General features: G+C 46.3%; 1 protein-coding gene across 2 annotated transcripts; it reads right to left on the bottom strand.

Annotated features, from left to right (window-relative positions):
- Positions 1 to 30,171: 30,171 nt before the first annotated feature.
- Positions 30,172 to 33,841, bottom strand: LOC123057394 (zinc finger MYM-type protein 1-like). Of its 2 annotated transcripts, XM_044480391.1 has the most exons (4): positions 33,756 to 33,841; positions 31,992 to 33,539; positions 31,023 to 31,799; positions 30,172 to 30,785 (listed from the first exon to the last, which is right to left on the bottom strand). In XM_044480391.1, the coding sequence occupies exons 2-3, from the start codon at positions 32,940 to 32,942 to the stop codon at positions 31,026 to 31,028; spliced, it is 1,725 nt and encodes a 574-aa protein (XP_044336326.1). In that variant the 5' UTR covers positions 32,943 to 33,539; positions 33,756 to 33,841; the 3' UTR covers positions 30,172 to 30,785; positions 31,023 to 31,025. The 2 variants fall into 2 exon arrangements, with proteins under 2 accessions (XP_044336326.1, XP_044336325.1); XM_044480390.1 differs by having other exon boundaries at positions 31,023 to 33,539.
- Between the last annotated feature and the right edge of the window lie 38,248 nt (positions 33,842 to 72,089).

The raw sequence follows: 72,089 nt of genomic DNA, 5'->3' as shown, positions 1-72,089 counted from the left end.
ATCTTCCCATGCAACTCGTGACGGTGCATTGTTGGAGATCTTTACCACTGCGTTACGCGCTGGTGCAGTGCACTAGGCTCAACTTGTTTCCAGATTGATGCACCAACTTTTTTCTGATCCCACTCGTTGGACTGCCCCAGGTTGGTGTGGTGGCGAAAGATGGTTTGCGCGTCGCGTCCGGCTGGCCGGCTCGTTCGTGCTCCGCGCTCGCACTAGGTGGCTTGTGCGTGGGGTCAACCTGGTAGAGTGTCGGGCTGGTCCGTTCGCGATGGATGGCGCGTGTGCCGCGTCCGTTCGTGTGTAGGATGTTTCATATAATTCATTTAACTTGCATGTTACAGTTGGTCTTTGCGCCAATTGGCAGAATGGGTCATCTATTTTAGTACGTAAGAGATGGGCATGAGCGATGCAGATGCAAACATCCATCAAACAATTCACATAAATTTTTGGTTTATTTGTTGCTTATCTTCTTGTTCTCTCCAAGTTGTTCACTTGACTTTCATTTTAAATTTCATTTAGTTCATTTAGTTTGTAGGTTCGTGTTGGTCTCTGCGTCAATTGATGAATTGGCGCAATGGGTCATCCAGTAGCAATAATAATGAGTGATTATAGCTCTCATGTATGGTTGGAGTGTCAATTCATACGGCCAAATGGGGCAAATGCCACATGACGATGGGGATGTCAACGAGATGCGATCGCGATATATGTCCCCTTCCACCAAAAGGGCGTGTAGCTAATCAAACTTTTTTCATCCTTTTTCCTGTGACAAAGCTAGAGGAAAATGCATCGTGGTCCATGGAGATTCCTCCATCTTCCACAACAAGCACATGGTGATGGCCTGCCAATACTTGTGGCAGTTGGAGTTCGACATCACTGAAAGGGCAAGTGGTTTATCCATGCATGGATGTATTAGTGGTAGCCGCTTGGGGCATCTGGAAAGAGGGAAATAACAAGGTGTGAATTGGGATTGCCCCTACTTTAAGCTCCTGGGTTGATGCATGTATGCCATAATAGTTTGTCGATCAAGTCCAGAACGAAATATCAAATGCACACAGGTGCAGATACAGGTCATAACAAACATTGTCGTCTAGCACATGACAACCAAACAGTTTTTTTTGTGGTTGGCTTTGAAATTAATGTTATAGTCATGGAATAAGGGTTTGCAGTATTAGTTTGCCATCCATTAATATAAGTTTGTTGCTTTATAAAATTATTCGATACAAACTCAACACTACCCACTGCCATAAGTTCTCGGTTCTATTGCAAGGACATACCAAAGCTAAGAGCCCACTTCATTTTATCCTCCTCAGATGCTCTAAGAGTATTTCCAATCTGGGTAGGTGTGTTGTCGCCGGAGAAATTTATGAGATCTACAATTTTTTTATAACTTATATTTTCTCACGATCAAGATCAAACGCGTATCTTACTCAATATATACATATCACCCTATGAAACTAGCACAGAAGATACCCGTGTGAAGACCTTAGAATATGCTGGGCTGACCAAATATGTCATAGGCATATATAGTCGCACTTTCACACGGGTAGAGAAAATAAGGACACATGTGACATTGGCCATTAGTTACGTAGGGCTGGGAGGCATCAAGAATTCCAGGCTAGACACTAATGCAAATTATCCAACCTAGGCAAAGGCCCCCTGCTGCTGCAGACATCATTAACGTCGTGACCTTCGTCCACCATACTATGTTCCTTGGTCACGTGTCGTCAACCTTGATGCAAATTTGTATGGCAGCTGTGGAAGCACACATATATGATACGGTAATGAAATTTGTGGGCTCTTGTCCTCTTTCTTGGGGGCTGTGCTGAGACAATGGGTGATGCACTGTAGCATGCCTGACCCCAGCGTGCATGGCTAGCGAACTTCTTTCTTCGGGTCAGGTAAGAAGGTAGGAAGGAGCTGATCTAACGTGATCTTCAAAACTAGTCTACTTGTAACCGTATACTTGTATGCCTTAGAAGAGAAAATAGAGAAAATTAAGGAGTTGAATTCTTAATACGAATGTTTGAAAGTAGGCATAGGTGGAGTCAACTAACGGAGGCTAAGATATCCATACTAGAAGCGTTAAGATATCCATAGTAATAACTACTCCCTCTGTTGCTAAATATATGTCATTTTAGATATTTTTAATATAGACTACATAGGGATGTATATAGATGTATTTCAGAGTGTTGATTCATTTATTTTGCTCCGTACGTAATTCATATTGGAATCTCTAAAATACATATATATGAGGAACGAAGGGAGTAGATTTCAGTCTAGCACATTAACATCAAATTGAGTCTAAGGTGTTGTGGTTAGACTACCGGTGAACTATCATAATTACATTGTAAGATTTCGTTGTAAAAGGACTGTCTCATGTAGATCCATGTACTTTTTCACTAGGGCCCTTGTACCTGAAGCACTAAGATTCACGCATGTTTTTACAAAATTTTGGTCTATCACAACAAATGTAAACTGTAATTAAGGTGATGATTAGCATTACAGCTGAAGTACGATGATATTCGTGGTTGCCTAACCAAAATTCGCCTATCTTATTCATTCATGTGGCTACTATCGATGAATTCAGCACAACATGTTGCCGTGCTTTAGCTGCTTGTTGTGTTTGCTGCAAGACAAAGGCCATGTCGGCCTGTTCAACATGCTGGCACGCCACGAGAGCCTACCTGCCTGCTTTTCACTGTCTCTGTCTGTGTCAATCTCGCATAACATACTACTCATGGGTACATCATTCTATGTCGATCTAATCCACCATGTATGTAGACGTGCAGGCATGCACCGGAATGAAAAAAATGCAGATCCAGATGATGACGTGCTCACAAATGATTCTAGACCAGTCCGATGACAAATATTATGTCCATTTTCTGGTCGGCGTTGGAGATGCCTGAATCGCACGTCATCTAAACCACACCATCCATGAGGAGTAGTACATTGGTGAGTGGTGGAGGCATCTCTTTACCATTTCGCCGATTTGCATTGTTAGTGCAGCCATTGTTGATGCATCTTAACTATAGGAATCCAATGGATTGGTGCTCTTTTTGTGCTAACCATTTACTTTCTGGCTACGTTGACAATCTTTATATGTGCAGAATCAGGTTAGTTATAGGGAATTCATGTGGCCCTAATTCACTTTGGGAATCTCTACCTTTGTTATATACTCACTCTGGTCCTTTTACTTGCATATAAGTTTTGTCTGAAGTCAAACTTCATAAATTCTGACCAATTTTATATAGAATAATATCAACATTCAAAATACGAAATCAATATCATTACACATGGATTAAGTTTCATATAATATAATTTTAGTATTGTACTCCCTCCGTCCCATAATGTAAGACGTTTTTTGACACTGTTAGGGTCAAAAACATCTTACGTTATTGGACGGAGGGAGTAGATGTTGATATTTTTTTAATATAAGTATGGTCAAACTTTACGAAGTTTAACTTCAAACAAATCTTATATGTGCAATAAAAAGGACCAAAGGGAGTACTTTTTAAATGTGAGGGGACGTGATAATAAAGTAACTTTCGATGGACATGTGGTGCAGCAGGGCTACTGGGGGAAGGAGGCAATGCTCCTTTCCAAGAGTCAGGCTTGAAAGCTAGAACTGGTAAAGCCATCAACAACTGATCCAAGAGTGATCTGCATTGCTGATACCTGAATTTCTACTGAAGTTATTCAAAAAATGTATCTTGCTAGAGGATCTGTTAATTGTGCTGCACAAAAACTTGTGGAAAATTTGTATTAGTTATTTTTTGTCTTCTCTGAACTGTTTATTGGGATAACACGTTTTTGTTCTTATGTGGCGGGCTTCTTGTTAGTGCCCCATCTCACCTATCTCTCTTTCTTTCTTTCTTCGTGTTGCTAGTTTGTAAGATAAAAATTGCACTAGTTATTTCTATTGAACTATTGATGGAAAGGGGATTTCCCATGTGAAAAAATGGAACCTGAGTTGATCATCATCTAATACTTATTGATAATCATGTACCGTCTTTCTTAGTTGCTGATAAAAAAATCTTCTAAAGTGTATCTGAGATATTTCACTGTACTTTTTAGTTTAATGAACTACTTTGTAGTTTCTTAGGTTTTTTTTATCAAAAGCAGGAAAAACTCAACACTATCCGCCGCCATAATTTGACATACCAACCCAACACACGACAACTTCATGTCGCCCTTCCGCACGTATACAGTGTAAGGTATGCCAAAATTAATAAGAATTAATTGTTCATAAGATTTTTTTCTCGCACTCAACATCACACTCGTATCCCTTCTTTTTCTTCATACTCTTCCTCTCTTAGGCATTTCAACGAACACCTAGTGTTCGTGCCAGGGTGGTGCAACAGAGCATTGGCACGCCGTCGAGGACATGGAGCTTCCCGCCCGCCCTGAGAGTGAGCGACAGCTAGACCACCGCAGCCCCGCGGCGATGGAGCATGATGCCGTGGACACCGCGATTTGGCCACCTGCTCCTCAATAGCAGCCGTCGGTGATGGGCCAAGCTAGCTTGCTAAGCTAGCTACCTAACCTTCGCCATTTGGCTGTGACAACAAAACATTGCGAGCTTTGTGAAATAAAATACATACATAAAGAAAAAATGTTGATCAGTTATATGCACATCGCCGTATGCAGTACAGGTGCCATGGATACTTCTGATGAGTCCTCTTTACCATTTCACATAGTATAATCACAAGTATGGCATCTAAATCACACCATCCTTCCTTGGAGGGGAGCACTAAGTGGTGACTAGTGATGCCACATCTTCACAATTTTGCCGATTTGCATTGTTAGTGCATCCAGTGCCCAGTCTGCTACGCTCAACCTATTTGGTGGAACCGAAAGGGATTGAGGCATCTCATACGTAGGAATCCGAGTGGATCTGGGGAAACTCTTTGCTCTTCACTGAATGGCATGGCTTACCATGCGAGGGAGGCCGCCGAGGTTGCGGCCGCAATCGAAGCCGCCGCGGCCATGGCGGCAGAGGAGGCCGCGATGGCCTCAGCGGAGGACGAGGAGGCTGCACCGGCGGCGATGGAGGGCGACGGCCCCGTCGACTAGGACGACGCCATGGTCAGCAGCAGCGACGACAGCGGCGAGGGCGCTGTCATGATCGACCTGCTAGCGCCTAGCGACGATGATTAGCGTCGCACTAAGTTTTAATTTATCTATGTTGGACTATGTAAAATATATCTATGTATGTTGAATGAAAATGCAATCTAAATATCTCTATATATGTTGAATGAAAACGGAATGTGTGTCAGGGGAGGGGAGTTGCATGGGACGCCGGGCGACAGGCCGGGGCGGGGTTTCGGTGGCGGCGGGCGGCGAGCGGTGTGGTGTCAGGGGCGGCAGCGGGGTGCAGTCGGGAAGAGAGAGAAGGGGGAGGGAGACAGAGAGAGAGGAGGGGGTGGGATACAGAGAGATAAGAGAGAGAGTAGGGGGTGGGAGACAGAGAGATAAGAGAGAGAGAGGAGAGAGGGTGGGGGCGGGGCGTTAGCTCCGTTAGGCAGATTTTTCTTTGTCGTCCGCTAGCTAACGGCAAAGTATCTTTGCCGTCAGCTAGCGGACGGCAAAGAGGTGGGGCAGGTGGGTCGTCAGGGTAGCCACCCTCCGCTGGGCCCACCAATATCATTGTCCTCAGCTAGCGGACGGCAAAGATACTTTGCCGTCAGCTAGCGAACGACAAAGATATGTTGCCGTCAGCTAGTTGATGGTAAAAAACTAGCTAACGCTAAACAGCCTCTTTGCCGTCAGCCAGTTCTTTGGCGTCCGTTTTTTGTGAGCTGACGGCAAAGAACAAGCTGACGGCAAATTCATTGATTCCAGTAGTGCGCCATGCCTCGCGGTGGAGGCGTCAAGCGGCCGGCGGCACGGGGCTGCAACCCGGCAGGGAACCAAGGTCGGCCGGCGAAAATATCCAAACCCAACGAGGTTTAGCAGTCGATTTGCATCTGCCAGTGACCATGTCGTCCTCATCCGACCACTGTGCTCCTCATCCACCTCCTCCGCCGCCGCCGGCGGCCATGGAGGAAGATGTGTCCACGCCGACGGCTACCGCATCCAACGTGTTCGATGATATGCCGCAAAGGTAAAAAAAATCGTGTGCATTTCTTTGTTGTTCCAATTGTCGATTCCAGTAGAATGTGTAGTTGATTGTGTGTACGTGCATTTGTAGTCTCAATGATGAAGCTTTGATGCGCGCCACAAATGTGACAAATGATGATTACTCACATGATGATTATGCATCACACGAATATAATACTCCACAATATGGTGATGACAATCTTGACATGGATGATGAAGGCTTCATTTTGAAGGGAAGAACCACAAATTATACCAACAAAGAACATGTGTTGATTTGCACCGCTTGAAAGAAAGTCTCTCAAGATGCACGGTTGGGACCGACCAATCCACCGTCACATATTGGCAACACATCAAGGAATTCTTCGATGCGCGCAGCACTAGTGACCACTATCGCTCAAGTGACTCCATTCGCCAACATTGGGGCACCATCAGCAGCGAATGTCAAAAGTGCGCGGGTTGCTTCGCAAATGTCGATCGCATGAACCCAAGTGGTTGCGGGGAAAGTGACTTGGTAATAATCGTTTTCTATTCATGTGTGCTTTCTCCACTTCCTGAAAATATTGAAATGTTCACTAATTTGTTGATGACATCTTGATTGTTTTGTTGTAGAAAATTATTGCGCAAGGATCGTTCCAAGAAAGTAACAACAAAGGAGAGAAGAGTAAGAAGAAAGGAAAAGCTTTCACTTTCCATCATTGCTACAAAGAGCTCAACGACGAGGAGAAGTGCAAAACTAGAGAAGTTTTTGATGCTTCGAAGAAGAAAAGTGTGATGGTGGAGGAAGATGAAGATGCCCCGGGTGAGGAGAGAAGGAGCCCCACTCCTCACCCGGCGCTCAAATCATATAGGCCCGATGGAACTAAGAAAGTGTTGAAGGGGTTGAAGGCCGGAGACAATGATCTCAAGGATGGATTTGATGCCATTGTCATGGCGAGGAAAGAGTATGCGGAAGAAAAAAATAGTTGAAGCTCAAAGAAATTGAGGAGAGGAGTGAGGCCGAGCGACGTAGGGCAGCGGACTAGGAGAAGAGGGCGGCGGCCGAATAGAGGTAGACGGCGGCCAAGGAGAGAAAAGTTGAGCTTGAGGAGAAAGCTTGTGGCCGAGGAGATGAAGGTAGTGGAGGAGAAGGCACTTAAGTTTATGTTCATGGACACATCCACTCTTGATGTCAAGGAAAAGGCGTATGTTGAACTTTGTCGTGATGAAATGCTCATGAAGAAGAAAATGCTCATGAGAAGCATGATGGGAGGAGGAATGGGAGGTGGCATGGGAGGTGAAATGGGAGGGTACATGAACATGGAGATGGCACATCGATAGTCCTACCAATTGTAGTTTCAAATAACCGACGTGACAAAGAATTGTATCCATGCATACAACAGGGAAGCCATCAAACTCTACCGGCAATGTGTGAGTCTGACGGGCAGTGACTTGGAAAAGAACACCACGTTGAACGAGACGATGAAGGCGACCGTAAAACTCCACATATCCCAACACGCGGATTGAAGCGACGCCGACGGAGGTGGAGTTGTGGAGAGAACCCACAGCTCTACCGGCGGCGAGGCTTGGCCGCCGGAATTAACGAGGAAGACGTCCTCTGGTTGCCTGATAGTGGCTGGTACTAAAATAAGAGTGATCTACAGCAAGCAGGACATACTAAATCCCGCTCTCTATATGTCGGCGGACACGTCCGGACGTTGACCGGTCAATACTCATATTTCATCCCCCGCAGACACATACCTTACATTTAAACCAACACTATTCGCCCCCTCACATGCTCTATGGTTACTTACACACTGGGTAGCTGTGCCTAAAATAATTACAGAGTTAGAATTGTTCATATATTTTTCTCTCTCTGTCAACATCACACTCGTATCTCACTCAATATATATCACCTTGGCTTCTCCCATGCCCCCGTGAAAACCATAGCCGTGAAGCTAGCACGTGACATACCCATGTTCGTGTGGAAACCTTAGCTGATGGTGCACCGGCCAACTATATCTGTAATAAATATACATAGTCATGCTTTCAAAGGAAGACAAAAAATCCTAACACATATATCATTGGTTCTGGGTAATGTAGGCTTGGGAGGCATCAAGAATTCGAGGCTACACGCTAATTCAAACCATCAAGCCTAGCCAAAGCAGCCATGTTGATGTCTTGTCCTCAACGCCACGGCTTGCTCTGGGCAAACTAGAAGAAAACTTTTCTCCGGTCTCCACGATGAGGTAGGAGAGTGAGAAGGTCCAGAGGCGTGGTCCTATTCCCGATGCGAGGAAGCTACAGACTGCAGTGTCACTTCCTGTGACATACGAAGAAGTTTGTCTTTGCGGGGTGAACCAGGTGGTCGAAGTACAGCGTACAGTAGCAGTCTGGACTTTAGCTAGCTAGCCTGGCATCATCCATCTTCAAATCACATTTTTTTTAAACATTGTTTAGACAGTTAACTACACTAGTGTCAAAAACACATTTTTATTATGAGCCGGATGGAGTAGGTGATTAGGATACTCTGCTCTTGCCCGTGAGACCTGGTCAATGTCCCGGCGATGGAATTTTATTCATATTTACTTTGCTAACAGCTGTTTCTGCTCACAATCTCACCTGTCATTGCGGCTATGCTTCATCTTCGCTTTTTTTTTTTTGTGTGTGATCTGAGCGAGGTGGAAGAGGAGAAGCAAAGCAGGAGACACGTGACGTGTACTCGTGTAAGATGCATATACACAAATCAATCAGCAAAGACTCTGGATGGTAACCAGTCCGTGTCCATCCGTGAATCCCTGAACGCTTCTGCTTCTGCCTCCTTGTCGTCAATCACTGACAGGCACCAAGAACTTAACAATCCATCGTCGAGCCTCTGATATCTTCCGGCGAGAAAAAAGGCCCGGTTCAACATGCTGGCCAGGAAGGCCATGAATTATTGCATGGTCGATCCGCAGCTTAATCTCAGACACATGCAGATGCAGCAGGGAGAAGAAGAAACGAGAAGCACCTAGCTAGGGCCTAACTTAATTTGTTTACTCTGCTGTAGCTGCACATGCACCTGGATCGACCATGCACCTGCACATGCACCATGGACGAACGACGACCAGATCGGAACACATTCACCATGCATAATATGTTTTTCTCCAACTGAACAATTTGATGCTTTCGTGTTACAATCCTTCCGAAGGAGACAATACTTCTTTCCAAGCAGGAGTGTGTTTGCTGATGAATGAGGCTTCAAAGCTTGCGAACTTGATCACTAATACTCCCATCGTCCCAAAATTGTACTAAGTAAGTTGAGACACTTATTTTAGGACGGAGGGAGTACAAACACTACAGGAACAGGGCTCTAAGCCGACAGCCAAATATATGCCGACGGCTACCGTCGGCCTAGTCCAAGCTATGCCGACAGCTAGCTCCTGGCCGTCGGCGTACAATGGCCGTCGGGCTATCCACGTCTACACCGACAGCAGCCGTCGGCACACAACAGCCGTCGGCTTATCCAAGACTACGCCTACAGCTGCCGTTGGCATATATAGGCCGTCGGGATAGATGCGGGCCCGCCGACAACGGGCATCACGGCCGGCTAACGACGTCAAATCTATGCCGACGGCCGTGACGGGCGGCCGTCGGCATAGATATGGGTGACACGTCACCGATCCAGAGCGCACCGACCAGGACCTATGCCGACGGCAGCCGTCGGCATATCTGACACGTCATCGATCCACGGCGCTGTCCATCTGCCCTGGCCGCAGCTATGCCGACGGCTTTGCCGTCAGCATAGTTTTTTTTTTCTTTTTCTTTTTTTCCATATAGTATTATTATTATTATTAAGCATACAGTACGTGTGAATAAGCATACATATAGATTGTGTTAATAAGCATACATATAGTATGTGTTAATAAGCATATAGTATGTTAATAAGCATATAGTATGTGTTAATAAGCATACATATAGTTTTTTTCTTTTTCTTCACTGTTTTCATTATTATTATTATTTAACTAACTTACATACCATATGTGTTAATAAGCATACCTACATTATTTTTCGGTTCTGTACAGAGCGGTGTGACCACCCTCACGAACGGTGCCGCCGCCAGCCGGCAACTGGAATGGGGAACAGCTGCATCGGGTCTATACGAAGGGGACTTTGCTCCAAGTGTTTATATATATCGGATGACCTACCACAACCGGGTGGTGTTGTGGCATGTCCGAAGAGGCGGCACACATCTCCGGGGCGTGGTCCCCCTAACGGACGGCGCCGCCGCCGGCACCTGGAGGGGGGAAACGGACGCATCAGGTCTACACGGAGGGGATGTAGCTGTCGGTTTGGCCCTGAATGTTGCTCCCGGGTGTCCCTCTGTGCTGACCTGACACAATCGGGTGGAGAGGCCCACTGGTCAAAGCACGTCTGTGGGAAGTCAAAGGGCTAGATCTCGTGGTCAACCGCTCCAGGGTTAGGCGGGACGGGGCCCTGGGGGTAGCAATGCCACTGGAGCGTCGCATCGGCCCCTCATACATGCGGGGTGGTGTGGTGGCATGTCCGAAGAGGCGGCACACGTCTCCGGGGTGTGCCCCCCCCCTCACGGACGCGTTGGATCTACACGGAGGGGATCTTGTTGTGGGTCTGGCCCGGATGTTGCTCCAAAGTGTTCCTATGGGCTGACCTAACACAACCGGGTGGGGAGGTCCACTAGTCAAAGCCCGTCCGTGCAAAGTCAAAGGGCTATATCCCGTGGTCAAACGCTACAGGGTTAGGCGGGACGGGGGACCTGGGGGGTAGCAATGCCACCGGAGTGTCGCACCGGGCCCTCATACATGCAGGGTGGTGTGGTGGCATGTCCGAAGAGGCGGCACACGTCTCCTGGGTGTGCCCCCCCTCACGGACGGCGCCACCGCCGGCACCTGGAGGGGGAAACAGACGCGTCGGGTCTACACGGAGGGGATCTTGTTGTGGGTCTGGCCCGGATGTTTCTCCAAAGTGTACCTATGGGCTGACCGAACACAACCGGGTGGGGAGGTCCGTTGGTCAAAGCCCGTCCGTGCAAAGTCAAAGGGCTAGATCCCGTGGTCAAACGCTACAGGGTTAGGCGGGACGGGGGCCCTGGGGGTAGCAATGCCACCGGAGCGTCAGACCGGGCCCTCATACATGCGGGGTGGTGTGGTGGCATGTCCGAAGAGGCGGCACACGTGTCCGGGGTGTGCCCCCCCTCACGGACGGTGCCGCCAGCGGCACCTGGAGGGGGGAAACGGATGCGTCGGGTCTACACGGAGGGGATCTTTTTGTGGGTCTAGCCCGGATGTTGCTCCAAAGTGTTCCTATGGGCTGACCGAACACAACCGGGTGGGGAGGTCCGCTGGTCAAAGCCCGTCCGTGCAAAGTCAAAGGGCTAGATCCCATGGTCAAACGCTAAAGGGTTAGGCGGGACGGGGGACTTGGGGGGTAGCAATGCCACCGGAGCGTCGCACCGGGCCCTCATACATGCGGGGTGGTATGGTGGCATGTCCGAAGAGGCGGCACACGTCTCCGGGGTGTGCCCCCCCTCACGGACGGCGCCGCCGCCGGCACCTGGAGGGGGGAAACAGACGCGTCGGGTCTACACGGAGGGGATCTTGTTATGGGTCTGGCCCGGATGTTGCTCCAAAGTGTACCTATGGGCTGACCGAACACAACCGAGTGGGGAGGTCCGCTGGTCAAAGCCCGTGCGTGCAAAGTCAAAGGGCTAGATCCCGTGGTCAAACGCTACAGGGTTAGGCGGGTCGGGGGCCCTGGGGTGTAGCAATGCCACCGGAGCGTCGCACCGGGCCCTCATACATGCGGGGTGGTGTGGTGGCATGTCCGAAGAGGCGGCACACGTCTCCGGGGTGTGCCCCCCCTCACGGACGGCGCCGCCACCGGCACCTGGAGAGGGGAAACGGACGCGTCGGGTCTACACGGAGGGGATCTTGTTGTGGGTCTGGCCCGGATGTTGCTCCAAAGTGTACCTATGGGCTGACCGAACACAACCGAGTGGGGAGGTCCGCTGGTCAAAGCCCGTCCGTGCAAAGTCAAAGGGCTAGATCCCGTGGTCAAACGCTACATGGTTAGGCGTGACGGGGGCCCAGGGGGGTAGCAATGCCACCGGAGCGCCGCACCGGGCCCTCATACATTCGGGGTGGTGTGATGGCATGTCCGAAGAGGCGGCACACGTCTCCGGAGCGTGGCCCCCCTCACGGACGGCGCCGTCGCCGGCACCTGGAGGGGGGAAACGGACACGTCGGGTCTACACGGAGGGGATCTTGCTGTGGGTCTGGCCCGGATGTTGCTCCAAAGTGATCCTATGGGCTGACCTAACACAACCGGATGGGGAGGTCCACTGGTCAAAGCCCGTCCGTGCAAAACAAAGGGCTACATCCCGTGGTCAAACGCTACAGGGTTAGGCGGGACTGGGGCCCTGGGAGGGTAGCAATGCCACCGGAGCGTCGTACCGCGCCTCATACATGTGGGGTGGTGTTGTGGCATCTCCGAAGAGGCCGCACGTGTTTCTGGTGCGTGGCCCCCCTCACGGACGGCGTCGCCGCCGGCACCTGGAAGGGGGAAACTACCGCATCGGGTCTACACGGAGTGGATTTAGCTGTGGGTTTGGCCCAGATGTTGCTCCCCGGTGTCTCTCTGGGCCGACCCGACACAACCGGGTGGAGAGGTCCACTGGTTAAAGCCCGTCCGTGCAAAGTCAAAGGGTTATATCCCATGGTCAACCGCTCCAGGGTTAGGCGGGATGGGGGCTCTGTGGGGTAGCAATGCCACCGGAGCGTCGTACCGGGCCCTCATACATGCGGGGTGGTGTTGTGGTATGTCCGAAGAGGCGACACGCATCTCCGGGGTGTGCCCCCCATCACGGACGGCGCCGCTGTCGGCACCTGGAGGGGGGGGAAACGGACGCGTCGGGTCTACACGGAGTGGATGTAGCTGTGGGTTTGGCCCGGATGTTGCTCTGGTCAGAGCCCGTCCGTGGGAAGTCAAAGGGCTAGATCTCGTGATCAACCGCTCCTGGGTTAGTCGGGACGGGGGCCCTGGGGGGGTAGCAATGCCACCAGACCGTCGTACCGGCCCCTCATACATGCGGGGTGGTGTTGTGGCATGTCCTAAGAGGCGGCACGCGTCTCGGGGTGTGGCACCCCTCATTGACGGCGCCGCCGCCTGCACCGGGAGGGGGGAAACAGACGCGTCGGGTCTACACAGAGTGGATGTAGCTGTGGGTTTCGCCCGGATGTTGCTCCCAGGTGTCCCTCTGGGCTGACCTGACACAATCGGGTGGAGAGGTCCACTAGTCAAAGCCCGTCCGTAGGAAGTCAAAGGGCTAGATCTCGTGGTCAACTGCTCCAGGGTTAGGCGGGACGGGGTCCCTAGGGGGTAGCAATGCCACCAGAGTGTCGTACCGGGCCCTCATACAAGCAGGGTGGTGTTGTGGCATGTCCGAAGAGGCGGCCCCCCTAACGGATGGCGCCGCCGCCGGCACCGGGAGGGGGGAAACGGACGTGTCGGGTCTACACGGTGTGCATATGTAGCAGTGGGTTTGGCCCGGATGTTGCTCCCAGGTGTCCCTTTGTCGATGACCCCCCCCCCCCTTCACTCACGTGACGAACTAAACTACCCCCGCCCCCACCCCCACCCTCACCGTCGACGACCCCCTCCCCCTTCACTCACCTGACGAACTAAGCTCCAGATCGAGCACGCGATCGAGGGTGGCCATGGCGCTCCCATACCCGCGACCAGGCCACGGCCTTGGCGGACAAAGCTGCTCGAATTCGGCGCCTCCCCTCCCCTCCCCTCTGTGTGGTTCCAGGAGAGGAGAGGGCTGAGCGGTTTAAAAAATAAAAAATCTATATGAAATAATAATACATAAAAAAGGAAAATTATAACTATAAAAAAATGTAAAAATCTATATAAAATAAAAAAGAATAAATATATAACTATAAGAAAACATTAAAAAAATTATATAAAATAAAAAAGGAAAATAAAACTATGCAGACGGCAAAGCCGTCGGCATAGCTGCGGCCATACGGTAGGCGTTACGCGGATCAGTGACGTGGGTAATAAAAAAATAAAATAAATAAGTATGCCTACGGCTAAGCCGTCGGCATAGGTGCCACGTGGCCTCCTCACATATGCCGACGGCTCGGCATAGGCTGCCTTATCCACCCGCGGGGCGAACCCCCTCCACTCATTCCCCATCGCGCCCCCGACCCGCCACGCTGCGCCGCCGCTCCACCCTGACCCATGCCGCCGCCGCCACGCTCTCCGCCCACCTCCTCGCGCCGCGCCCCGTCTCCTCCCTACTCACGTCACGCCGCCACCCCGACCCAGCTTCGCCGGCCGCCGCCTCCAGCCCGCCCCCTCACCCCACCGCCCCCTACTCGCGTCGCGCCCCTCTCCGCACCCTCCTCGCGCCGCGCCGTCCCAGCCAGGCCGCCCCGAGTCCGCCTCCCTCCTGCTCGGGCCTCGGTCCTCGCCGTGCCGGCCGGGGCTCGGAGCCCTCCTCCGGTGACCCTTGCAACGGTGGCCCCGCCGCCCGTCCCGGCGACCCCTACAGCGGTGAGATGGATGCATGCATGAATTTATTTTGCATTATGTTACTAGTTGTTATGTGCATGGATGCATGGATGAAATTTGTGATAGTTGTTATGTTACTAGTTGTTAAATGAATTAATGAATACTGGTAGATGGATGGATTGATGAATGTTGTTATGTTTTTTTAGATGAATTTGTGATAGATGGATGGATTAATGAATTTTTTAGATGGATTTGTGATAGATGGATCGATGAAATTTTGTTAGATGGATTTGTGATAGATGGATGGATGAAATTTTGTTAGATGGATGGATTGATGAATATTTGTAAGTTTTGTGTTTGGTCATGTTTAGTGTTAGGTCATGTTGTTCCATAGGAGACTTAAATAAAGCTTTTTTTGTAATTTGAGATGTTGTTTCCTGTTGGTTCATAATATAGTGTCAATGCTTTATGTGATATGTGATGACCTAATTTTTTTTCACTCGGTGTAATTAACAGGATTTGTGGTGTTCCATCTTCGTGGAGTGATCATCGACATTGGAGGTGTTGGTCTACGATCATCCCTCTCCTTTGATCGACTACATCGGAGGGTGAGCAGCAATTCCATGACCTCATCCACTTTTTTTCCATGTCACTAGATTAAATTTTCACATCAAGTCGCGTAACCTAGGTCTCCCGTCCGAAAGGGTTGCATCGATAAATATGCATTCAATTGCATATTTATCACCGCAGCTATGTCGGATTGTCCAGCGCTTTCCACGGACAGCCCGAGGATGTGTAGATTGGGTACGTTGTTCATGCTCTACCCCGTTCCGAGACAGGATTTCGGCGGCGCCTCCCTGTTGTTCTCCGGATGCACATTCTCTCGGCATTTTGGCGAGACGTGTATTTGAAGAACAACGGGGAGGTGCTGCCGAAATTTTGTCTCGGAATGGGGTAGAGCATGGACCGTACTCAATCTACACATTCTCAGGTGGGATTAGGACCCATCTTTACCTATTAGAGATGTAGGTGTATTAAATGTCGTTTCTCGTCAACCTTGTAAAAAATAAAATATTGATGTGGGTAATTTAAATGAATCCTTAATTTTGTTGTGGCTTCCAATAAAGCAGAGATGGCAGATAATCAGTGGATGTATAGTGGGTTTTTCCGTCGGAATCAAGTAACAACAGAGTGGGTCGAGAAAACTGATGTGTTTTTGAAAGAGATATTCCGTAGTCCAAAGAGGATGGTGCCAGAATGCCCGTGTGCCAGATGTAAGAGGCGTATCCGCAGAGATAAGAGTGAGATGACTAAGCACCTTCGCATGCATGGATTTATGCCCAACTTTAATATGCCGATAAACTTTGCCCAGCGGGATCGTGGTAGAGAGGATGTGATACGACAACGCGTCGCTGGTTATGAGGACGATGGGGTTAGAGACATGCTAGATGATGTCTTTGATGCACAGCCGACACCTCCGTCACATTCAGCGAATGAACCGAAGGAGCCGGAGGAAACCGCAAAGGCCTTCCTGGAAATCTTGGCCTCGTCAAAGAAACCTCTCTATGAGGGTGCCAACCTGTCTGTGCTGGATGCCATCTCGCAACTGATGGCAGTCAAGGCTGAGTACGGCTGTAGCCGAGGTTGCTTCGAAGCATTTCTGGGAGTATGGGCTAACAGCCTGCCTGAGGGCCATGAACTGCCGAAAACCATGCACGCTACGAAGAAAATCATGAAGGCGCTCTCGATGGACTATGAGAAAATACATGTTTGTCCAAAGAATTGCCTTTTGTTTAGGCATGAGTATGCGGATGACAAGTACTGTAGTAAGTGCGGTTCCTCTCGGTATATTGAGGTCGTCGATAAGCATGGTCAGAAGCAGCAGCTAAAAATCCCTGTGAAGGTTCTTCGGTATCTTGATTTTATAAAAATACTGCAGCGCCTTTTCATCATCGAGGAGTTTACCAAAATGATGAAGTGGCACAAGGATGGGAAAAGGTACAATCCAAAAAAAATTGTACATCCATCAGGAGGTGAAGCATGGAAGTCATTCGATATAGAGTACCCGGAGGAAGCAGCCGAGGCTGGGAATGTCAGAATTGCTATAACAGGTGATGGGTTCAATCCATATGGTATGTCGTCTAATCCATACAGCTGTTGGCCCATATTTGTTATTCCGCTCAATCTCCCACCCGGCGCCATAATGCAACGCAAGACCATGTTCATGTCGCTTATAATTCCGGGGCCTGAATATCCGGGGGAAGAATTTGAGTGTGTTTATGCAGCCGTTGGTGGATGATTTGCACCATTCTTGGTACTTCCCGAGGTTGACATACGACCGACATCTGCAGAAAAAATTTCTTGATGAAAGTTTGGCTACAATATTGCATGCATGACTTTCCCGGTTATGCCCTGTTCTGCGGATGGTGTACAAGTGGAAAGATGCCTTGCCCAGTGTGCATGCAGGCCATGATTTTCATTTGGCTGAAGAAGGATGGCAAGTATGTTGCATTTGACCTGCATCGACAGTTCCTCCCTCCAGACCATCCTGATAGGGAAGACAAGAAGAACTTCACAAAAGGCAAAGTTGTCCATGAAGTAAACAAGATTCCAACGTTTTCTGGTGCGGATGTGCTTGCTCAGCTGAAAGCTCTTAAGCCTGCCGGTGAGGGGAAAGGCAATGGCAAAGGCAAAGGCAAAGGCACAGGAAAAGACGAGGGCGAGGGCAAAGGAAAAGGTCAAGGGAATTTTTTTTTAAGGATATGGTGAGACGCACAACTGGACTCACATTACCCCCTTCACGCAGCTTCCCTATTTTAAGGACCTCAAGCTTCCATACAACATAGACGTGATGCACACCGAAAAGAATGTCGCAGAGTCCCTTTTTCGCACGATCCTCAACATTCCTGATAAGACAAAGGATAATGTTAATGCTAGAGTTGATAAACAGAATATTTGTGATAGACCACGTCTACACATGCAGCCTCCCACAGGCAGTCGAAAATCTTGGTTCAAGCCAGATGCTGACTTCGTACTTAAAAAGGATCATAAGATGGAGACATTCAAGTGGCTGAAACACGTCGTGAAGTTCACTGATGGTTATGCGTCAAATATAAGTAAGGGGGTCAATCTTTCAACGGGCAGAGCTACCGGGCTCAACAGTCATGACTATCATGTATGGATTGAGCGGATTATGCCGGTGATGGTTCGGGGCTATGTTCCCGAGCGTGTCTGGCGTGTGCTTGCGGAGTTAAGCCATTTCTTCCGCACGCATTGTGCTAAGAAGTATGTCTTGAGAAGATAAAAGAAATGCATAAGAAGGCGCCGGAGTTGATATGCAAGCTAGAGAAGATCTTCCCGCCAGGCTTCTTTACTCCGATGACACATCTCCTTTTGCACCTCCCGAACGAGGTATTGTTGGGGGGCCTGTGCAGAATCGTTGGCAGTACGGCCCTGAGAGACAGAACAAGCATCTGAGACAGAAATGTGGAAACAAAGCTAAGATTGAAGCTTCCATAGCTGAGGCAGTTATCCTAGAGGAGGTGGCAGACCTCAGGACAGCCTACTATCCGGACCATGTTCCCACGTTGCACAATAAGGTGTCTCGATACAATACAGAAGAACCCAAGTATAAACCCAAGTTGCCTCTATTCATCGGGCAAGGTGGTAGGGCTGGATGCTCGAAACCTTATCTCATGCCACAAGATGAGTGGGAGGATGTCATGTTCTATATCTTGCACAACATCAAGGAAGTTGGGGATGAGTGGATGAGGTAAGACCTTTGCACCATTCTTTTAGTCAATTCATTATGTTCACTTTGCCTAGTTCTTATACCGCTTTTCTTATTGTAGTCGATTCGTTGAAGAAGAATGGACGGGAATGCTGCCTCCTACTGAAGCGGAGGCACTTGCTCTTCTTCGAAAGGGTGCTGATGGAAGGAAAAATTTCGTTGCGTGGTTCATGGAGAAAGTAATTTTTCACACTTTCAATTAAACTCATGCACCCTATAATTTCAATTAAACTCTTGCACCCTATAATTTCAATTAAACTTGTAGGGAAATGATCCGACCAAATCAATGGATGAAGAATTGAGATGGGTTTCCATGGGTTTTGATCCTGTCGTCATGACATGCGAAAAGTATGATGTGAATGGGTATCGCTTCCATACAGAGGAGCACCAGAACAGTCGGCCTGATCCCAAAACCATAAATACCGGAGTCTTCACTGAAGGAGATAATAAAGTAGATTACTACGAAAGGGTAGGAAAAATATACGAGCTTACATTCAAACGTGGCCGCGAACACCTAAGTCTCACTGTGTTCAAATGCCGATGGTTTGACCCCAAAAAGATTCTGAGACATACGCCTTCTGTTGGTTTAGTTGAAGTTAAACCATCAACCGTCTATGCCGGAGCTGATCTCTTTATCGCCGCTACCCAGGCCACACAAGTATATTATCTGCCTTACCCATGCCAGAAAGAGTACCTAAAGGGTTGGGAAGTTGTGTTCAAGGTGTCGCCACATGGTAAGCTACCGGACCCAAACGATGATGATTACTACAACATAAACCCCATGACATAAGAGGGAGTGTTCTATCAAGAGGAACATGATGACGTGGTCCGAAACAACGAGGATGATGACTTGGGTTATGTTGACCTGGACCCAAACGACGATGACGCACGGATTGATGGTGAGGCAGTTGTGAATCAAAGAGACATAATTATGCTTGAAAAGTTAAATGAAGACGCTGACGATGAGGAAGAGCCTCCACCTCCGTCAGACAACGAAGAAGATATGCGTGATAGTGATGATGAGACAGGTCCACAAATAGATTACAATAGTGATGATTCATATGGGTTCTAGAAAATGTAAGTTCTTTTAATGATCATTACAATAGTATGCTTAATGTGCTCTTCTGGTATTAATGTTTTTCCTAGATGCTTGTTTAATTGATATCCTTACTAATTGTTTATTCTCTTCTCAATGCAGGTTTTCTAATCATGGGCAAGTCCAGCGGCGCTAGTTTCCTCATTAAATTTAAAGGACTTACTCGGAGTGGACGAGCCCACAAGGTTCCCTCCCGACTACGCGAGGATGACACCTCACAGGGAGGTGGAGGGGTCGGGGAAGGAGACCCTAGAGGAGGAGGCGGTGGGGGGAGAGCCCCTAGAGGAGGAGGAGGTGGGGTAGAGGCAACCGGGGCAAAAAACTTCGGGCTGTGTCCAAAATAGGAGGGTCTTCTTCGATGCCCTCCTATACAGAGGCACCTTCTGAGTCTGAGGAGGAGGAGTATGTTCCTGATGGCGAGGAGGAGGAGGCCGAGGAGGAGGGTGTGGAGGAGGAGGCCGAGGAGGAGGGTGAGGAGGAGGACGATGAGGGTGGAGGGGAGGTTGATCCCGCGTTGTGGGGTGACTTACCACCGGGTGCTCCGCAGGGGTGGCTGCGTGGTAATGCCGGACTACCTACACCACCTTCTATCGAGGAGCACAAGTGGCTCATTGAACCTATGGGGACAGAGTAAGTGCCTCTCAATCATATTTTCAACACATGACAACATTTTCTTATTGTACACATGGCAATCATTTGATTCTTTTGCAGAAACTGGATCCTTCGCGGAAAGGGCCGTAAACCGAACGGCCTTATCACTGTCCTATTGAAGGAGTTTTGGCCTGGCCTATTCTGCCCGCGGCCAGACAGGGACCCGCAGCAGCGGGTTTTGGCCACGAGCTGGGCCCACTACGAGGCTTGCAGCAACGCGGAGTACGGGACGGCCGCTAAGGCCGTGATCACCAAATTTTGGGTAAGTTCTCTTCTGAATCACTTGTCTTCAGTTTCGTTCATAGTTTATCATTGAATCACTCAACTCATGCCTTGTTTGCTTCTGGTTTATGCATGATTGCAGCAACTCTATAGAGTTCTTGACGAGCACAAGGCCAGAGCTGACGTGGTCTTGCTTGCGGCTGCGAAGAAGAAAACTCGTCAGTTGCAGTACGAGGTGCGCTGGGTTGCCGTCTCGCAGTACTACCACATCTACCTGCACCAAAAGATGACTAAAACTCAAGCGCAGAAGCTACGACTTACCTTGAACAGGGAGCAGTTCATGATGGTAACTATTACTAACTTTTCATTGTTTCAAGCAGTTAACTATATGTTTCGTGCTCACATGTCACGCTTCCAAAATTTGCATAGGTTGTTCCTCATTGGTGCTATGGAAGGCATGACGGATGGGCGAGTTTGGTGGATAGGTGGCTCGGCGCCGATGCAGAGTTTGCTGCCAAGAGCATCAAGGCCCGGGCTAACCGTGGAGACGACGAGACACGCGGCCAAGGAAACAGGAACCACTGGGGCTTCAAGGCCATGAAGGTATATCTATGTGCATGATGCATTTTTGTTCTTCTTTACTGTCATGTTCTTATGTATGGCTGACTTCTATTTGACGTTGTAGGAGGACAAGTTGAAGAGGCCGCTCTCAGACATGGAGTCGGGGAAGCTGGCCCGCGAGCGGAGTCATCGCAACGAGGGCGAGAGCCAGTACTACGGCAAGACCGAGGAGCACCTGGGGTCTTACATTCATCACTATCAGGAGTTGCATCCGGATGTTCCTGTTGCTGAGGTCGCCTAGTCTCAGATCGACGACACGGCGGTGGTGGCCATCCAGGGAAGAAGAATGGTCGGTATCCGTGTTTCGACGGCTTGATCACTCCTTCGATCTCGTACACACAGCTTCGGGCTACCACTCCGAGCCAGTTAGAGAGTACGGGGCGTTCACAGACTCCCTTAGCCCGCCAGCATGCTGTAAGTACTTCCTCTTTATCTTTTTCTATCTAGCATTCTCAGTTTATTTTCAGCATTGCTCACTTAGAAACAACCTAAATTATGTAGGCATATAAGGAGTTTGTCGAGCATAGGAATCTCGAGGTGCGGGAGTACTTGAAACGAGTGAAGGCAGGCGATGATTACAACCGTCAGATGATGACGGTTAGTTTTGCCCTATTAAAACCAAGCTAAATTTTTGCACTTTCATTCCTTCTGATCTTCTAGTTTGCTTGTTTAACTAACATTCAGGCTATGTTGGCGTCTTGTACTAACCGCACGGATCCACCACAAATGGGACCCCCACCACCACCTGCGGGAGAACCCCCACACGTGCCCACGTTCGATGAATGGGTGGCACTAGGCAGTAATGGTCCGGTTAGTACATTTGCCTAACTACTGGCAAACTAGTTCTCGTTCATGAAACACTATCATATCATATTTACTGTTAGAATCTTTTCTGAAACATGTAGGGGACCGGTGGCTCGACTCCTGCTCCGTCGACCCCAGTCACTCCGATCCGGCAGAGTGGTGGTGGTCGCGATGGCGGTTTTGGCGGAGGTGGTGGTTGTTTTGGCGGAGGAGGTGGTGGTTGTTTTGGCGGAGGTGGTGGTTTTGGCGGAGGTGGTCTTGCTTGATGATTCCGTGCATGTGGCCATCGTGCCATGCCTTTCATATTCCTACTTTTATCATGTTTCATGTGTTGCACTACTTTTATGTTCATGAACTTCCGTTGGTGATGATCTTTAGATGATGTGATGAACTTGAGTATGTTTAGATGATGATGGTGAACTTGAGTATGTTTAGATGAACTTGAGTATGTTTACATGATGAATTGTCATATTTCTGCATAATTTCATATTGTTCTGTTTTGAAATGCTGTCAAATGAATTGGAAAAGAGAAAACAGGGAAAAAAAACTATGCCTACGGCAAAGCCGTCGGCATATATACGCCCAGGAGTTACCAGGACTCGCCACGTGGCACATCTATGCCTACAGCAAAGCCGTAGGCATAGCTGAAAATCTATGACGACGGCTTTGCCGTAGGCATAGCCCTGCTGCCAGGAGGAACCAGGAGATGACACGTTGCAGAGATATGCCTATGGCAAAGCCGTCGGCATAGATTCATCTATGCCTACGGCTTTGCTGTAGGCATAGCCCTGCCACCAGGAGTACCACGGGTTGCCACGTGGCAGAGGTATGCGGTGGTATATGGGCCTGTGGTGGTTCACCATTTTCACCCGAAAGTCTATGTGGCTAATACTATATATGTCAAAGGCGGTTTCAGAATGCCTCAAAATTCCTGGACCCTGCAGGCAGTTTTGATGGTACAACTGCTTCCAATAATCTACGTGCTGGAGACCCCTTTACATGAAGAACTGCCTCCATTGTGTATTTCAGGGTATTTTAATTTCATTAGATACCCAACACCGCTAATGAAATTCACGTGAAACACGAAAATTACATCGGCAACAAATCATTCCTCTGAAGTTTTACAAGTTCACATGATACAGTGACATTCACATCGTACAAAAGTCTTAAAAGTTCACATCCATCCTATGTATCTACGCGAAGTCATCTTGAGCACTATACCGATCTCGCTTTGTTGTGTCGCCACCAGATATAAGATATCGCATGTACGATACACAAAAAATTCTCAATGCCTGCAAATAAGTCATTCTTCAATGTATTTAAGAAGATCATACCTGCACGGTCATTGATGGATGTCGCTGTAGACAAACACCCATGATTCAATAACTGGTGTCCTTTATATCTTTAATGCACACAACTAACCTTATATTCTTTTATTGTAGTGCAACTATAAAATCGATCTACAAGTAAAAAATATGGCCATGTTATTGCGATTGTCATGTGAGCTAAATCCAAGTAGTAGGTGAACACTAGCACTTTGCAGAGAACTGGGCAGTTTTCAACGATGAAGAAGTTGAAGCAGTTTGCATTTTAACAGAGAACTTAAACCCGTTTGCGTTATACAGAGAAGATGAACCGGTTGTACTGTGGAAAAAACCTAGTAGTAGGAGAGCCACTGAGGTTCATGGCCTCCTACGCAATGCTGCGCAATCCCCACAGGTTCGGCTGGGAATAAATGGAAGCTGTCATCACCGCATATGCTAACCCTAGGTATTCACCCCTAAAATTTCCTAAACTAAATCTGCAGCCACCGTCAGCCCCAAATCGCTAGTCAGTTTTCGCCGTTGTTGGAGCCATGATGAGGAGCCACCCCACCTACTATGCATAGCTCACCCCCTGCCTATTGGGTCCCAAATTGTGGCAGAGGTCACTACGGTGGTCTCCCCTAGCTAGTCGACTGCCGCCGCGAACGCTGACTCGAGCCACTCTTCAAAGCACGAGTGCGAGGAAGAGGGGGAGAAGGAGGAGGGGATGATGTAGGCGAGGGCGTATTCCAGATGGCAGAGGCGTCAAAGGAGCATATGTCCGCAAAGGGCTAGAACGCTGCCGAGCTCGAGGACCGCCATCCTGATGGTCCATGACATGGTTGTGAAAGATCGCGCGATCACTGAATGAATGGCTGAAAAAATGCAAGGTCACCACCAACATCGTGTTTTTGGCCAACACGAGGGGACAGTAAAAGGAGATGTTTGCCGAGCTCGGCGAAACCGGCGATGCCCAATTGAGGGGGGGGGGGGGGGGGGGGGGTGATAACGGCTGGCAACCACGACGACACGGCTTCTTGTAGATAGGTTTTTAAGTTGGCTTTAAATTATATGTAATCAGTTTGCCATCTATCGACATTTATGGGTTTCTACAATCATTCAATAAAACGGAACGCCAAGGTTAGAAAAGTCAACTCAATATTGGTAATTTGTACCAAAATATTTTAACATTGAAAATTCCAGCCAAATTCAAACTAATTCTAGCAAAATTTGAAATTTCGCAACACTAGTAGAAAACGGGCCTTTTGTCCCGGTTCGTAAGGGCCTTTGGTCCCGGTTCCTGAACCGGGACTAAAGGGTCGTTACTAATGCCCTAACCCTTTAGTCCCGGTTCAAACCAGAACCGGGACAGATGGGCCTCCACGTAGCCTGCGTGGTGAGCCCAGGCAGGAGGGCCTTTGGTCCCGGTTGGTGGCACCAACCGGGACCAATAGGCATCCACGCGTCAGCATTTCTGTGGCTGGGGTTTTTTTTTTAAGGGGGGGTTGGGGGTTTGGGGGGGTTAATTTAGGTATTTCATATATTGTGTTAGATAGCTAATTAATAGAGAGAAGTGTCCTCTCTTATGTCCGTGCTTGGTCGATGCTACGTACTATACATACGTATAGAGAGGACTAGACACGCTAGCTAGCTAGTAAGCAAACGAAGGAAACAGAAGATCGTCATGAACATATATATGCATATAGAGAGAAGTGATATCGACCACCTCTCCTTCTCTGAGAGATTGGTCGAACAACAAGTCCTCGTATATCTATCCGACACTACCGGCTACATATATACAATAATTATCTCTTACAAATATAATCGCCTAAATTACGGACTCATGGTCCACATAGTATTCTCCGTCTTCAGGGATCACGTGGTCAAGAAAGAATGCCGTCAATTCCTCTTGAATTGCTCGCATGCGATCTGGTGCTAGGAGTTCATCCTGCTGCCGAAATATCTAATTTGAAGAAGGGGTCAATACATATATATATATGAATGAATGAAACTCAACACAAATGATGGTAATAAACTAAAATTGTGAATATTATTTCTTACGCACTTCATATTGTTCGTCAGAGTACCCGCCCGCTCACAGGTCGTGTGGCGGATGGACTCACAGACGTAGTATCCACAGAAATCATTCCCTTGTTCCTGCCACAACCACTTTACAAGAAATAGAGGTCAATCAAACAGATAAGTAAGAATGCCAAATGGTATTGATGAAACTAGCGCCTGAATCAATAGCTAGGAAATGCGCGCAACATGCTACTATAGTACTTACTTTCGGGTATCTAAATTGCAGCATCCTCGGCAGTCTCGGAGATTTTTTGCTGAATTTTCTCCAAACCCTGCCCGACAAAAGAAAACAATTACTTGATATCAGGAAATGAACAAAGTTGCTGATATGGTGGATAATGATCGATTTAACTTACTTCTGGAGGATTTCAGTCATGTCCGCATACTCCTGGGGATCTTTTTGTTTAGAGTCCAAGACAGTTACTACTCCCCGCTCAAGCATAATCTCTAGGAGAATATAGTGTTACCTTCGCACGCATGCATAACTCATCAATTACATTACTATAACCTGGACTAATATATAAGGGAAACCGAATATGCACAAGATAGTAACACTCACTTGAAGTTGTAAGGAAAGAGTATTATATCTTTGTTTTCATTTATTTTGAATGATCGTAGCAAGTTGGCCTCGGTATCTGCGGGACGATGTTCAACCTCAGTTGCATCTATGAGATACGTGTTAACGAACCCAATATCATCAATTTGTCTTTTATTCAATTCGGCGATCTTCAATCTGCATAATATAGTGAGGATAATTATAAATACATGCAATGAAAGAGCTGAGCTATATAGAGAGACTTAATGACAGAAGTAGTAGTACTTACAGATAGTAGCAGGTGACCGTTGCTTTACCGAGGGCCAATTGATTGAAAAACTGATAGAACTCCTCAAATGGAATAGGCAACAGTTCAATCCCAACGAGGTCATGCTCCGGTTTAACTCTCGCATACAAAGTACTCCTCCCCCAGACTCTCTGCAGATTTTCAAGTACCAATCATGCAATCTTCGCATCATCGTTGATAGAGATTTTTCATCTTTGACGAGAGGCTTCCCGTACTCGTATCTCTGTATCTGCACGTCCATGGGATCATAATGTACATCGTCGGGCAGGTAATCGTCAAGATTGCTATAACCGGGCACCATCCTCGGATCGACGATGTCGCTAGGCACCTTGAGCGGGGGGCACGATTGATTCCCTTATTCGCCGAGCTGGGCAATTTGTTTCCCAGCTGCTCGTCGTTCTTTCATTCTTTGATTACTGACTGTACTTCCCGACCGCTCCGCTTCGGCACATGTCTTTGCAATAATGCGCTCATAGTTGCCTTTCGGCGGAGACTTGGGTGGTTTTGCCAGGGCAGCCAGAGTGCGCTTCGCTTTCACCGGATCTAACTTCTCCTCCGGAGGTGGATGTCTCTTTGCTTTCAACCCTTGAAACCAGTCATCCACTTCGGTTCGCGCCATCTTCGCGTTCTCCTCCGGGGTACTCTCGTATGGTAACTTCTCTGGAGTCTTTAGAGAAGGACCAAATCTGTATGTCCTCCCGCCTCTGGCTGTACTGCTAGACGCAGGCCGAGCAGACGGAGCGGCTGTCTTCTTTACTTGCTTACGAGGCGGAGGAGAAGGACTACGACGCGCCGAAGCAGCTGCTGGAGCGGCGGCGGGTCTCTTCCACCCTTGCTGATGAGGCGGAGAAGGAGGAGGTTGGCTGCTCGGGCGCGCAGGCGCAGGCAGAGAAGGAGGCGGAGTGCCGCCACGCGCCGGAGAAGGAACCGACCGAGTGCCCTGATCGTCACTCGCCGGAGGAGGAGGCGGTGGAGGAGGCGGAGTGCCCTGACTCGCCGGAGGAGGAGGAGGAGGAGGCGGAGGCGTCCAGTTCTGAAGGTTGATGAGATCCTTCCGCCATAGGCATGGAGTCTTTAGAGTAGAACCCAGCCGAGTCTCCCCTTCACCGGTAGGATGGTCAACCTGGAGCTCCTCAAATCCCTCCGTTATTTCATCCACCATCACCCTAGCATATCCTTCTGGAATCGGCCGGCAGTGAAAAGTTGCGCCGGGTTCAGAAGGATAAACAGAGCCAACAGCCGCCTTGACCTTCATATTAATCCATTGCGTCATAAGGTGGCAATTTTGAGCCTCCGTGATAGCATCCACGGGATAGCTGGCAGGAGCCGTCAAGACATGCTCCGGCTGAAGCAGCTCGGTGGAAGCCACGCTGCTTCTCCGCTGAGATGGCGGGGTAGCTTCGGGGGAAGCTTCAGCAGTTCGTTTGCTGCGATTTCCTTCTCGTTCCTCTATCCCGAGTACCCTTGCTTTAAGCGCCTGCAGTTTGGACTGCTGCACTTTCTTCCTCCTCTCCTGGCATTTGTAACCGCCTACGTCCGGAAACCCAGCCTTCCACGGAATGGAGCCTGGCGTGCCTCGTGTTCGTCCAGGGTGCTCAGGATTTCCGAGGGCCTTTGTGAGCTCGTCGTTCTCTCTGTCTGAAAGGAACGTCCCTTTCTGCGCTGCATCGATATAGTACCGAAGCTTCTTCAAGGGTATGTCAAGTTGCTCGTCCGTCCAAATGCACTTCCCTATTGTAGGGTCCAAGGTTCCGCCAGCCCCGAAGAACCAAGTCTGGCAACGGTCTGGCCAGTTCATTGTCTCTGGATCGATCCCTTTTTCAAACAGATCATTCTCAGCCTTGGCCCACTTAGGCCGGGCTACGAGGTAGCCACCTGACCCCGTGCGATGGTGAAGCTTCTTCTTCGCATCATTTTTCTTGTTTGTCGCCGACATCTTCTTACTCTTTTCCAATGTCTTGTTGGCCACAAATGCGGGCCAGTGATCTATGATCTTCTCCGGATCATAGATCATTTTTCTGCCATCCTCTTAAGAGCAAAAGACTTGATTAATTGCTCTTTAACTGGCTTCTCCGGATCATCCTCTGGCGGTAGGGTGAAATTTGACTTCAGCTCAGTCCAAAGATCATTTTTCTGCATATCATTGACGTAAGACACCTCAGGGTCTTCTGTAGCCGGCTTTAACCATTGCTGGATGCTGATCGGGATCTTGTCCCTAACCAGAACCCGCACTGAGCAATAAATGCGTTCTTTGTTCGGATGGGTTCAATCGGTTGGCCGTCGGGCGCGATTGCTATGATCTCAAACCTTTCATCCGAGTTCAACTTTTTCTTCGGGCCTCGTCTCTTTACCTCAGTTGTGCTCGATCCAGAGGGCTAGAAAAAAGAACAAAGACTTAATTAATATGTGTACATACCAAAACAATGAATGCATCAATTAGCTAGTCAGCACAGGCTTAACTAATATATATACCTGGCCGGACTCGGTTCGGTCACCGGAGCCGTCATCACGGTCTCCTTCTTGCACCGGCATTGGGTCACCAGAGCCGTCCTCACGTTCTCCTTCTTGCACCGGCATTAGGTCACCGGAGCCAGCTTCTTCACCCTCTCCTTCCAGACCATCGGTGTCGTTGAGAAACAACGAGACGGCATCACTTCCTTCTGCGATTATGTCCCTCAACAACGCTTCTTTTGCTTCGTCTCCGGCGGTGTCCATAGTTTCTACAAATATTTACAACATGGAAATTATTATTCAAACATGACAGATGGATATATTAGTGGCAAACGTAGAACTAGCTAGCTAATCATAGTAAGGAATCATATTAGTGTCCTCGACGATGCTTCTCTAGGGTTTGTGGTGGCCTCGAGAGAGTTTGTCGGGTAGGGGCGCGGCGGGAGGGGGTAGGAGACCGACATCTTTTTTTCTAGGGTTTGGGTGTCCTCGAGAGTTTTGGTCGAGCGAGAGGGTCGGGGGGTGCTCCCGCGGTATAAGTTATCACAGTCGAGAGGGGTTATATATATCGACCGCCCCTCATGTCGAAGTTATCCGGGAGGGGGTAATATCGACAACGACGACATACATACACAAGAAAATAATGTTATCGGGGAGGGGGTATATCGACCCCCCCCCCCACGTGTTGAAGTTATCAGGAGGGGGTTATATCGACCCCCCCCCCCCTCGTGTTGAAGTTATCGGGAGGGGGTTACATCAACCCCACCCCCCCCCCCTCGTGTTGAAGAAAACGAAGAAGAAATAAAAAAGGAGAAGAAGAAAGGAATAGAGGAGAAGATCGAAGAAGAAAAAGAAGAAAAAAAAAAGAGGAGAAGAAGAAAGTAATAGAGGAGAAGAAGAAATTTTTTCTTCTTCTCCTCTATTACTTTCTTCTTCTCCTCTTTTTTTTCTTCTCAAGTTTGTTGACACGGAAGCAAAAAGGCAGTAGCACTGTTGACACGGAATTTCGCCAATGTAAAAATTGTGCAATAGCTATTATAAAAATATAAATTAATCCGAACGATAAAAATGATGAACTGCCAAATGGGAAGAGCAAATGACTTTGTTTAACTTTGGCCGCTTACTAGAAAATAGCAGGCGCGGAAACAAAAGAAATGCACCAAATATCAATGTATAATTGTTTACATTGGCTTAGAATATGAAAATATCGGGTATTCACAAAGTTGGTAAAATGAATAAATAAAATCTCTATAAAAGGCTTTTTTCCCGATGAAATAATAACCACGAGACGCAAGATTATAGACAGCCCTAATATCTTCAAAATAGACCGCATGAAATGTCGACATAAAATCATCATGGGCGGCACTTATTTTGCAAATATTGAACAATATACATGGGAATTATTTCATCGCCGGGAATAGCAAAATATCACCGCGACATAAAAAAAGAAGACACATAGCAATCCTAATGGAATATGGGCGTGATGGATATAGCGCCACATAAGAAAAGAAAAATACCTTTCCATGTATTTATTGCGTGCCACACTAAGAAAGTAATCCTTAATGAGCCGTTGATTAGTAGCTAATTAACGGCTTAGCCCGCTATAGTTTGCTTCTTTTTGAGACAATCGTCGCCAGGCTTTATTCAGAAACCAAAATGTTTACAGGTAAAAAAACCAGATCCCCGGGTTGGCCCAACCAAACATGGCGTCCAAAGCCGAGTTGTAAAGCATGCCTAGTGAGATTGTGAGCCTCGAAATTCGAGCTCCTAAACTCATGAGCTATATTACAAGAATTAAACAGACTAGAACGATAAAAAATCTCTTGGATAATAGCCCCATACTCCGAACTGGAGTTCTTCTCAAGGATATCTGTGACCACCGTCTTGCAATCCGATGCAATATGAATCCGGTTGATGTATAAGTCTTGTGCCAGTGCTTGACCCTTCCGAAATGCCATAGCTTCCAAAGTGGCCGCTTCTGTTATGAATTTTACCTTGCAAGCAGATGCTCCCAGGAAATTTCCCTCCTCGTCGCGACACACAGCAGCAACCACACCACAAGAGCGTTCTGTCGCAACAGCCGCGTCCGTGTTTATCTTCACATATCCCCCAGGCGGAGGCACCCATGCCGTTGATCAAGTCACATTTCTTGGCCGAGCTGTTGTCTTTTTGTCCATGATCTGAATATCTCTCAGAAAATTGTTGACAAAACAGTTAGTCGCGAAAGGGCTCTCATAAATGTCTTCATGTACTGCTCTTCTTCGTGCTCGCCAGATTGACCACAATGCAGGGGCGGGCCCAGGAATTCAAGACTGTGTATTCAAATTTTGAATTATTATTTTTGAAAGTCTATGGCCTTCCTTTCAGGCGTATAATCAATTACAGAAGCATATTGTACTAGTTCTAAACTATATAAAAGATACCACATAATATATTATATTCACAAAAATTGATCATAACTTGGTATTGTTCACCATATGGAAGTAAAAACATTGTTCAACATATCATTGCAAAAATCTAAAATATATATAGGATCGATAAAAACTTACAAATCACAGGATAACTTTGCGATCCTTGATGCTTTGAAAATGTGTGATAATGTCCTCATCCTTAACTTGCAAGAAGAAATCCCTTTCAATGAATGTGACCAAGCAACCATTCAAGTATTTTTGCCCCATCTTGCTTCTTAGCTTGTTTTTTATATAGTTCATTGATGAAAAGACCCTCTCAACACCGGCTGTTGCAACAGGAAGGACTAGCACCAATTTGAGCAGTTTGTAAACAATATCATACCGAAGAGCCCTCCCTGTTCTAACATGCATCATAGACAACTCTGCTAGACTTCTCAAGTTTATGAAGTTTTCGTCATTCCTCACATCATTAATATAGAGATTCAATTGAAAAGGAAGTTGGTGCATTTCTTCAAAGTCAAAATCATGAGGATAGAACCCAGCAAGCTTAACCAGGTCATCAATATTAAAAGAAGAAAATGACTTGGCTGGACTGAATGATGCCATGCATCTAAGTAGCTCCGTGTTTACCTCATCAAACATGTTATTAAGCTCTTGAACTTGCCTATCAATGACACCCAAAAACATATCAGCATGGAACCGGTGGTAATTCATGGCATTTTTATAGAACGCTCTTGCTCTTTGTATAGGCTTGTACTTCCCATCCATGTCAACACATCTGACATTGTGCTTCACACAAAAAGAAGTGACATTCTCAAGGAATTCTTTCCATCCATCATCTTCTCTTAGAACTTGCAGTTGTACCTTTGTGAACTCGAGAAGATCAACTGCATTCACGATATCTTGATCCCTCTTCTGCAAAGCGTTACTTAAGTCACTTGTGTACCCAAATATTTCATTCATCAAGTGAAACATGAAAACAAACTCAAATGATTTAAATACTTCCAACATAGTTTGAGCTCCTAAAGCCTCTGCCGAATTACTTTCTTTCCAAAGCCTAAAGAGAACTTTCCTGATTGAAGGATACAAAGACATAACATGCATTACCGTTGTGTAGTGAGATCCCCATCGTGTGTCACCGGGCCTTGCTAGGCCCATCTCTTGATTCAAACCTTGGCCAGCTTCAATTTCACCTAGTTTCAATGCTTCAATCATATACTCAGCCTGAGCTACGCGAAGCATGCGGATCTTTTTACATGACATCCCAAGAACATTCAATAAATATGCAAGGTGCCCAAAGAACCATTTGCAATCAATATTCTCCTTAGCAACAGCTACAAGGGTTAGTTGAAGCTGATGGGAGAAGCAATGAACATAATAAGCAGAAGGAGAATCTTCCATGATTAGTTTCTTCAAACCGTCATACCCTTGCCCACGTACCTTGGATATCGGCAGTTGATACTTCATAAGCAAGGTCTGAATTGCTTCTTTAAGAGTCAATGATGTAGTATCCTCAACTTGAGCAAGACCAAGAAACCTTTCAACCGGCTCCCCTATTTTATTGACAAATCGCAAGCAAAGAGCTAACTGTTCTTGTTGGTATGCATCACTAGATTCATCAGCAAGAATTGTGAAACACTCATCACCAAGTTCCTCTATGACAAATTTTGTTGTTTCATGAGCACAAGAACTAATAAGCTGTTTTTCAATCTTGTGATCTATCATCTGACAATTCTGTGGAGCATTTCCTAAAACAACCTTATTAACTTCTTCAAAGTTGCCTGCCAGCCATTGCAAAAGTTCTCGGAAATTTCCTTTATTTTTAGAATCCTTTCCCTCATCATGACCACGAAAAGCCAACCCCTGATGCAAAATAAATTTTATGCACTCAAGTGACCATTTTAATCGAGCTAGATACTCAGCCTTGTACTGTGTGGTCTGTGAGGAAATGGCCTCACGGATTGATGCTTTAGGTTTGATGAACAAATTATATTTCTCTTCGGCTTCACAATGAGCACTATTCACCTCACCAGCATGCTTACGAAATCTCTCTTTCATATTCTAATTTTTGAACCCTCCATTAACAAAACTATCTCCACCAGCAAATTTAGTACTATCTTTGAACAAATGGCAAAAAAAGCAATATGCAGCATCTTTATCCACACTATACTCAAGCCACTTATACTCATCAAACCAAGCCGGTTGGGAGCGACGCTTACCTCCGCAGTCATGTTGCGGAAAATCTTTCTTCCGCATCTTTGGTTTACATCATCCCAATGCAATGTAGGCCCTTCTAACTAAATCTTGTTCATTAACATCATAGCTTGAGATAGGAGTCCTCAACCCAGGATCAGGCTCGATGTTATAAATGTCATCATCACTATCCTCATCACTAGAATCAGATTCATCTAGGGCCATAGATTCATCATCATCTTCTGCTATTGGGGCCTCTGTGTCAGGAGCTCTCTCGGGTTCAGGTGGTATTGTGTGTGTCTCACTACCACTTTGCCCTTCAAAAATTACCAATTGCATCTGACTTTCATTGGAAGATGGGGTAGCACTCGTTGGTTCAGGTTGTTTTCTTTTTGCAGCAACTCTTTTCATGAAAGCTCTCAAATCAGTAGTGCCAGTATTCTTACTCTTCATGTTTTACACCTGAAAAGTAAAGTTGCTCAAGTTTTAGAGTACTAATCATTATACATAACGCTCACTGGAACAAATTCAGAATTTATAAACGTTCTCTCATTACAAACTCGAATGGAAAATTGTAAATTCTCATGTCTAAACAATTCTTAATTGACTGCAAACTAGTCTCTAATTTCACTATATTAAAACAAGAAAGACAAGTGATTAGTGGTCAAACTAACTTACTTAGTCTTGCACTTCTGTACTGCACCCTGCTGCGTGGACAATATGAGAGCAAAAGCGTTGCCTAGCTGCCTGAATTCAGTTCGACACTGATAAATAAATTCAGTTAGAACACGGGCATGAGAGGAGAGAGCCCAATTTCTGGGTCAAGTGATTCGTACATCTAATTAGTGATTATACCTTCGATAGTTGAATTCGAGTTGTGCTTTGAAATTAGATTGATTCCTGCAATCCTGCTACCCGCCACCTACAACAGAGATTAGAAAGTTGAGAACCAAAAGGGGCAAGGGATTAGGGATTCAGGGATGTATTCGTCGGGCGTGTCCACGCTGCAGCCGCCGCCGCGCGTACCTGCAACCGATCGCCGATCAAGCGATGGCAGCTCTGGACCCTGGCCGCCGTGCGGTGCCGATCAGGAGGCGGTTCGTTGCTTGGCCGCTTGGGTCGCGTGCGGCGAGTGGAGAACTCGAGAACAGGGGCGGCGCTGCCGGTTCGTGTGCCTGGCTCTGATCGATGGAATTTTTTCTGTGCGATGATGGATGTGTGCGAGTGACTTGGGCCAACGGGCCATGCCTGGTTCGTGGTGATGAGGAGAAGTAGACAATGGGCTGCCTCACTTTTTAGGCTGAAAAGCTTAACTCGACGCTCTGGATGTGTCGGTATCGTTTTTTCTTATACAACATAGTATATAGACTATATATACCTAGTTTTTTCACAAAAATAATGGGTATTCAACTGAATACCCTTGAATTGAGGTGGGCCCGCCCACCACAAGGTTACCACTACTCGCCCGCTATAGTTTGCTATGTTGCATGCGTTTTTTTTTTTGAGGGAATGCTATGTTGCATGCGTGCATTCAAGAGTGATGCACGGCCCATACGGTAGACGGAATAGAAAAAATGAAGTCTGGCCCATGGTGATTACCCACGTACGTAGTGGAGTCAAACTGGGGTGGACTAGCTACTGATTAAGGAAATAAGCCAAAGAAAAGAAAAAGCAGTGCACTCCCACGATCCCCACGATCAGCATGATCTCCAGAAAGTGGGTGCGTCCCTGAGCGAAGCCTTGTGCTGCCCCCACCTATAAATACCACCAGGGGGCGCTCTTTTTTCCTAGCCGCTCCGCTGTGCTGCCGCTTACTGCTGCTCTGTTTTTCCCCGGCCGGCCGCTGCTGCTCTGCCGCTACTTTCCAACTTGTAAAAATATATCAGCCTCCCACCATCTCATCACGTCATAAAAAAATATATGCCAACACACAACAGCGTAGCACCAATATAATACATGTGGCCACCACCGAATGAAATTTCTGTACATAGTGTGGGTTAATTTACAGATAATATATAATTATACTCCCAGAAAGGGACCATAAAAATATCGGATTATTAAAAGAGAACACACTTCATCATCTCCCATACACACCAAACCATCTTTTTTTACGAATTCATAACAATACCTACCGCGCAACGAAGCGAGTCCATTCTTTGTAGTATTAACTAAATCTCCAAGCCTATCACAACAGTTGTAAAGAATAATTAAGAGTTTGATTAGCATTATAGTTGAAGTGTGACCTTAATCATGGTAGCCTAACCAAAATTCGCCTAACTTATTTGTTCATGTGGTTACTATCGATCAATTCAGCAAAACATGTTAGCCGTGCTTTTAGCTGCTTGTTGTGTTTGCCTCAAGACAAAGGCCAGGCCGGCCGGTTCAAAATGCTGGCAGGCCACAAGAGCCTGCCTGCCTGCTTGTCTCTGTCTCTGTTGATCTCGCACTCGCAGTACGTACTAGTCGATCTGATGCACCATTCTACGTCGACCAAGCACGGAGAAAGAAAGAACACTTCTCCCTATTAGCTAGCTAAAACTATATATGAAAACCCTAAATTAACCCTCCAAAACCCCCTAACCCCCCCCCCCTAAAAAACCCTAACTGCTTACGCGTGGATGCCTTTTGGTTCCGGTTGGTGTTACCAACCGGGACTAAAGGTCTTCCTGCCTGGGCGCCTCACAGCTGCCACGTGGAGCCCCTTCTGTCCCGGTTCGTAAGCGACCCGGGACTAAAGGTCTTGGGCTTTAGTCCCGGTTCCAAAACCGAGGCTAAAGGGCCTCTGGAACCGGGATAAATGCGATGTTTTCTACTAGTGAAACACTGCAAATCTTGCGTCTTTGACGACGGCACCCCCTTATCCGCGCAGCTGTGCCTAGACATTCGCGAAGAAGCACGCTCGTGGTTCAAAGCAGGGGCTACAGTCTAGCATCCATAGTACCGTAGACAACTGATGATTGTACTGGGGCTGAGTGTACCCATTCCCTCTCATGCTCGCGCTAGCAGCTACACCATCCTTGTGTACGTAGCACTCTAGCGCCCCCCTCCCTTCTATGTACGCTCAATTATCTACCTATCAATGAATTATACGCAAACATTGCATACTCACGAAAAAATATTTGCACGTCACGGAGTGACAAATCCCAGTCTTGATCCATGCCAACTCAACAGACACCCTCGGAGATACCTGTAGAGCACCTTTATAGTCACCCAATTACGTTTTTGGTACACACAAGGCACTCCTCCGGTGTCAGTGAGTTGCATGATCCCATGGTCATAGGAACATATACTTGACATGCAGAAAAACGACGGCAATAAACTTGATACGATCATATGCTACGTTCATAGTTTGGGTCTTGTCCCATCACATCAATCTACTAATGATGTGATCCCGTTATCAAATGACAACTCATGTCCATGGCTTGGAAAACCGTAGCCATCTTTGAGCAACGAGCTAGCCCAGTAGAGGCTTACTAGGGACATGTTGTTGTCTATGTATCCACACATTTATTTGAGTTTCCGGTCAATACAATTATAGCATGGATAATAAACAATTATCATGAACAAGGAAATATAATAATAACCACTTGATTATTGCCTCTAGGTCATATTTCATAATGTGCCAGTGTGAGGAATATTGGGACGTGGGCAGCCTCAGGGAACAGGAGCTACGTCGATTCGCCCATGAAAGGAGATCTCTCCACCCCCCCCCCCCCCCCCCCACATCTTCCTCCCCTTCACCCTCATACCTTGATATGGTGCCATGGTAACGGTGCCGGAACTTGCAGCGAGAACTAACAAATAAGTAAAAAAAAATACATTGACATTGACTAAAAATAGACATATATATTGAGTGCCAAAAATTGGAATAAAACATTGGCACCCATTGGCAATACCTGCAAATTTGGAAAAAGATGACATCCAATATCGTAAAAGCAGAAGAACTCGCACGAATCCAGCCAAACCTAATTGAACTAGTCAATAACTACACCAAAAAATTACTAACTAGCTCAGGGAAAATTAAACATAACTGAACTACATTTTTAGAGGTCTTCTAATTGTTCATTACCTAGTTACTAACTAGTAAGTAACTAATCCACCGGAATCAACCTAATTATTTTTACTAAAACCTCCAATACTTAACTACACACTATGTTCATGTCTATCTCTACCAATATTTTCTAACATATAAAAACAGAATGTAAACAAAAAGAAAGAAAAAAGAGGTGGCACCGCTGACCATGGACTGGAGGACGTCGGCGGCGTGGGAGGTGGAGGAGGTAGACGGAGACGAAGGGATGTGGGGGGATGAAATCTTGGCAGGCAGACAACATTGGGGTAGGCAGAGGCGCGGACGATGTTGGAGGATGCGGCGGCCTAGTCGTTTGACTCTGTGTGCATGGCGTTGAAGTAGTCGGCGATACAGCTAGCCGACGAGAGATGTGGTGCATCATGGAGGGGTGCTTGGCGGCAGGAGCGATGGAGGTGGTGGCGGGCGGGGAGAGAGAGAGAGAGAGAGAGAGAGAGAGAGAGAGAGAGAGAGAGAGAGAGAGAGAGAGAGAGAGAGAGAGAGAGAGAGAGAGAGAGAGAAATAGATCACGTGCGTGAGAGACACAGTTTTGTGCCAATTTAGTTTATGGACAGTCAGGCATACCCATAACGTATTGACTGGAATACATTTCCTTATGTATTATGCATGATGTCTCAAATCTGTCAGGTCAATGCCGTTGTACACAAAGCATTGCTATGTTCTAACGTATGGGATTCAAAGATAATATTTTGCAACTAGCCCATGCGAACACATGATTTCATGACTAGTGTCCATAGTAATTGACTAGATTTGGGTGTAGCATATTATGTGTAGGATTGGGGGACACAGGGAATAATTGAAATCGATAAACATGACTTCACGAAAGGTAGTGATAACGAAAAAGAAAACATAAGTTCGAGATGGATCGTTTGAGGTTTTTACGCACCCAATGGCTTTTGCAAGCGAATATTACATAACTATCAATAAATATGGAGCAAAGCTACATTCACATCACACACCAGTTTTAAATCAAGCGTAAAACTGTACTACATAATTTCCCCTTTTTATGCATCACATAGATGGATATTTTTAGAATGAAAGTTTGTGAATTCACAGTACATCTAACAAAGTAGACTACGACTGACTCTTATAAGATTCTTTACCCCAAAAAAAATCAAAAGTTCGATTTGTGTTTATTTTCTCAATACAAGAAGTGCTTTTTGTCTCATGACATTGCCAAACTTAGCTTCCAATATTTATACATAGCGCTCGCTCAAGTGAATCTATTCCACACGATAGCATATAAATAGATTTTGATATCTAATGATGAGTAAATAAAGTTTTCTTCAATATAGTCTAGAATACACACAGAAAATATACGGAGGAGCATATTATAAAATGTGGCTTCTAAAAATATTTATGCGTCTATATTTTATAATGGGTCGAGTATCAAGTAGCTTACCATGTGACTGTCAAGCATGTTGAGCCACAAATCCCTTAGCAACTCCCTGAAATTTCTGGCTACTCGCTATTATGTTCTCCTGCCTCAGCCGACATGGAAATAAAACTTATCCACTGCATTTCCTCTCTCCTCACCAGCTGTAAGATCATGTGCAAAGTGGTAGGTGTACCGTTGCAGGAAATAATGGTGAGAGACAAAGATAATGAACCCCTATGGTTCTATATGAAGTCCCTTATGCATGCCATCAACATCACACTTCTATCACAACTTTTGTCTACCGTCTCCTTAGGTCCCTTAGAAGCTAGCACATATTATATTGGTGAGGAGAGCTCAAGATGCACCAAATGTGTAGTAGAATTGTGAATATTTGATTGCATTAGCATCAACTAAAGTTAAGTTGATGGCACAAACTAATCAACAAGCTTTCTCAGATCATGATAATATGTAGGATTGGGAGACACCGAGAATTGCCTGCAACGTCCATGAAAGGTTCATGGTAGGAATAATACAATGTTGGGGTCCATGATTGGAAACGACCAAACATGCATGTTCCGCGACTCCAGAAGCCTTGGCACGAGTGCGGCGGTAGTTTTCCTTTTATCGACCGATTGCGTTGTGGAATTCACAGCATCAGATGCTCTCGGTTTTTACTTCCTGTGAGGACATATAGTTGACATTTTTTTTAAATACATCAACATTCCTAAGAGTATACCTTTTCCTTGATATCCGTGAGCATTGCTTCAACACATGAAAAATTTACAATTACTTATATAATAAATAATTATATCAAATTAGTGAAACATACATAACATCTATATATAAATGAATTAGTGTTTGTTTACGCCCACATGAGAACAACTATCTCCTTTAAATCTCGTTCTGCCCACCAAGTACTCTCCGGACGAGTAGGAAAAAACTGAAATTTGTACCAAACTCCTCTCGAGAGATGAGGTCAATGTCAGGCTTTGCAATACTAGGAGCGACGCTGATAGATAGAAATGCAACATGATTTTTTTTTATAAGTATTAATCTTCACATAAACTCGTTTTTTACAAACTGCTGTATGGACTGACAAGTAATACTGCTAATGGCGGCTGGATTCGAACCGCTAGTGGTCATTTGGAGTAGACAGCTGCTCCATATTAAGGTGCTGTTGAGCATACATGCGGTGCAGGTGGTCATTTGCAGTGCAGGTCACGCTACTATTTTTGGCAGATTTTCGTCCATGCGTGGACTGGCCCATTCTAAAGGTCATCATTTGGTCAGCATACATGCTGGCTGACACGACTGTCATATCGCCGGGAGACCTTCCTGTGGTTGTCAGATCTCCTGAGCACCACCTTATGGCGCTCTAGGCACCGTTGTTTCTGGTGCACCTTGGAGGCCAAGACAACATCAGCGTCTATGCCATCAAGGACAGTCAGCTGTGGCGGTGTCGCCTGCTGACTTTGGGTGTGCAGCTCCGTTCCTAAATATAAGTCTTTCTAGAGATTTCAATAATGACTACATACAGAGGGAAATGTGTGAATCTACCCTCTAAAATATGTCTACATACATCCGTATGAAGTTCGCATTAAAATCTCTAAAAAAACTTATATTTTGAAACGGAGGAAGTATGTGTCATCCATTCTGTTCCGCCCATCCTTGCTCCGTTTAACCACCATCCTCATGTGTGGTGCGGGAAAGAGTGTGGGCGCTCATGGGCGCAAACAGTTCTGGCAGTAGCAACCTATAGGTATTTTGTCTCTGAGCAGGAAGCTGACGCTTTGTCTGCCATCGTCACTCCAAGCTAGAGGGTTGAAGTGTATCTGGAACCCGAAGTCTCTGTGCTACTCGTAGCTCACTCATTGTTAGAAATCTCCGAGCAACTGTTCGAGGGACCAGTACGTTATGTGAAGATTGAGATTGGGAGAAGATCTCATCAGAACCCTATGAAACTCGCACACAACATACCTGTGTGCAGATATTTCTCGAATGTTGGTGGCAGTTTCGCTACTTTAACCTGTCTTATAATTAAGAAAATTATGACGCCATCTTTTATCAGGTCAGTCTTTTGAACTTTATTTGTAAAGCACCATGAAGGCCCATTTTAATAGTTATATCTCACCTATTGGAATCCAAGCTGATCTTTGCTCCTTTTTGTGATAATGTTGAGTCTATCTTGGTTATCTCTTTTGTTACCTCTGGGTGATAAATTTTATACCATTGATATTTCAGTTGTGTGCTTAGGGATTTCGACTACACGTAATAAAGTAACTTTCCATGGACAGCCCATGCTTTCATGTTGTTCAACATAGTTCCTCCGCTTGCGGCTGGGGTGCTCGTCCACCAATGGTAGCACAACCTCCTTGCCCTTGGTGTTCTTTTTTTCTTTCGAAAAGGGGTTCACCCCGGCCTCTGCATCAGAACGATGCATACGGCCCTCTTATTAAAACAAATAAATAGGTTCCAATATGGTCTTAAAAGTCTCGAACTGAAAAAAAAGGCTCACACAGAGCCAAAGAGGCTAGAACGACAGACTAGCCAAATAAGGGACGCCACAACCGGCTGGCTAAAGACAGATAGGTAAACTAATTGCCTATCCTATTACATGACCGCCATCCAAACCGGTTGAAGATATCCCGAGCTACCATCTCCCAACGGATAGATCCAGTAACCAAATGCTCCCTGGCCTCCATCGGAGTGAGTAGCGACCACGAACGGATCAATGCCGTGGCCCGGAAGATAACCTGCAAAAAATGAATGCATGATGTTCTGTTAAAAACCAAATCATTTCTGCAATTCCATATAGTCCACAGCAACGCGCATACTCCCACACGAATATGTCTCGCTAAGTCGGGCTCAATCCCATTAAGCCACACCCCAAATAACGTGTTAATAGTATGCGGTGGCGTAATATTGAAAGCCATGTGGGCTGACCGCCAAAGAACTTTGGCTAGCGGGCAATCAAGAAAAAGGTGCTTAATCGTCTCATCCCGATCAGAGAAGCTACACCTAGTAGATCCTGTCCAATTACGCTTAGTCAGGTTGTCCTTAGTTAATATAACTTGTTTATGGACAAACCACATAAACACTTTTATTTTCAAAGGTACTCTGACAGCCCAAACGTGCTTAGAGGTGGGAATGAAGCTCGAGTTAATGACATCAATATACATTGATTTAACTGTGAATACTCCAGACCTAGTAAGCTTCCAGCGTAATTCATCTGGTTGTTGGGAAAGCTGAACCTCCATCAGTCTCCTAACTAGTTGGAGCCATTCTTCCCAACGATTGCCCGCTAGCGACCGTCTAAATTGAATATTAAGGGGGGTAGACTGAAATATCGTTGCAACGAACACCTCACGACGTTGAACAATCCGATATAAAGACGGGTATTGAATGGCCAAGGGTGTCTCTCCGAGCCAAGTATCCTCCCAGAAACGCGTACTAGCACCGTTGCCAATAATAAACTTTGTCCTATTAAACAAGGATTGTTTGACTTTCATCGGTCCTCTCCAGAAAGGCGAATCAGTCGGCCTAACTGTCGCCTGGGACAAAGTTTTGGTCTGAAGGTACTTGCTACAAAGTATTTACGCCCACGTGACCTCAGTCTCATGGGCTAACTTCCACAGCCACTTACTAAGAAGGCATCTGTTCTTGACTTCGAGATTCTCGATACCAAGACCCCCTTGGTCTTTCGGTCTACAGATGACATCCCATTTAGGTAGCCGATATTTTCTTTTTAGTTCATCACCCTGCCAAAAGAAACGCGAGCGATAAAAGTCCAGTCTTTTCTTGACTCCAACTGGGACTTCAAAGAACGATAAGAGAAACATAGGCATACTCGTGAGCACCGAATTAATCAAAATCAATCAGCCTCCATATGACATGAGCTTGCCCTTCGAGCAACTCAGTTTCTTTTCAAATCGGTCTTCAATGCATTTCCATTCTCTGTTCGTGAGCTTACGGTGGTGAATTGGTATACCTAGGTAAGAAAAAGGTAACGCCCCCAAATCACACCCAAACAATTGCCTATAAGCCTCTTGGTCATCATTGGCTCTACCAAAGAAAAACAACTCACTCTTGTGAAAGTTAATCTGGAGCCCGGTCAATTGTTCGAAAAGGCATAACACCAGCTTCATATTTCTCGCCTTGGCCAAATCATGCTCCATAAAGATGATTGTATCATCAGCGTACTGAAGGATGGACACACCTCCATCGACAAGATGAGGTACCAATCCACCTACTTGACCATTCTCCTTAGCCCTACCTATCATAATTGCTAACATGTCAACCACAATGTTAAACAGGATAGGGGACATCGGATCTCCTTGTCTTAGGCCTTTATGTGTCTGGAAGTAGTGACCAATATCGTCATTCACCTTAATTCCAGCACTTCCTTTTTGCGTAAACGATTCAACCTGGCGGCGCCAGGCTTCATCAAAACCTTTCATACGCAATGCCTACTAGAGAAATGGCCATTTGACTTTATCATACGCTTTCTCGAAATCCACCTTAAAAATGACTCCATCTAATTTCTTTGAATGGATTTCATGGAGCATTTCATGAAGGAGAACCACCCCCTCAAGGATGTTTCTATCCGGCATGAAAGCAGTTTGGGACTGTTGAACCACAGAATGCGTAATCTGTGTGAGCCTATTAGTCCCGGCCTTGGTGAAAATTTTGAAACTAACATTGAGAAGGACGATCGGCCTGAACTGCTAAATTCTCACAGCCTCCGTTTTCTTAGGAAGCAATGTGATTGTTCCAAAATTCAAGTGAAATAAATGAAGCTGTCCAGAGAACAGATCATGAAACATAGGTAACAAATCCCCCTTAATAATGTGCCAGCACTTTTTGTAGAACTCAGCCGGGAAACCATCCAGTCTGGGAGCCTTGTTGTCCTGCATGTCATCAACCTCCGGGTTGTCCTGGAGCCAAGAACTCATCCGAAGCCCCATCGAGGCCAGATTAGGGATCCCACCAAATGAAATCACCTCCTCCCACGTAAAGCCTCGTGCTAAAGAGTCCGCCAAACCTACCGGATGAGGCGACGGAGGGCTCACATGCCCCACAGGCAGGCCGCCGGGGGAGGGAAGCATAGGCGCCGCCGGCCCAGACTCTCCTCTCGCCCGGACTGCGAGATCTGATGTCGTTGATGGCCTTACTGGCGAAGGAGGAGGAGGAGTGGAGGCCACCTGCCCCAGACCCGTCCCCAGCTGCACCGGAGATGCGGCCACAGCAGTCGCCACCGTAGGAGAAAGAGCCAGATCCGCCTGACCCATGCGTCCTCCCCCACGGCCGACCATCGTCGGCGACACCGGTGTCTCTGGCGCCAGGCCAAGAGAAGGATAGACCGAGGCCACCTGCCCCGGACTCCCCTCCCCAGGCCGAACCTCCGAGACAGACGGCGTTGCCCGGCTCGAGACCACTAGGGTGGTGGGGGGAAGCGGAACCACCTGAGGATCCACCTCCCTAACCCCTCCCAAGGTCGTCACCGAGAGCGTCCCCAACAAGCCATCCACCACAGGATCAGCGACAGCATCAAACTCCAACGGCGGAAGCATACACTCAAAGCTATCATCAGAATCCACCCTGTCACTCCACAGCCTGGGAGGGGCCGACGCTGGCTCAAAGGACCCAAACCGCAACGTACTCATCGGAACCGACGGAACCGGGGCTGGCTCTACTCCGGAACCATCCCCGGGCAACTGAGCAACTGGACCCAAACCATTGGTCCTCTCACGTCCCGCCTAATCAGTCTGCTCCCCACGAGCACCGGCGTCACCATCCCCCTCGTGCAAATCCATACCAGTCTCAGTAACCGCGTCGGCAAATAGCTCAGAATCCTCAAACTCAATCTCAAGCGGAAACACCTCTCCCCGATAAAACCAGTTGACCACATCCGGGACGAAATCGATGTCCAGAACACCCACTAAGAGGCGGGCCACCCCATGGGCGCTGGTGAATGCCATATCCACTTTCTTAGTCCTTCCAACCATCATACCCAAACTAGCCACAACTCGAGCATCTGTCAAAGACTCAGATGGGTCCCCTGAAAACCGCAGCAACACCTGAGTGAGCGGTTTTCCTTTAGGCTCCACCTTCTTCCACTCGTGAAATTCCAGAATGCATTGAGTACCAGGGACCTTGCACAACTCAAAAATCAGCAGCTTCTGCAAATCATCCACCGATGGGAAATCAACCCTAAACACATTGTCCTCAATCTGGACAAACTCCCACTGAAAATCACCTGGAGCTAGTTCCTGAAGTCTCTGCACAATTTGAGCCTCAGACACCACTTCGCAAGTAGCTTTTACAATACCAGTAGTCAAGCTCTGAGTCTCAACCGGAATCTCTCTCGCCACCGGAGACTCAAAGAACGTGAGCTCAACACAATATACTCCATACATTGTGAGAGCAGGAGCCTGATCACGCAGAACCGGGCAGTCCCCCATAGTATGAGCTGTCTTACCACATGAGCCACATAGTTCCACCACGCACTCAGCAATAAAGTGACCCTTCTCGCCACATCGATAACAAAGCATCTTTTCCTTCTTACGCGCCCACTTGGACGCCTTCTCAGTCTCAGCCCTGTCCCCTGCCTCAGCAGCATCTCCAGTCGCAATAACCTCCACGTTGGCCAAAGTCGTCACTACCTCCATCGCCTGGCTAGGCAAATCGGTCGACCGCACGGGATCGACTGCCATATCCGAAGCCTGATGGTCAACCACGACCGGTGGCGGAGGAGGTCTGCGGTACCAACCACGTCCGCGTCCACCGCCACGGCCACCACGATGCCCATGGTAGCCACCTCTCTGCCGGTAGTTCGGGCAATTAGCACCCTTGACAAAACCACTCGCCGGACCAAGGAATGGTCTCTCATCAGAACCATCAATCTGCAATACATAACCACGTCCACCTCCCGTAGACGACGATCCACGGTGCTGGCCATCCCCGTAAACATCATATCCATCGTCCCCCCACTGTCTTCTGGGCGGCTCCTCAGACACTCCAGTACCCGCGATCAGTCGCGTCTACGTTGGGCCCGAACGCACTTGCGTCGGCCTCGCGACGTAGTGCGGCGGCGGCGCGGCACGAGGCAACGGCGGAGCAGCACCCCGCAGCACCGCCGTAGGTACCGGATGCCTCGGAGTAGGGGCGCCGCTCCCCACAGCAGCATTGGCCGGCGCGGGAGGCCGAAGACCACCATGGCCGACAGCCGGCGACGCCCTGGTCATCAGCGGAGGACGTGGACCGTGCGGAACTCCCCGCCCAACAATTCCCGGGCCCTGGAATGGCGGCCGGGAACCAAGGCCACCTCCCCGACCTGAGGCAGCAGCCACAACCGTAGCCAACGGGCGCGAGCCGATCGCTCCAGCACCACGGCCCAAGGCCGAAGAGTTTGCACCGGCCGGCGCCGTTCCCCGGCCCGCCGCCAGCATCCCCGAAGGCGCCGCTCCACGGCTGGCCCTAGGGATCAAGGCACCCCGGCCGGAAGCAGCAGCCGGCGGCGGAACCACCGCACGACCACCACCAGAACCCGCTGGCGGCACGACCCCTGCGCGGCCCGTCCCAGTCGGATCGGTCGGGCTTTTCTCCGCCGCACCATGTCCCGGCATGGGTCGCAGCGGAGGGATGCGACGAGCTCTGCCGCCACAATCCGCACGTCGAAGAGGAAGCCGTCGAACGAAAACCTTACGGCGCTGTATGGACCGAGAAACGACAGATTGACCGCTGCATGTTTTGATCTGTATTATGAATAATACAAAGGATGATCAACATTCATTCGTATTGTCCAAAGCCCCTATATTTACCTACCCAAAGGTCACCTATTTACCCACCACCGACCTCAAACCCTCTTTGTCCTTCACTATCACTCTTCCACATCTCTGTTTTATCACCTCTTCATCGCCATAAACCCCTTCCCCTGGGGCATTGGATGGAGGGCTTTCTTTGGCAGTCTTGTAGACTACCACGAGACCCTATATGTATTTGTCAGCCCTATTTCAAAGGTGGAATTTAATATGGATTTGTCAAACCGAAATAGCTAAGAAATCCATTTTCAAAGTTTGGACGCCAAGCAAGAATACACCTAATCTCCCGCATGGAGGTAAACAGTGCCATGGGAAGTGGAAACCCCCTGAAAGGTAGTCAAGGACATGCTGCTTCAAATCATGCATGCCAGTCTCCGATGTGGTGGGAAAATCTAAATCATGCGGAGATATATGTTTGCGTTTATCCAAGTCATTGAGACATATGGTATTCCATAACATTCCTTTCATTGTGACGCTTGGCAGGGAAAAGATATCTCCAGCTTCTTGGATGGCTTTTTTTTTAGATGCCCGAGACTTGACTTTTATGAGAGTATAATGTTATATCAAACAACATGGAATTAGGTCTTGCGCCATCCTGTCCCACCTCCATCAGCGCACCAACAAATTGAGAAAGATGCAGACCATCATATGTTGTAGACTTGTAGATATATATAGCTGCTCTTTCACAAGCAGAGCAAAAAAAATGGATGGCACATGTTTCAACGGTCATGGGTCATATGGGCTCGGGAGGCATCACGAATTGGAGGCTACACACTCATTCAAACAACCAAGAATAGGATTGTTATTCTTATAATTTATGCCACCAGATGTGTCCCACTACTCAGATTTGCCACTAGGAATTTAAGTGCTAAAAAATGCAACTAGACACCATTATTGTCAGCTCAAAGCCCGTTTAGCATGCTAAAATGACCAAAATACCCATGTACCAACATGCCAGCTCTCCCTCTTTCTCACTACGATAAAGTATGGGTGCCACCCGATCCCCAATAACATTCTTATTTTCCTCTAAAATTATTCGGTTCTTACTCTTGACAAGTGGCATAACGATGGCATTTTGTTGCAGTTGTCACTTTCAATGGCAAAACTAAGTAGTGGGACACAACTAGTGACATAAATGACAAAAATCCAATAATATAATAGATAAATAAGTTACTCTGTAGTTTCTTGGATTTTTTTTATCGAGAGCATTGTATTCTCGTGTTTGAATAAAGGCACGTCGTATCTTTCTTAAAAGAAACTCAATACTATGTGCCACCATAAGTTCCCGGTCCTCTTTCCAGGACATGCCAACACAACCCGCAACTACGTCATCTCGCCCCTCCTCATGTTCTCTATGATTATTTACACAGAGGGTAGGTGTACCAAAAACAATGGGAGTTATAATTGTTTACAAGTGGTTTTCTCTCAGGCTGAATATCACACTCGTATCTGATTCAATATATATCATACCACCTTTGATTCTCTCATTTGTCCCGTTAGAACCCAAGCTGTGAAGCTAGCACACGACATGCCCGTGTTTGTGTGGAGACCTTGGCCTACTTTCAGAGGAAGCGAAAGAAAAAGCATGACACATATTCCATTGGTCATGGGTAATGTAGGCTTGGGAAGGATCAAGAATGCGAGGCTACACGCTAATTCAAACTACTGGGCCCTTGACAACGCCGCCCTGCTGATGTGTTGTCCTCAACGCCGCGGCCTTGGCTACCACGACTAGAAGACATGTTTCATCGATCTCTGCACTGAGGAAGGAGAGCAAGAAGGTCCACAGATGTGGTCCAATTCCCAATGTGAGGAAGGTGTAGATCGTCTGTAGTGGCACTTCCTTTGAAATAGGAACAAGTTTTGCTTAGCAGAGTGAACTAGGTGCTCAATCTATAGTGTACAGTAGCAGTATCTAGCTAGGCATCATCCATCTTCACATCACATCATCCACCTGCACAGCGCATGCACTATGGAGTCATGGACGTCTGTACTGTAGTCTCCAGGCAACCGAGGAACAAAACCACACACGTACGTATTCCACCATTTGGCTGGATTTCGAGTGGTGGTTAAAGGAATAGGCGGGGTTACCGTTGTTGAATTGGAAAGGATGTCACAGTTGGAAACTGATCGGGACGCATGAAGCACTTGAAGCGTTGGCACGAGCCATCGCGTAAGAGTCTCGACGATGGGCGTCAACAGTTTTTTTCGCTGCAAACCATGAAGATTTTTGCTACAACCGGCAACAAGGTTTGTTACCACCATACGCAGCGGCCGGCCAACATTTGTTTTTGTTTTTGCTACTCCCTCCATTTTTGTATACAAGGCCACAAACTCAGATTACATGTACCAATGTAAAATTTAATGCCCGCTTTACAAGTCAACTTTTCTTCTTATTTACTCGGATCATCAATGCTCCGCATGCATGCAAAGAAATTGAGTGGAGGAAGTAGCTGACTATCATTATGACGGCATGCATGCAAGTATTAAACAGGTTGTTAGTACTAGAAAATATCATTAATTTTGCATCCATTATTGTTGGTGGCCTTGTATAGATGCAAAATGTATATTCCATAGTGTCCTTGTACATAAAAATTGTTTGCTGCAACCGGCAACGAAAGAAGCTACATCCAGTAAACAGTTTTGCTACAGCGGCAACGACGAGCGGCAGAGGCGAGCTTTTTTTGTTGGAACTGATACACTTTTTTGCTACAAGCGGCCAATTTTCCTTTAAGATGTGTGCCATTTTCTATTTTTTTTCTGTGTCATTTTGGCGGTGAATTGGGCTGTGTAGAATCGATTGACCCCTATTTTGGGTCAGTCGAATTGCTTCACGGGCTTGTTTTTGCTTTTCTGGGATCCATTTTACTTTTTCCTTTTTTTCCTTTCTTGGTTATTTTTTGTTTTTGTAGGTTTTTGGCTGAGTGTAATTATATACATACAAATAATACTATACAATATATGCCAAAAAATCATGATTATGTGATTATTTTTGCATATTATGATCAAATGCAATTTTGGTGCAAAGTTGTGTGCAAGTTTTTTAATTCTCTCTTCTTCTAAAAGAAATACTAACACCACTAATTCATTCTTTTTAGAAAAATCATTAGTTTGATAATGTTTTAGTCTTTACTTATTTTCATTCTACTTTAAGGTTAATACCAATTCCACTATTCATGTTTTTCTCAGATTTTATTTTTGCAAAAGTTCCACTTTTATATGCATATTCGTGCATATTTTTCAAAGCGCAATTTTATGTATATTTGTAAATTTTTTAAGTGTTTGTTTTAGATTCGTTTTCCCATTTTCTTTGTTCTCAAATGGTAATACCAATGCCACTAAATCATTCTTTCCTAGAAAATTTATGTCTTTCCTTTTTCGGTATTTTTTCTTTTTTATTTCTGTTTTCTGTTTCTGTGCACTTTTCTTTTTCTTTCTTTCTTTCTTTCTTTTATTGATAATATTTCTTGTTTTTGCGGGTTTTTCGCTGAGTGTAATTATATACAAATACATACTGTATAATATGTACCAAAGTTTCATGATTATATTATTATTTTTGCATATTACGATAGTGCAATTTTGGTGAAAGGTTGTGCGCAAGTTTTTTTTAATTTTCTTTCTTCTTCAAGAAAAATACATTTATTTCAATTACACTATATGTAAATCATTGTATAATGCCGAAAATGCATTGTTATATGCTTATTATTTCCATATTTCAAAAAGTACAATTTCAGTGCAAATTGTGTCCATGCTTTGAAAGTTTCTTTCTTTTTCATTTTCTTTCTTCTTAAACTGTTCAATTCTTTCTTAGAAAACTTCATTATTTTGACTTTTTTTATCAAAGAGCAATACCAATGCCATGAATTCATTCGTCATAGAAAACAACTTTTTTTAATTTTGTTTCAGTATTTATATCATTTTTATTATTTTGTTTTATATTTCTTTCGTAAGTGTAATACCAATGTCACTAATCCATTACTTTTGAGAAAACACTTTTTTTGTGGAAATCTCACTATAATATGCTCATTTTTACCTTATTTTTTATTTCTGTTTTCTATTCCTATGGATTTTTATTTTACCTTTTTTCTTTCCTTTATTGATTATTTTTTTGTGGGTTTTTGGCTCATTCTGATTATATACAGACAAAATACTATAAAATATGTGCCAAAATTTCATGATTACATGATTATTTTTGCATATTACGATAAAGTGCAATTTCAATGCAAAATTGTGCGCAAGTTCTTTTTAATTTTCTTTCATCTTAAAGGAAATACATTATTTCTGTTACACCATGTGTAAATTATAGTAGAACGCAAAAAATGCACTATTATATGCTTATCCTTTGCATATTTCAAAAAGTGCAATTTCTGTGCAAATTTGTGCAAGTTTTGAAAGTTCTTCTTTTTCATTTTCTTTCGTCTTAAAGGATTTCATTCTTTCCTAGAAAACTTTATTATTTTGATTTTGTTTTAGTTTATTCTGAAAGGGTTTCATTTATTTTTAGAAAACTTCATTATTTTGATTTTATTTTTTTCTTTCATCTGGAAGGGTAATACCAATGCCACGAATTCATTCTTACATAGAGAACTTCTTTTTTTTTTACTTTGTTTTAGTTTTCATTTTATTTTCGTTTGTAAGCATAACATCGTTGTCCCTAATCGATTATACTTTTTAGGAAACACTTTTTTTGGAGATATCGCTATTATATGCTCATTTTTGCATAGTAATAATACATATTATAAAATAAGTATACATATTGTTTGCCAACATGTGAGATTTTTATTTCTTTGAGCAAAGCCAATATGTGTGAGAGTGATATTCCTCGATCATCTACAAAGGCTTGTCCAGCAATATACTATAGCAGCCATAATAATTGTACAAAAAAATAGACTCGCTTGGCAGTACTGGACTGCAGCTTGCACCTGTGCGTTGGGCTTCTGCTGCTGCAACTACCGTAACTGGACTGCCTAATTAATTAGGCTCGACTGAAACAGTTTGAGGTCAATCGACTGACCCAAAAAAAATCAGTCGATTGACCAGTAGCCAGTTCCAGTAACTTCTATATCCCATCTTCTAAACTTTTAACTTCTGAAACATCCCCACAAAACTTACTTGAATCCTCAAAAAACAATTTGTGCCCTAGCTATTCCCCTAAATTTAACTCTCGGAGCCACAAAGTGGCACAATCTTGTGTTTCCCAACAAGATTCTGAAACTAGATTAAAGATAACCAATGCGTAATTATACATAAACATGCCCACATTAATATAAGTTGAACTTAAACTAAACTAAGCTACCAAATGATTAAGCACATTTAGCATTTAAACATCTAAAATTTAATCTACTCCTCCTTACAGAGATATCGAAGACCGACTCCTTGCCCTTGCCAGAGTTCGATGCCTCCGTGTCACGGGTGCCCCTCCGCTTTGGTACGGCCACGTAAAATCCATGTAGGGACTCCTAGTACTGACTGGCTATGACTTTATGTGGCCGTGACACAGATTTTCCGTTTCAGGCATTAAACCCTAGAAATGCAGTAACGCATCGAATATGGCCGGCGCCCTCAAAAAATGGTAGGACCTATCAGGCCCAACAAAATTTGAGGCCAAAAGAGGAACCGGCCCCACACCCTCTTCAGAATTTGCTTCGGTAGAACTAAATGATTTCATACAGCCAGGTTTTGCATTGTCTAAGCACATTGCAGAAGTCTTGCTCCGAGAGGTTTATATTTTGCTTCCAAATCATTACGATACTATTGTTTTCATAGACTGTAGAATTCCTTTCATATGAATATAGATTCGTTTCCGTCAAAAAGGAAAACACATTTATCAAACAACATGGGGACATGCTTTCACCGTGGTGGACATTTGCATCTATGATGATCACAAAGACACCAGCGTGTAACACGAATTACATGCAAGAAAAGGTGGAACGACATTGTCTCTCGCACCGTCGCCATATGGACAGATGAGTTGCTTCTTACACACTTCTTATGTGCTCCCACAAATCCGAGTACATAATCATGTGAAGGAGTTAGTGAAATCCAATGAACAAATCCAAGAGAAATGAAGAACTACTGACTAGGATGCTTAAAAAAAGGGAAATATCTCTATCAAAAAAGAACAATGCATAATGGATTAATGGTACGTGCAATCTACTCCAGTAGATTACCTCACATGCATGGACTTCACCCTCGTCACCTACCTGGCTACCTCGCAACCTGGGGGGCTTTCGTATGTGTGCTGCTACTCCACGGAGAACGCCATGTGATGCATGAGATACAAAATCGTTTGATGAACCCCACTGCCGCATGGTGAGAGCCTACCCACGCTGGCGATGTGCACTGCCGCCGGACGGGACGACGCACCCGTGCGGTGCGGTGGATTTCAGGGCCGTAGTGGGGAACTGCAGGTCCTGGTGGATAGATCCGGCATGGCGAGGGTGTCGCGTGCTCGGCGATGAGGGAGCATGCGAGATGGGACCGAGGTCATGTGGATCGGGGGCACGCGATATTGATGCGGGATATAGAAACTGACATGGAGTTATGAGGCCGTGGCGTTAAATTAGGTCTGATTGGAAATCCGGGCAATGGATTGCATCTCAGCCGTGTGATGAAACACGTATCTACGGTCCACAAGTGGTCTGAAGAATTCTTTCTATCAGATGTATGATAAGAAGTGTTTTCCTAAAAATTATCATGTTCATGCATGGATGGGCTCCTTGCGTGGTTAAAGGAATAGGTGGGGCCACCATTGTTGAATTGGAAAGGATGTCACGGTTGGAAACTGATCGGTAAGAGTCTTTTCGCAAAGTCTTTTGACATAAAATTCCTTTTTTTAGACATCATGCGAGCCTATCGGCGTTGGATGTAGTTAGTTAAAACGTTACCTCTTGATTCTGACTTATGGGTTCTCAAATTACTGTGATGAGTTATTTTCATCTTGGTGTATGAAACTATGAATATGGTATAAAGTTTTAAAGAAGTTTCTATATAGAAAAATTGGACGGAAGAAAGACAGAACAAACCTCTTCGGATTGTACCAAAGAAATTAAGTTAAACATGGGTAGTTTCATGGGTGTCATGCCCATAAGTATTTACCTTTTGGCAAAAACTGCATCCAATGTAGTGTTGGTTGGGTTGATTACGACATGCAGCAATCAGTTTGAATTTCATTAAATTTGTTGGTTTGTACAAATTATTTGATACAAACTCAACGCTACCATAAGTTCATGGGACCTAGGTACTGTACGTGAGAGCTCCATAAAAAAGGGATCCGGAGGGCTAGCGCCGCTGCCGGATCCTTCCTCCGTCGCCATGTCACCCGAACCTACCCCCGCTCCCGTGCGGCGCCGCCGCGCAGCAATGGGGCGTCCCCTCTTCCCTCCTCCGGACCCTTGCCATCACTATCCTCTCCGCCAACGCCGGCGAGGGTGCTAGGGCAAAGCCCGAGCGGCTTGGCGGTGACGGCCTTCTTCTCGCACGTCAACTGCTCAAGATCGCTGTTGCGGTTCCGATCTTGATCTCCTCGGCGGTGACGGTGGAGAACGACTGCTGGAGTGTGGCGGCGGGTCTGTAGCCATAGCGGCAGGTGGCGCTAGCGGCCATGTTGTAGCCGTCCAGCCTCCGGTTCAGCTTCGGATCGCGGTTGGCGCTCCTGGTCTTGATCTGCATCACGTGGGCGGCTGGGGGGTGACCTAGGCTTGGCGGTGGTAGTCCTAGCTACTAGTCGGGGAGACATAGTTGCCGGTGCAACCAAGCCAACGGCAGGCGATGGCAACATTCTACGCCGTTACCTTAATGAAGGTATCATCGTGTAACTACTGTCGACCCACTCGTGTTGCTCCGGTGAAAACCGTAGGATCTTGTTGGGGATATAACTATTAGGTATGACCCGCCCAGGAGGGGCCGGGTTATACCTATGGCGATTCATGAAGCCCAAGACAGCTCTGGAAGATGGCGGTTCAGATAAGGGCCCCAGGCCCAAAGCCGACTTAAGGCCCGTATGGATAAGCCTCCATATGTACATGACTTGTACTATAAGGCAGGGATAGTTAGAGACCGAGCCGGACACTGTTTATGAGCCGTCCGGGATTCCGTGAGCCGCTGGGCGTCAACCTCTGTATATAAAGGGACGACCCGGCGGCGGTTCAGGACAAGTAACATCAGATCGAAAGCTAGGTCAAGAGGAATCGCTTCCTAGTAATCGAAACATAAGCAATACCACCTCAAACTGGATTAGGCATTTACCTTCACCGCAAGGGGCCAAACCAGTATTACGACAGTTGGCGCCCACCGTGGGGCCTGTGCACAATGGATTTGAGTTCTTGAAGGGCAGCTTCGAAGGGATGAAGGGATACGCTGTGGGCCGGTTGACCAAGAGTCGTTGCGGCAAGCTCAACGTCGACGACGCAGGCTGGGGCCCCGACGCCGGCTCAATTGAGTACGGGTACCCGGTCCCCTTCGGAGGAATCCACGTCTTCATCGGCTAGATCGGCGAGCCGGGCCCGGACTTAGCGCGCCATGAAGCGTGCCTTCATGGGATGTATCCATGGAGGGGAATTTTCTAAAGGATCTATGTCTGGCAGTGAGACGACCATCTACTCTGATGGTGAGTCGTCCACGGGTGAGACGGATTCGTTGTATCAACTGCAAGACGGTGGGCTTGGGGGCTGTTCCGATGGTAGCAGTATTCTGAACCCCTTGGAGCAGCCGAGCAGAGTGGGGATCTTCATGGCTGGCACGCAACCCGTTCAAAACTCTACGGCTGCGGCAGCGATAACCTCCGGGTCAGCGGCAGCCGGGGCAGGAGGCCCTGCGCGCCCGCCGGCTCAGATGCTGATGGATCTCATGGATAGGATGACAGCCCTGTTAACTGCCGTGGTTAATCTGGCGGATCAGGCTCAACATGATGCAGAAGTGGCACGGTTACGTGAGGAGGTAGTACAAGCCAAGGAAAACCTAGCAGCGGAGGACGTCAGGATGGCCACAGAGTGAGCGGCTTTGGATGCTCGAGCGCAGCAGATTCGATCAGAGGCTTTCCAGCTTACGATGGATCTGAACGCGTCAAATGAGGTCATGAGGAGAAGCCACCAGAAGGTTCAATCATGTCTGCCTCCGACTTATGATCCTAGAAACCTCTTCCGCACACCCGGTGCAGGCCCTAGTAACCCACCGGAGGTAAACCGGGTTGCAACGCCCGGGGCAGGGACGCCAGTTCAACCGCGGGTGATGGAACCTCCTCGTATTAATACTGCTCCACCTCATTATGTACCAACACCATTGGGTCATTATTCTAACCCTTTGGAGAACATGATCGCAGGGGCGGCACGATTGGCGGCTCTCCCGATGGAGGGCGACTCTCCGACGTCGATTGAAACACGAAGGGTCAGAGAACTTCTTCAGACGGCTCTGGCGCAATAGGAGGCATACTCTTATAGTCAAGACAGGATTCATTCGACCCCTTGCCCAAACCGGAGCCTGAGTTACAGCAGGCACATAGATTCAGCAGCCGTTTCAAGCAACGCCCGGTGTCGTGACCAGCCATGCGGGCATGACCCTGCGCATGACAGAGCTCGTAACTTGGTTGACCAGGACAGGATACGCCAAGAGGCTAAGCAGGCGGCTTAGCGAGCGGCTTACCAGTTTTTTCCGGTTTATCCAACGACTTCTATTGAGGCAGGCGTAACCACGAGGACTGGAGGTGTCCCTTGCTTGGTGTCGGCTCTGCGTAACGAGCATTTTCCCAAGGATTTCAAGGGGTCTCGAAAGGTGCCTAATTACACGGCCAATTTACAGCCCGGGGCATGGTTTGAAAGTTATGAGATGGCCATGGAACTACTGGAGGTCAGTGCAGATGCTGCAATGGCCAAATACTTCACCATGATGTTAGATGGGACGACCCGCACTTGGTTAAAGGGGCTGCCACCTAATTCCATTGGTTCATGCGCAGATTTAAAGGCCCGGTTTATTCAGAACTTCAAAGACACATGTTGATCTGACTAATTGCAAGCAAGAGGAGGTGAGTCCACAACCCATTGGGTGTGCCGGGTCAAAGCTATAATACATTCATCTGATAAGATGGATGCCGGCTCTGCAGTCTTAATGTTGGAGAAAATTGCCGTTTTACGCCTCTGAAACAGAAGCTGGGGCGGCTCAAGCGCGATTGTAATGACACGGGCCAGCTAATGGCGGCCCTAGTCAAGTATGCTGACTCTAATAGTACCAAGGATCCCGAGTCTGACGATGAGAAGACAGGGAAGAGAAAGAAGAATGGCAATGCCAAGGGTCATCAACATAACCCGGCGAATCAAGGAGGCAATAATAAATGTAAGGCTGATGGTAGCTTGGAGTTTGTGGCTATCACCAATGCGCAGGGCAACAATCAACGACGTAAGGGGAGACCACCTCCTCGGTCCGACGGGTCAGGTCCCACTCTTGAGCAGTTGCTAAATGAGCCCTGTCCAAGGCACGATACTCAGCAGAAACCGGCCACTCATGTATGGAAGGACCGTACGATCATGAAGGCTTTCAAGAACTCTAACATGTTCGACGGTAGTCATGGGCCTGGGTGGCGGTTCAAATTCCAACTTTCAAAGCTCTCAAGGAAATCAAGGTGGCTATAATCAGCAATCTGGCCAGGGAGGTCAGTAGCAGCAGCAGTCTGGATATCAGAGCAATCCAAAGCAGCTGAATAGTGGACAGTATCATGTGTTCACCACCAGTTTGTGCAAACGGGACCAGAAGCTTCATAAGAGGGCTGTGAACGCTGTTGAGCCGGCAGTTCCTTGTTATTTGAGATGGTCTGAGCAGCCTATCCTATGGAGTAGGGAAGATCACCCTCCCCGGGTTGACAATCCGGGTCACCTGGCCTTGGTGGTGGCACCTCAGGTTGGTGGATATAAATTCACTAAGGAGCTCATGGACAGAGGCAGTAGCATCAACATCCTCTATTATGAGACTTTCCGTCGCATGGGGTTGACTGATAAAAATCTTAAGACGTCCAACACTGTTTTCCATGGAGTGGTGCCTGGTAAGTCGGCGTACCCAGTGGGTAAGATTGAAATAGAAGTAGCCTTTGGAGATGAGCATGATTTTAGGGCTGAGAAGTTAACTTTTAAGGTGGTCAAAATCAAGAGCCCGTATCACGTCCTGTTTGGACGGCCGGATTATGCCAAGTTCATGGAACGGCCGTGTTATGTTTACCTGCAGCTCAAGATGCCGGGTCATAAGGGCACCATCACAGTGCATGGGTGTCGGAAGATAGCCTTGGAATGTGAGGAAGGCGATGCTGCTTACGCTGAATCTGTTTGTGCAACAGAGGAGTTGAAGTTTTACAAGGACAATGTTGACCCGGCGGACATGACGTCTTTGAAGAAGCCAACCACAGAACATGAGCCGGTGCTGAAGTTTAAGTCGGCTGATGATACCAAGCTTGTCTATTTTGTTCGAGGCGACTCATCTAAGGAGTTCAGTATCAGTGCTAATCTGGATCCCAAATAGGAAAGCGCGCTCATCGAGTTCATCCGTGAGAACCGGGACATTTTTGCATGGAAACCATCTGACGTGCCGGGTGTACTGAGAGAACTCGCTGAGCACACTCTCAATATTGATCCAAAGTTTAAGCTGGTCAAGCAGTTTCTTCGGCGGTTCAATGAGTAGAGGCGTAAGGACATTGGTGAGGAAGTGGCCCGGCTCTTGGCGGCCGGGTTCATTATTGAAGTTTTCCATCCAGAGTGGTTGGCTAACCCGGTGCTTGTGCTTAAAAAGAATGACACCTAGAGTATGTGTGTGGATTACATGGACTTAAACAAGGCTTGTCCGGCTGATCCTTTCGTGCTCCCTCGTATTGATCAAATCATTGATGCTATGGCGGGTTGTGAGCGTTTGAGCTTTTTGGATGCTTATTCTGGTTATCATCAGATTAAGATGGCAGTTAAGGACCAAGAGAAGATGGCTTTTATTACTTCGTTTGGAGCCTTTTGCTATGTGTCTATGCATTTTGGGCTTAAGAGTGCCTAGGCGACTTACCAGCGATGTGTGCAGAACTGTCTTCACAGTCAGATTGGGCGCCATGTTCATGCTTATGTGGACGACATTGTGGTGAAGTCTAGAGAGAAGGAGACCTTGATAGATGATCTGAAGGAAACCTTTGATAACCTCCGGGTCTACAAGATGATGCTTAACCCTGCCAAGTGTGTTTTTGGAGTGCCAGCGGGCAAGCTTTTGGGTTTTCTGGTTTCTAACAGAGGCATCGAGGCTAACCCGGAGAAGATCAAGGCAATCACTTCTTTGTCTAAGCCGGCTTTGTATCAATGATGTTCAACATTTGGCGGGTCGTATTGCTGCTTTAAGCCGGTTCATAAGCCGGTTAGGTGAGAAGGCCATACCGCTGTATCAGATGATGAAGAAGACAGACGACTTTGTCTGGAGTAATGCTGCTAACGCTGTATTTGAAGATTTGAAGAGACAGCTCGCTGAGCCGCCGGTCCTTGCTGCTCCTATTGATAAGGAGCCATTATTGTTATATGTGGCTGCTAACACACGTGCTGTCAGTGTGGCCATTGTCGTAGAGCGCAAGGAAGCTGGCAAGGAATATCCGGTTCAACGGCCGGTTTACTACGTCAGTGAGGTGCTTATTGAGTCCAAGCAAAGATATCCACACTGGCAGAAGCTCGTTAATGGTGTGTTCATGGCAAGCCGGAAGCTTAAGCAATATTTTCAGGGTCATCCCATCAATGTGATTAGTTCTACTCCTTTAGGAGATATCATTCAAAATAGAGGAGCCACAGGACGAGTGGCCAAGTGGGCCATTGAACTTGAGCCTCATGGTTTAAAGTATGTGCCACGCACTGCTATCATGTCTCAAGCACTGGTGGACTTCATCAATGATTGGACAGAGCTGCAGATGCCTGAAGAGAAGTCGGACAACACATATTGGACTATTCATTTTGATGGGTCCAGGCAATTGGAGGGCTCGGGGGATGGAGTTGTTTTAGCTTCCCCTCGAGGTGACAAATTTTGTTATGTACTACGGTTGATGTTTCCCTGTACTAACAATGCAGCTGAGTATGAGGCCTTGCTCCATGGTCTTTGGATGGCTAAGGAGATGAGCTTAAGCCGGGTAAGGTGCTTTAGCGACTCAGATTTGGTGGCTCAACTAGTATCAGGCAAGTGGGATTTCAAGGATCCTCTCATGACGGCTTATCGCCGTGAAGTTGATGCCATTGATGGACACTTCTAGGGTTACCAAGTGGAGCACATTAATCACAGAAAGAATGAAGCGGCTGATGCTTTAAGCCGGCTAGGGTCTCAGCATAAGCCGGTGCCACCTAACACTTTCTTAGATATTTTGCATAACCCTTCTGTCAAGATGCCTATGGAGGAAGACTTGGCTGTTCCAGACCCGGAAGCACAATTGGTGGCGACTCTTCACGTCATCCCAGCTTGGACAGTACCATATTTGGCTTATATGAGCCGGGGCAAGTTGCCTGAGGATGAAACCTTGGCTAGACAGATAACCCGGTGGTCTTCCAGATCGAATGGTGACGACACTGGAATGTTGTTTGTCTCTAGGGAGCATCGCTGTGGAGCAGCGCTGGAAGACAGTGGCAGGAGGTGGAGAGTCTTCGTCTTGCACGAAGCTTCAGTGCAGATGTCAAGTCATGCCTGACCGACAGGTGTTGTGTCATTCCTGTTCGGCAGGTGCTATGCACCATAGATCTTCCTGTGGCTTCAAGCTGTGTCGGCTGGTGGTACTTGGCCGTATGGAGCTGTGGTGTACTAGCGGCGACCACGATGTGCTCAGCAATTTGCATGGAGGGAGGTGGTGCCAGTGGGCACCGTGCTGGCTTTGACGGATGGCTAGACTGGCATGGATGATGCAGATCTTTTTCCTGAAGATGGGTCAGTGGTTCGATGATGATGACAGCTTCTAAGACGTGTGCATGTGGTGTACGCTTTAGGTTTGCTGCACCGGTTGTAGGTTCCGATACATTATGCGGATAGGTCGGCGACAACACCGACTTTAGATATGGGGAGTGAGAGCACACCACATTATCGAGTTTGTAGGTGTGAGTGATGGCTTCGGGTGGCTTGATGTATGTTCTTGTCAAACTTTTGTTGTATAATTAATAAGATGGTTGCATGCATCGATTGATGGAGAGGCCGGGGGTTTTAACCTCCTTTTCCAAAAAAAACCATAAGTTCACGGTTATCTTGCAAGGACATACCAAACGCTCCTCGTTTCTCGTGCCCACTTAATCCGTCTCCTCCACACATGCTCTAAGGTTACTTCCACCGCGGATGCGAAAATAATGGGAGTTATCATTGTTCAGAAGTCTTTTTTCTCGCGATCAACATCATACTCGTGTACGACTCTATATATACCACCTCTGCTTCTCACTCATTTCTCTCACCAGTACCATAAAAATGAAGCTACCACACGACATGTTTACCCACGTGGAGATCTTATCTTATGGTTGCTACCCAACTATATACGTCGTAGATATATGTAGTTGCGATGCTGCTGAGCTAAAAAAGAGGATGACACATGTGTCATTGGTCATGGGTAATGTAGGCTTGGGAGCCATCAAGAATTCCAGCCAACAATCTAATGCAAATGATCTGGAAGTCATAACCTGTGTTGCGCAGACTAAAACACACTTTCCACCGGTTTGCTCATTGAGGGAGAAAGGCCAAAAGTTCTGATTGAGCCTTAGGAAGGTGAAGACTGTAGGTGCTCTGACTTCAATAGCAGTGTAGGTGTAGCTAGCCAGGTATGAGCGAGGCTGCTATCTAGAAGTAAACAATCCATGATCAACCCTGTCACTGGTGTTGTGCCTGCGGCTAGGAAAGGCCGGGTTCAACATACAAGGTCACGATATTATGCCTATCTGCCTCCATCTCGATCTCGAACGAACAAGCCATGATCCACACACTCTAGCAGGAATGGAAGCAATTGAATGCTGTCGTTAGGCAAACGAAGCACCTGGTTTTTTTCATCAATCTCATCTCGGGGTCCAATTAGGCCTTGTTGCTGTGTACAGATATGGGTTGGTGAATGACCGATCCAGAGTGACACCCCATGCTGCTTCATTCAGGTTTCCATGCGCGCATGCATCTTTTTTTTTTTTTTTTGAGAAATTCGCGCGCATGCATCTGCATCATCGACCATGCACACATGTACTTTAGCCTGCAAGGAAAAGGCCTGGCCCATGCCATGAGTGTCTTGTCTGTGTTTTGCAGTATACTCACTTAGTCAAGCTCTAATCCGACACGTACCCGTGAATGAACAAGCCACCATCGATACACTCAAAAGCAAACAAATTGTTTTTTCGGATGGCTTTTGAATGAATGTATAAGCATGAAACAAGGGCATGCATGTAGTAATCAGTTGGCCATCCGTTAAGCTGATGGGTTTATAAAAGTATTCATTCAAACTCAACACAACCCACTACCATCAGTTTATGGACCACTTGCAAGGACATACCAATGCTAAGAGACCCTTTAGTTTCCCCCTTCTCACATGCTCTAAGAATAGTTGCCAAGCGGGTAGGTGTTCCGTAGCGGGAGAAAGTAGTGGCAGCTATAATTTTCCATTAGTTTTCCTTTTTCATGGCCAAGATCACACTCATATTTAACTCAATATATATCAGTTTTACTTACCAAAAAATGCTCACCTTTACTTCTCTAATTTCTCTCACATCAGAACCCTATATGAAGCTACGACACACATATCATTGGTCATGAATAATGTAGGCTTGGGAGGCATCAAGAATTGCAGGTTACGTGCTCTTGCAAATGATGGTGCCTGGACAAGAGCCCCTTGCTGGAGCACGACGCATATTCTTTAGCTTAAAAAGCCAAGCCACAAATACAATTTCCTGACTTGGTCTTTGTGTTGCGTCCCAGAAAAAGCAACAAACCGAGATGTGGCACTGCAAGAAGGAACGGGCAGTTTCCACGGAAAGTGCTTACGGAGATGAGATGGAGACCTAGGATTCAACACACTTTGGGTCCCACAGCTAATTTTGTGGAAAAAAACAATGATATTAGGCCATGCAATCCCGTAACTTGTGTCCGTAGTGGGATTCCCATAAGTCTAGCATTTTTGCTGCAAGAAGTACTATATACTGTAGAACGCAAACCAGTAGACTTTACTGTGGGAAAAAAATACTGCCCATTGCTGCTGAATTTGGCCACTCAGATTCCATGAAGTCAGGCTACTATAGCTTTTCTGACTTTTCTAGGTCAAGTCGGAGAATGAAAATACTAGACTTATGGAAACCATCTACAGAATCCACATACGGACTTATCTCTCACGAATTGATATTCCCCCTGATTTTCGGTGGTGGCCCCCTCTCCCTTTCATTTTCCCAATCACACCTTGACAATTGTTCCCGTAACACAACTCCTGTAAAAATCGTCCATAGGTGTAGGGTCTCACGTCGGAGAATCCCATGCGGCTAGCATGGGGTCGTCAAACCTACGCCCATCCTCCACCTCTGGCTAGACGATCCATGTATGGCCAGATTGGTCCAAGCCCGCACCCTCAATGTTGTGCCTGCTCCACTTGTCGGGGGGATGACCCTAGGTAGGCCCAAGACGGCAAACGACGCTTCAAAACTTTGCCACGGGAGTGCCTCCTAGCTGGAATCTGCCTGGTCGTGTTTTGCCTGGCCAGGTTCAGCCGTCTGGGTGGAGCCCGTCCAGCTAGAATCTGGCCAAGTCAACTAAGACGTCCCGTCGAACCTGCGCAGACGTGACGGCCATGCTCTACAGTGGAGCACTGTAGATGAGCGGCTGGCACTGTAGATGAGCAGCCAGCATTGTTCCCACGTCCTGTGTTATCCCAACAGTATAGTTAGGCCTTGTGGGCCACCTCTTGTCCCCTGGGCATCCCTATATAAGGTGACCCAGGGAGCCCATTATCCCTCACGTTCACACTCTCACGGATCTCTCATCCACACATGTACAAGGCCAGAGGGCATTAGCTCCCTTCTCTAATACAGCTCCAAGAGCACTCTGTACTGTCATATACACTACATATATTATCAGACATGCAGGAGTAGGGGTGTTACGTCCCCGCGAGGGCCCCGAACCTGGGTAAACCACCGCGTGCTGTTTGCCCAATCCCGTCCCTGGATCTCCACTGCAGCCTAGCCCTCACCTCAAGCAACCCGTGGCATCTGCCGTGACGTGACTCCCCCCGCAAGAACACCACGACACCACTCCTCATCACTAGTATAGAAAACACTAGTAGTAGCAATGCCAGTAACCACAATGCTGGTGTGCAACCCCCACGTCACAAATATGGTGCCACTGATAATTGTTACTGCCCCCCCTATGATACCAGTGACAAATATATTAGTTGCATGCCACAGTAACAGAAAACACTAGTGGCACACTATGATACGGAAACACTAATTATGGCCACGACAGTATTTTTTTTAGCCAGATGACTAATATTTGCAGTCATAGTAGCACTTTAAGACCTTTGGCTCAAAATGTCGTCACGACTGCTAAGCTTAGCAAAAAATGCTGCCACAACACAAAATTAGCATTTTGGGTCAAAATGTACCATGGCAGGAGTTTCAATTTAATAGTAATAGCACATATATAACATGTTGAACAAATATGTACTAACATAGCATTACTAGTACCACATGGCATGTTCAAAAAGTACTAACATAGCATGACTAGTTCCATAACAGGTTCAAAGAAGTACTAACACAACATGACTAATAGCATATAACACGTTCAACAAAATACTAACATAGTATGACTAGATGGCATGCATACTAACTAGAGTCAGAGTCAGGGCCGTAGTTAGGCGAGTAAGAATCAGAGGACTGGTCGAGGAAGAAGTGACCCTCTACCCAGATACCATCCTGTAGGCATCTGGTATGTCTCTCCATCCAGGCCAGCCGAGATAGGTTCGCTTAGTCTCGTTGCTGTCAAGCATAGTGAAGTTCGTCGCTCGAGTCATCTGCATCAAGGTGATCTCTAATGTGACCATCTAAGCAATGCTAATGTTGAGCTTCTACAGGAAGTCATTCCTTGCCCCGCAAAGGATAGTTTGAGCAAAACGAATAGAAAACAATTAGACAAATTTTTGGGTGCAAGTATGTAGTATGCATGATGTCTCAAATCTGTTAGTTTAATGCGGTTGTACAGAAAACATTTCTATGTTCTAACGTATCGGATTCAAAGATAATATTTTGCAACTATAGCCCATGCAAACACATAAGTCCACGACTAGTGTCCATAGTAATTAACTAGATTTCAGTCGAGCACGTTATATATAGGATTGGAGGACACATGGAATTGAAAAAGATAAACATGACTTCACGAATTAAAGGTAGTGATCAAACAAAAAGAAAACATAAGTTCTATATGGATTGTTTGAGGTTTTCACACACCCAATGGCTTCTGCATGCAAATATTACATAACTATCTTTAAATATGGGGTAAAGCAGCAATCACATCACACATGTTTTAAATCGAGCATAAAAGTGTACTACATAATTTCTTTTTTTTTATGCATCACATAGATTGATATTTTCAGCATGAAGGTTTGTGAATTCACAGTACATCTAACAAAGTAAACTACGGCTGACTCTTATAAGATTCTTTACAAAAAAGTCGAGAGGTCGATTTGTGTTAATTTTCTCAATCGTACAAAAATTGCTCTTTGTCTCATGACATGCCAAACTTAGCTTCCAATATTTCCATATAGCACTCGCTCTAGTGAATTTATTCGACATGATCGATTGTCTTCCACAAAATTACCCACCTTAATGCTGAATATATCAACGAAAGGACATTAGGCATATAAGTAGATTTTGATGGCTAATGACGAGTAAATAAAGGTTTCTTCAATATAATCTAAAATACACACCAAAAATATATGGAAGAGCGTTTTATAAAATATGGCTTCTAAAAATATTTATGCGCCTATATTTTAGAATGGGTTCAGTATCAAGTAGCTTACCATGTGACCGTCAAGTATGTTCAGCCACAAATTCCATAGCAACTACCTAAAATGTCTGGCTACTCGCGATTACGTTCTACTGCCTCAGCCGACATGGACATAAAACTTACCCACCGCATTTCCTCTCTCCTCTCCATCTCTAAGATCATGTGCAAAGCGGTAGGTGTACCGTAGCGAGAAATAATGGTGAGAGCCAAAGATCAATGAACACCTATGGTTCTATATGAAGTCCCTTATGCATAACATCAACATCACATTCCATCACAACTTTTCTCTACCGTCTCCATAGGCCCCTTAGAAGCTAGCACATATTATATTGGCGAGGAGAGCTCAAGATGCACCAAATGTGTAGTAGAGTTGTAAACATGTGATTGCATTAGCATCAACAAAAGTTAATTTGATGGCACAAATTAATCACGTCAAGCTTTCGCAGATCATGATAATAATTAGGATTGGGAGACAACGAGAATCACCTGCTGCGTCCATGAGAAATTCACAGTAGGAGTAATACAATGTAAACATGCATGTTCCGCAACTCCAGTAGCCTTGGCGCGAGTGCGACAGCAGTCTTCCTTTTATCAACCGATTGCATTGAGGTGATCCTGAATTTTAGTTCCTACGAGGACATATAGTTGACATTTACTTAAAATACATCAACATATCCGTGAGCATTGCTTCAACACATAAACAATTTATAGTTTTTTATATAACAAATAATTATATCAAATTAGTGAAACATATGTAACATATATATATATATATATATATATATATATATATATATATATATATATATATATATATATATAAAGGAATTAGTATTTGTTTATATCGACATGAGAACAACTATCTCCTTTGAATCTCGTTCTGCCTACCAAGTACTCTCCGGACGAGTAGGAAAAAACTGAAAGTTTCTTCTAAACTCCTCTCCAGAGATGAGGTCAATGTGAGGCTTTGCAATACTAGGAGCGACACTACAATTTTTGGTAGATCTTCATCCACGCGGGGACTGGCCCATTCTAAAGGTCATCATTTGGTCAGCATGGATGCTGGCTGACACGACGACCATATCCCCCGGGACACCTTTTTGTGGTTGTCAGATTCCCCGAGCACGACTTTGTGGCGCTCTAGGCACCATTGTTCACAATAATGTACGACCTCAAGATCACACTCGTATCTTTCCTTTGCTTCTCACCTTTGATTCTCTCATCAGAACACTCTGAAACTAGCACACAACATACGCATGTGCAGATATTTCATAGACATATATAGTTGAGCTTTCACACGCGGAGATAAAATTATGACACACTAATGAAATGAGTAATGTAAACGATCAAACCTATGCAAAGGCCTCCTGTTGGTGCAAGCATGATCACAAATGTAGTGACCATTCCTCACCCTACCGCATTCCATGGTCACTCCTCATCAACCATGATGCAATTTTGTATGGAATTCCAGGCTACACACTAATGAAAACGATCAAACCTATGCAAAGGCCTCCTGTTGGTGCAAGCGTGATCACAAATGTAGTGACCATTCCTCACCCTACCGCGTTCCATGTTCACTCCTCGTCAACCATGATGCAATTTTGTATGGCACCTGTGCAATCACACATAAATAATATGGTCATCAACTCTGTAGGCTCTTGCTCTCTTGCTTTTTTTTGGGGGGGGGGGGGGGGGGGGGGGGGGGCTGTGCGGAGACGCCTGGTCCCTTCACACATTTGCCTAGACGCTCTGTGCATGGCTAGATTATCTTACATAGCCATATACACTGATAGCACTAACTAGCCAACTTCTTTCTTCTGGTCAGGTAAACATGTAAGAAGGAGTTGATGTAACGTGATCTTCAAACAAGTCTAATTGTAACCACATACTTTTATGCCTTAGAAGAAAAAAGAAATAAAATTAAGGAGTTGAGTTCTTAATCTGAATACATTACAGTAGGCCATCGATGTGGACAAAGTTCGAAGAAAAACTAACGGAGACAAAAGAAACCCTTTTATTTTCCCCATACTCTCTTGTAACTCTATGCTACTCCCTGTTCTTGCTTTAGTTTTTTTTTTTAGAAAAGGAGGATGACCCCCGGCCTCTGCATCTGGGAGATGCATACGGCCACTTTATTGATTATTCTCGAGGACCTTACAAAGTATTACAACAATATGCTTGAATCCGTCATCTTGGCAACATATGCCACTACTCCTATCCATATGATGAAGGGATGCTACCTGGGCCACATACCCGGTCTACTCACCTAAGCCTATTATCAAAAGGCAGAAGCCCCAGCCGAGCCACATACCGGGTCTGGGGCATAAACTGGTCTGATGCACTCACATGTGTCGTCACCGCCATCTTCCACAGGTCCGTCTTCAGAGCAGATATTGAGGTTTCTACCTTGTCAGGCCACTCCGTCATTGACGCCACCTTGACGCCAGACAACAACCTCCACTTGCGCGAGTCCATTACCGCGCATCGGGCGCCGAGTCTCCACTGCACCACGCGGCCGAGATCCGCCGTCATCAATGTGAAGGATGAAGTACCGCTCCACCAAAAAAGGCGCCCGCTGGTCCCTCGATCCCATGTACGCCTCCAAGAATGACGCCCCAAGGAGGAAACGACACCAACGCGCCGCCGTCATCCGATCAACTGATCTAGGGTTTCCCCCGGATCACGGCGGCGTGGGGTAATATAAGGTTCAGGCCGCCATTAGCCCGCTGTTAACGTGCCAATTGTTTATTCAGAATTACCGATCTGATGATTGTTCTTGCATGCAGTCTCTCGTGCAAAGTAAGTTGTTAGCTCGATGCAATTATTTCACTCTCAGCCTCGTCTTTACTATGAGTAGTATAAGCGCTAAGATATGGTTCTCTATATGCTTTTGTTCTTCCAGCTCCCAAAAAGGGTCTTGCAAAGACTGGATTATTTTAGGTCCAGGTTCTTTTGGCATGGAGAAGGTAAAAGGAGAAAATATAGGTTGACCAAATGAAGCATGCTTTGTAGGCCGAAAGACCAAGATGGCCTTGGTATTCATTACCTGCGGGTCAAGAATGAGGCCCTACTTAGTAAATGGTTGCTTAAACTTATTAATGAGGATAGTGTTTGGCAAACCATGCTGCGCAATAAGTATATAGGCCAAAAGGCGTTTGCTTGGGTATATTAGAAACCTGGAGACTCACACTTTTGGGCTGGCCTAATGGCGGCAAAGAAATAAGACTTTCTCTTTGTGTCTTTCGCGATAACAGATGGGTCAGAGATTGTTTTTTGGGAAGATATCTGGCTAGGTAATGCTAGTCTCTGAGAACAACACCCAGTCTTATACAACATTGCATGCGATAAGAATAATACCATTCGCAGGTGCTCATCTCATCCCCGGCAAATAGTTCGTTCATGTGGGATTTGATTGGCACCCGACTTGGAGTAATCTCTTGTCCCGTCTATATTCGATTAACCTGACACAAGTTCGGCATGTGTTTCGCTGAAACCTTACTATATTAGGCTATTTCACTTCACTCTATGTATCGTGCACACACGCATTCTGAGGTACATGTGTGTAATAACAAAAAAATTGGAAAGCAAAGGTACCATTTAAAGTTAAAATATCCATGTGGTATTTTCATATGGGAGTTGTGCTGACCAAAGACAACCTCGCACGACACAACTGGTCAGGAAGTAAGAAGTGTTGGTTTTGTACTCATGACGAGATAATTAAACACCTCCTTTTCCAGTGTAACTTTATGCATTCTACCTGGTCAGTCATCCAAATAGCGTCAAATTTGTATCCACACAAAAGTGTTGCCAATATTTTTGGTCATTGGCTCGATGGTATTTCAAACAGGTACAAAACGATAATAAGGGTGGGAGTGTATGCCTTACTATGGTCGCTTTGGCTTTACAGGGTTTTTTTCTGTTGTACGCACTCGCTTCGTATGTGGTCTACGCTACAATGAGTGAGGTACCATTTGTTGTTTAAGGCGGTGTGTACGCTGTTGAAGAAAGTGGCTACATAAGTTTTTACGCAACGCAGCATAACATCCGGATCGGTCCACCATCTCTTTCGACATAGGCATAGTGTCGGTATATGGACTCTACTGTTGCCGAATTATCTGTCTTTTACCTTTCTATTTGTCAGACTGCTGGTGTTTGGCTGTGTGCATACTATTTATGCAGAGGCCGGGTGATACTCTTAATGCCATGTATCCGTTTGATGCTGTATTTTGAGATAATAAAAGCGCCCCTATTTTCCAGAAAAATAAGCGCTAAGATATGCATTTACATAGGAGACCCTCAGACCTCCGCTATATGTTTGAATTGTAGTGTCTGGACCATTGGTGTCAACCTTTGTCATCCAATGGGATCTCATCGGTCCATGAAGTGGTACGGACGTCCGTTTTTTGGTAAATTTGAGACAAACCTGGGGGAGCTTTACCGGAGTCCGAACATGCACTTGACCAACAAAAATCCTCCACGTGGTCCTCCTCTCATTTCTCTCCCTTCACAAGCATGATCACTTCTTCTATCTCTCCTCCCAACAGGACAACACACCACAACATTCCACCACATGCATGGTCCCCCTCTACTCTCTATTCTCCCAATCGGATTAATTTCTGGATAGAGTTGGATGTCTCTCTCTGGTATCATATCCATGGACCATGTCTGGACATAAAAACGGACATCTGGCGTGTCCATTTGTTGGTCAGTGTTGAAGATGCCCTAATTAACTAGATTTCAGTCTAGCACATTTACTGCAAACTGAGGCTCGGTAGATACCAGTTGCAGGCATAGCAGCATAAATTAATCAGGGGTGCATGGCTGATAGATAGATGTTCAGGACGTGGAGCACCCAGACTGAAGCGTCGTTGAGGCTAAGAGCATGGTTAATAATACAACCTACTATTGGCTATAAGTTGTTACCATATCATCTATTGGCATCATTTATAGTCACTCATATAACAAGGTTAGCTATAAGGTTCGAAGATTACTACTTTTTCTTATCTTCTTACTACTCATATAACAAGGTCACTCCTAGAAGCACGCGTATAGTCAGACTCTTGCATGAGAGCAAGTACAATAGTACCTAGTCAACTGGCTGCATGTCGTTCCACGTCAGAAAAAAATTAGCTGGAGGGGAGTGAAAGTAGGAGAGAAGGGAGTAGGCCCTCCATGAGTCACCCGGCTACAACACAGAAACCGTAGAACCAACGCCCACTTGAAGCCCGTTGTGAGTGCTAGAGCCGGCGCTCTCGATCCCGTGCGTCTTCCTCACCTCCCACGCTTCTTCCATCACCAGCGCGCCAAATCCTCCCTTCCCTTGCCCAAATTCGTTTCTTGCATGCCAAATCGTAGATATAAAGCCCCCGAAATCATCCCCAGTTTGCCCCTCTGGAGGTCCATGATCTCATCCGGCCATAGGTGCATCAGATGCCTGAACTCATCATGCCACCCGTGCCTCACTTCGTTGTATACACTGGATCACAATAGGTAATATATACATGCAAGTATTAAGTATCAAACTCTTTTATTAGAGTTACTCTAATAGCCAACCTAAAAGCCAGCCTATTGTATGTGAAGGCTTTATAGATGATGTGGAGGTGGTTTGTAGCCAGCAACCGGCTGTGGTATTAACCATGCTTTGAGAGCTCACTCCCCTTATTTTTTTTCATGTCACTCTCATTTGCAAAGGCAAAATTGTCATGTAAGCGGGCTATAAGCCTGCTATTGTACTTACTCTAACCGGGGTGCGGGGTGCCCAAGATGAGACAGACCTTTTGCATCGCATGTAGATCCACATACGTTTTCATTGGAGCCCTTGTACCTGAAGCAGTAAAATTCATCCCATATTAACTAAATCTCAGGGTCTATCACAACAGCTGCAAAGATTATTTAAGATTGTGATTAACATTATACAGTTGAAGTATGATCTTAATCGTGTCTCCCTAACCAAAATTTGGCTATCTTATTCGTTCATGTGGCTACTATTGGATCAGTTCAGCACAACATGTTGTCGTGCTTTAGCTGCTTGTGTGTTTGCAGCAAGACAAAGGCCATGAGAGCCTGCCTGCCTGCTTGTCTCTGTCTGTGCCTCTGTCAGTGTCTGATTTAGCTGCTTGTTATGGATGCATCATTCTACGTCGATCTAATGCACCATGTACGTAGGCGTGGATGAAGGTACCTGAACGAAAAAACGAAGATGCAGATGCAGAGTGACATACTCCCATTAAGGCTCCGCTTAGTATCGGTGTATTTTTATACACCTATATTTGTTTTATAGGTGTATAACACAGGCCATGCTTGATTTTTGTTTGGAAATGAAAGTGATGGATGGAGGTCCGTATATATTATAAGTGTATGGTGCTGTCAAACGCCAATCCAATCAGCGCCTAAGGCGCACGAGAAGGGTGTCCAATCAGCTATGCCACGTGGCGCATGCTGGTTGCCCGTGGTGAGAAAGTGAGATTTTTTCTTTTTCTTGTTGACATGAATGTGATGTCCATGTGATGTGAGATTTTTTATTTTTATTTTCAGAAGAAGGGAAGGTTTTTTGTTTCTTTTATTTTCAAATAGTGCCGCATGGACGGCGAAAAGAAGAAAAAAGAAGCACCTTGCTAGAGCCTAGCTTAGTATAATTAATTAGCTGCTTCGTTTATGTTTTCTATCTGCTCATGCACCACCATGGACGTGTGTACTGTAGTCTGCAAGAAAAGACCCACGAGTGTCTGTCTGTTCCTTGGAGTACG

This window comes from Triticum aestivum, chromosome 3A (genome assembly GCF_018294505.1).
Source record: "Triticum aestivum cultivar Chinese Spring chromosome 3A, IWGSC CS RefSeq v2.1, whole genome shotgun sequence".
Lineage (NCBI taxonomy): Eukaryota > Viridiplantae > Streptophyta > Magnoliopsida > Poales > Poaceae > Triticum > Triticum aestivum.
Note: the sequence above shows the minus strand (reverse complement) of the source record. Positions and strands in the feature narration are given on the sequence as shown.

Bases quoted from the DNA above. Each gene is read 5' to 3' on its own strand.
- LOC123057394 (XM_044480390.1), bottom strand. From the start codon at position 32,942: ATGAAAGAGAGATTTCGTAAGCATGCTGGTGAGGTGAATAGTGCTCAT.